The 72089-nt window shown below is 43.9% G+C and overlaps 2 protein-coding genes and 1 long non-coding RNA gene across 4 annotated transcripts; 2 read left to right on the forward strand and 1 right to left on the reverse strand.

The window, feature by feature from the left end:
• The first annotated feature begins 1443 nt into the window (after nt 1-1443).
• Nucleotides 1444-15427, forward strand: LOC139059932 (procathepsin L-like). Of its 2 annotated transcripts, none has more exons than XM_070538561.1 (8): nt 1444-1689; nt 3718-3841; nt 4138-4276; nt 5704-5895; nt 7258-7449; nt 10155-10320; nt 14187-14292; nt 15261-15427. In XM_070538561.1, exons 2-8 carry the CDS (start codon nt 3816-3818, stop codon nt 15358-15360), a joined length of 921 nt encoding a protein of 306 aa, XP_070394662.1. In that variant the 5' UTR covers nt 1444-1689; nt 3718-3815; the 3' UTR covers nt 15361-15427. The 2 variants fall into 2 exon arrangements, with proteins under 2 accessions (XP_070394662.1, XP_070394661.1); XM_070538560.1 differs by having other exon boundaries at nt 1445-1689; nt 4134-4276.
• Nucleotides 15428-26538: 11111 nt separating this feature from the next.
• LOC139060523 (uncharacterized) lies at nt 26539-32106 on the forward strand. The gene is made up of 3 exons (XR_011514898.1): nt 26539-27780; nt 28750-28877; nt 30930-32106. It is a non-coding gene; the product is annotated as an uncharacterized lncRNA (long non-coding RNA).
• Nucleotides 32107-35880: 3774 nt separating this feature from the next.
• On the reverse strand, nt 35881-53261 carry LOC139060524 (cytochrome P450 3A43-like). The gene is made up of 3 exons (XM_070539686.1): nt 53091-53261; nt 40664-40878; nt 35881-37098 (listed from the first exon to the last, which is right to left on the reverse strand). The coding sequence occupies exons 1-3, from the start codon at nt 53197-53199 to the stop codon at nt 36127-36129; spliced, it is 1296 nt and encodes a 431-aa protein (XP_070395787.1). The 5' UTR covers nt 53200-53261; the 3' UTR covers nt 35881-36126.
• Nucleotides 53262-72089: the final 18828 nt, after the last annotated feature.

Here is a 72089-nt window from a genome sequence, read left to right on the forward strand (position 1 = left end):
CTCAGCCGAAACAAAATTTGTGAATCTTGAAACTATAAAAGCAAACAAAGACGAGAACGAAGAGAAGGCACAGGACGAGGTGCTTCGTTCCTTCGTGCCACTCTCTTCGTTCTCGTCTTTGTGTGTTTTTATAGTTTCAAGAGGCGAGTAAACCAACTAGCCCGTTTATCCCATGCTGTTACAAGCTTTCTGAAAACGAAGCTCATGCAAGTATCTCAGCGAAAACATTTATGGGTATGAGATGTACCCGAAATCCTACTTTTTTGTGTCTCCTCAACTTATGACAAAACGCGAACTCACCTATGTCGCCATTTGCCGACGTGATCGCTACGAGCAGGCATCCTCGAGCGATCGCTTACGGGGGACACGATCACTTACGCGCACTTTCGCGTCTTGGCATCGGGCGCACTGGAGGCGGTTTGTTGCGCTGTGCAAAGTGAAGCGCCCAGTGCGGGTCCTGTCCCGAGCCACTCGAAGCCCTGCAAAAGCTATCGCATTCCTGAATTCAGCTATGTACTTTCAAGCCGACAACGCACATATCGGCCTTCTACTCCGAGCGCGCACCGGCCTCGTTGGCTGCTGTCATGCTGGTAGCATGTTTACGTTTATCCCGCGGTCAGCTGTCCCGGCGTTCGATCCTGTATATATAGTTACGATTTTCGGTAAACACTTCCAGCAGCGAGAAAGCGTTTGGCCTTTTCTTCCAACCTCTGTCTTCCTTTTCACTTTGCCAACAAGTGAAACTGTGAGTCATTCAAAAAAACGTCCTCGTATTGCATGGCGTCTTTAGGTCTCCGTTCTCCCGCGGACGTTGTTGGCGATACCCGAAAGAGCAATGTATCAATCACAGTTGTGTCCTCGATATTCTATCTGGAGCCAGAAGCTGGCCTGGGACACGTAATCTAGGACATATTTTCTGGACTTCCTGAAAACTGTTTGTGTGTGTGCCTGTGTGTGTATGTGTCGTGCTTTTCACATATTTATGACGCCAGTTGCACATATCAGCAGTTTGTTTCCCTACGCATGTTCGACGCCAGTGCTGGTGCTTCGACGACCTCGTCATTGTTTTGACTATGCCGAGGCCACAGTTCATGATAACTAAAAGCATCGATGGTGGCTGTAGATAAGCTCCAGATTTAAAAGCACCCTGGTTTCTTCGAATTCCTAACGCAGTGATTAAAGCAGGGTTTCAATGCCCTATTCAGGGGCGGAGATTGACATTTTCCCCTACATACAACAAATTCGTATTAAAAATTCCTGGATCAGACAGGTCTCACATTCTTTAGAATCACGTTATCCGAGGAGAACGCGCAATATGGCGCATGATAAGGAAAATCGGGCACGCCATATTTACAGACGCTCCAGCTCGACATAGAGTGTAAACAGAATTGCTTATCGCCTTGGGTAAACAGGTGAACTGCAGTTTTGCCACTTTTGTGCGTCCGCACGCGGAAGCCGCACAGAAGCACTCGCGGAAGCACTTCGAAAAGGAGCTGGAAACAATGGGCGCTGTGCAAGATTAGGAACCTCAACGCGTCTTCTCCTCCTCCTCTCGTAAAAGAGATCCTGACGTGTTACGCCCCCACGGAAGTCAGGTAAGACATTCGTGGCAGGAGCTGGCCGCCTTTAAAAGAGGGAACACTTGCTCCAAGCAGCATTTCAAGACGTCGTCGAACCACTCATTGACAGGTACGTATACGGTTCCACAGTACTCTCATCATACGAATAGATAATCCTGTAAGGGAGCATTTTAGAGACAGCATCATGTTTAATGGTGAACTATTTCGCGCGCTGCTCGGCCTGGAACAATCATCCACGTAGATTTCTTATTACGAATAACTTTTGGCTCGTTCCAGGCACACGGCATTAGCAAAATTTTTCATGCCATAATTTTGCAATTTTTCAAAAAAATAAAGAGAACTTGCTGATGTGTCCGATAGTGGGGCTGAAGTGCCATTTGCCACCACAGCAGCCCGAGGCCCTAACCAATAGGTCAATATCGCACGTCCTTTTTCTTAGTCTTTATTAGAGTTAGAAAGCACCGTGAATAAGTAACATCACTTGATAAACGTAGCAAATGATAAACAGACGCAATGAAGCAGTAATTCAATCGCTAGCTATACATGCTAAAGTAACATTGACAGTGTCAGGCACTATGACACGCACTGAAGAACTAGCATAAAACGAGCTGTTTATATTTTGAAGTAGTTCTTTGAAAGTATGTCATTCCCACTAGAAGATTCCGCAAAGATAGCCCATCTACGATGGGCCTCAATTGCACCTGCACTTCTCTCTTGCCAACACCAACTAGCTCTGGCATATGCATCACGTCGGATCACGTGCTGTCGTTCATGCTGGCTTTCCTGTGCGTCCGCACAGCAACAAGTTGATTTTAAAAGCGAGAGTGCGCCGGACTCTTCACATTATTCGTCAGTGGCAGCCAGTGCTAAAAGATGCCATGTTATACTGAACCACCTCCTACCCCCCCCCCCCTCTTTCGGAATCGGTTCACGTGCCCCAGTACTTTACTCTTAGCAGCTACTTAAGCTACGTAGATGCTGTGCGACGTTGTACTGTCTTCGGTATCTGCCCAGGTCATAGGCCATCAATTTGAAACGCTTGTTTTTCGTAGTACAACAAATTGGTCAATATGCCGTCGCCGTCATACTACTATCGCCGTTCGCGTCAGTGTCATCTTGCTACTCCTGTCGCACACAATTGTTCACCTTACAGATCCACGTTTGGCCGTCTGGTAAAACCTTGCGCGATTCCAAACCATCTTGGATAGCCAGCTATGGGCAAAATGCATTCATACAACATCAATTCCCATTGCGTACGAAATTTCCACGATATGTACTCTTGCGTTATACTGTCGTAAAACCTGCATTGAGACTTTTTTCATTTGAAGTCCCTCGCCGCTCCCCCCCCCCCCCCCTCCAGTTTTATTTGTATCCTGTTTAGCTTTTGTAGACATGAAGAGAAAGCACACGATTGGCTATCACGAGATACAATATGACTCATTTATCCATATAATGAGCAACTAAAAAGGGGTAGGTCGTGCTACCAACCACCACAACAGCCGGTGTACTTATGATGATCTCAAGAAGGATAACAACAACAAAAAACTTAATGACGAGTGGCCACTTAATGGCGCACGCACTTATGAATTGTTGAATCTTTATTGTATGCCCGCAAAATTCGCCTCTAAATAACTTCGCCTTGGTATACAGTAATCTTATCGCACCACACGTTTCATAATAAAGTCTTTCAGGACAAGTCCTGACAACTTAACTGATTTAGTTGTGGTTCCAGACATTGCTTAAAATTTATTGCTTGAGTTCTCCATGCAGCCTCTACAGTCGATGCATGAACGATAAAAATAAGATGAATACGAGAGATCGAATTCGTGGTTCTTTACAGAATTTATTTGGGGGGCGAAAAGCTTGGTTTATTAACAGAATAAATAGAATTGTTTATGTTAACCAGTTTTCAGTCGCATTTCTTTTAGTCGATCACACAGCTCTTCATTTTCAGACGATAGTAGGAGCATGCTTAATATACGAGCATGCAAGAATACGAATTTGATCTCGTGCCAGAGCAGATCATTTTGCAAAGTATCGCTGTATCGCAATACGCGAACATGCGAATAATAGCATTGCTTTGTTTTACATTACGAGCCACGTACTACCTCGATAATGGCAACCTCATCTCCTGCAGGGGCTTTTTCCATCAGCCATGATTCTGCACATGCTCCTGCTGTCCACGGCGCTTGCTGTGGCATTCGCTGTGACAGCGGAACAAGTAATCCGATCAGAATGGCAAGCGTTCAAGACAAAGCACGGTGAGTGTCTTGTAGTTTACTTCCCTTTGATTTTCTTAAGATATCAGTCGACATTGTTATGAACCGAAAATTGTGGAGCAAGTGAGCTTGGAATAAGTATTATAACGTTCGTCTGAGAACTGCATCAGACAGTGTGTGTAGCGAACGATTGTAAAGGTACTTTCAGGCCTGACCAGTACAATAATAAAGCCTTTAATGCAACTTCTTTTTTTCCCTTTAATTAAATATGCTCATTGCATGGAATGACATTAAAATTCGTAGATAAGCGAAAATGTATTACTTTTCCCACTAGGTAGAAACTACACATCTGCCCATGAAGAAATTCTGAGATTGAAGATATTCACAGAAAACAGTCTGTTCATCGCACGACACAATGAGAAATACGTGAAAGGCCTCGTGTCGTACAGCCTCGGCATGAACCAGTTCGGCGACATGGTGAGTACGATGAAAGTGCGCAGATTCCTTTTGCAATGTTGCGTCCGTGTTGCATGGGGTCTTTAATGTGTCACTTGCTCATCTTGACATAGGGCAAACGGTCTGATAAGTAATGCTATAGGGGACAGAACTAACAAAGCAGTATACTTTGCTTTTGCATGAAATATTTTATAATTTACGTGGACTTTTGAACGGCCCTTAGCCCTTTGGAGCACTATTTACTTTCTACTACTTCTACATTCACTTGGAGCGAGGCTGCGTAAATATATACTTATGTTTGTATATTTATGGTGCACATACTTACAGTTTATGTGAGATAGAAAACAGTCTCAAATTACGTTCACCAAACTTATCCGCGAACTTTTTCTACTTATTATGGCTTCATGGTAGGTAGCTCTAAAACACTGGAGAAAGAGAAAGAATCATTAGGCACTCACTGCCAACGAAAACTTTTATAGCGTTATGCTGGCATCCACACTTCTATCGTGTACCAAAGAAAACGAAGGCTGCCACATATCGATTAAAAACTAAAAACGATGCACCTGTGTAATGTAGCTGGAAGGCCATCTCTCGGAATATAACCAATAAATGCATCCAATGTTTTCAAAAGATGCGATGTGAAATATACCGCTATACCGTTTAAACGAAGAGATATGCGTCGTTCAGTGTAGGACAGATCAATCTAACACCTGCGCTCTAGGAATCACTGCGAAGCTTGCGCAAACCTATAAACATGGAAAATTACCCAAGCACAAGCCTTGACCACCTTCTCCTGGCTTTTGTTTTCATCTGATGAATCTAACGCGAGAATAACTGTCAATTTGCACAGAAACAGTTCTAGAGACGCCGCTCGCCTAGAATGCCAAGCTTTCGGCCATTGGAGGTTTGGTGCAACGAGCGCTTACATGCGTGAAAGTAGCGTAACAATGTCATAAGACGTGTTTAACAAACGCCCAACGGAAAGCGGTTATTCGAAAAATGCAGAATGGGCGAGGTAAAAACCCTGTCTGTAGGATACGTGTAGCGCTCATCGCTCCCTTAGACGAAACGTAGCAAATCCAGGGTGTTGGTGAAGCACTATGATTTTGAACCTCGCCGCCAGCGAAGGCTGCGTGCCATAAGTACAATGTACTAGTTATGCCACACCACAATAAGGAAGACAGTGGCCTTTAGACGTTTATGATACACTACGGCATCAACACGCATGCTATAGGCCTTAGTGCGAACAATCACAGTCTATTTAAAATGAAACAGAGGCTGGTCATTCACTGCGTAGCAGTGTCGCTATAAAGACCGCATAGTGATGTCCCGAATTCAGTCAGGCTGATGATAACACTCATCATTGCTAGTAAAGCAGCACGGGGAAATCATTCTTATTGTGTTGTTTCGAATATTCGAATTTGCTTTGTCGCCCTTTTTTTGTGCAGCTTCACCACGAGTTCGTTCAGCTTACTAACTGCTACAAGCCTAGCGATGCCAGTTCAGGCTGGTCAACCTACTTGCCACCGGAAAATGTCGATGATGGCGATCTACCTCAATCAGTAGATTGGCGCAAGAAAGGTTACGTGACTCCTGTCAAGAATCAAGGACAATGTGGCTCTTGCTGGGCATTCAGTACGGTGAGAAAAATATCGACTTCTCGTGCACGCGTTAGCCCTGTTCACGTGGTTATGTGACGCATAGAGGGAGAGAGAGAGCGAAGAGAGCAAAACTAGCGAGGTCAACGAGGCGAGTGTCCGGTTTGCCACCCTGCGCTGGGGGTAAGGAAAAAAGTGGACTGAAGTGATCACCTTGGGTCATCCCAGATGTCTTCAATGCACATACCCATATTTGGGTCTTGACTTTGATGCGACGACAATGTAACGCACAGGATATTAGAGTACTAGCGAAGCCAAACAGACAGTATGCGCGTTCGTAAAACTATCTCCAACTTTTGCTGTTCACGCATATCTTACGTGCTTGGACTCAGTGAACGAAATGCGAAGCTCATTATTCGAGACGTCCGTGATTCCGTGCGCCATACCACGAAATTTTTTTAACAACCGTAGGTGTCACAGGGCTCCCTCTCCTAGTCGTTTTGAAATCCGCAAAGGTTGTCAGTGCCGGTCGCCAACATTCCAATGCGCTTCTAGAAGTTTACAAAGAAATGAATGTCCGCCGTTGCCCCGCGAAAATTCAAATTCAGGGCTCGCGGTGAGCCGGTGCAAGATCTTGCCTGTCAACCACTCCGGCAATCATAGCAAGAGAACATAATTTGACAGTAGAACACATTCGCTCCGCTAGGCTGCTTTGACTGGCAGATGCCACGTGCGTCTTATCTATAAGGCAACACTGAGGTGAAATGTCTTAGACGGGGTCACCGATAAGAAGCGAAAGGCAGGATAGCAAATAGAAGGGTAAAAAAAGAAAGAGGCAATGTGTCAACAAAGGCTACATCCGCAAACGAAGACGGCTCGGACTAGCTTCCTGTTTGCTTCTTGAAAGGAGATTGTTACAGTCCTTTTGAGGATGTTTGCTTTGATTGAACTCGCACCAAGCTGTGCGAGGCTTACTGTGCGTAATATTGAGCCAGCTATAGCGGTGCTGCTTGGCACCATGGCCAAAACTACAACTTACTTACTGGAGGCCGCCTCCGTCCACGGGACCAAGGTCACCTCCTGTGCATAAGCGAACGGGTGTAGCCAATCCCCGCTAATCATTCGAAATTTTGTAAATATAAAGTTGTGCTCGCTCTCTACTGACGTGGAAGCAAATCCAAGCATCCCATCATTTCGATGAGCGATGAAAAAAAAGAAAGAGAAAAATAAGAAAATATTTTCTTATTTACGAGCGTCCGTCTTATGTAGTTATGAATACAGTGGCTCTATTTTTTTCTTCTTACATGCGGCACCTTATTGTTAGCTGTGAAAATGAGATCGTTTTTCAGTTTAGGTTTGTTTGTGAGCTTCATTGGGTTACGTTTTTTTTTTACCGGTATCCAGACGGGATCACTAGAAGGTCAGCACTTCAAGAAGACGGGTAAGTTGGTCTCCCTAAGCGAGCAAAATCTCGTCGATTGTTCGAGAAATTACGGCAACAATGGCTGCAACGGTGGAAGCATGGAGAATGCCTTCACCTACATAAAAGCCAACGGCGGGATCGACACCGAGAAGAGCTACCCATACCATGGTCGCGTAAGTACGAATGGTATTGAATTAAACTAAAAGAAAAGGTGCGGAAACCCTCCTTCACAAATATGACCTGCTACGGGGTCAAGGGCACGCATCCTGTTCCATTCGTTGTGTGTGACCGGTGCCCGCAAATTTTGTGGCGTGTCACCCTCGTGACTTGCCACGTTAAATACATAGGCGGCTTCATCAGTCCATGCTGGCTTTGTGCTCGAAATTAGACTACAGTGGTGCTCTGAAAATATCGCGATAAATTGGTCAGCTGCAAACAGGCGCCAGTCGCTCAATTGCTATTTATGCACCGAATGAAAGATATAACCATAACAAAAACGGGAAGGTAATTCGCATACTTAATCTTCAAGTCTCCTCAATTCTACAAACAAGAGCGTGAGAAATGTGAGAATCCAAGGTACACTTTTCGGTGTCTTTCGCAGTCTTTAAGAAGCGTGGCCGACCTGAAATTGCAAACTAATTTACGCGCCGTTGTTTTAATCTGTTTGTCAAACGGAGCACTCAGCCCACAACCAAGCATACCTTAAATACGCGCTTTAAATTTATAATGCAACAGATGCTGTGGCCTCGTAGAGTGCGGATTTTCGCCCCTGTAATGCAGCTTCGGATGTTTTCGCCAAATTTCTCGACGGAGACGGCGTTAGATGAGATGCCGCTTCATCTATACAAAAACATAACCTCTCTGGACATAAATATATGAGCCAAGAAAGCTCAAGACACCGGGTTCCTGCGGAATCAACCTTTAAACAGCGCATTACATTCGACTAGCGCAAAGTGCAGTGCCAAAGTATATTAAGCACTCAATGCCGCTATCGTATTGTAGCAGAAAGCAGAAATGGCTTACCTGAAAAGCACTTGCAAAGAAACGAACTAAATGCAGTTAAGACATAAATTTGTGTCTCTAATTCAAAAGAGGGCTTAAAGTGGTTTAATACAATAAATTTAGCTTGAATCATGTCACAGTCATAAGATTGCATTTTAAATTGCGTACGTGATCAAGCTAGATTTCTTATACATCTCAAAGAAGGGCCATGCAGAAATAAGACTATCGGTTAGGGCTCTCGCTGCATCTACTTCCACATCCAAAATATAGTGTTAGCCTTAACTTAAAAATCAACTCAGTGAATACGACCAGAGCTTTTCTTGCGTATCCAGATTCACTTGCATTTGCATGCGTGGTCTAATTTAGGTTCAGAAACTTCCGTCTACGGCTACATCACGCTTAGAAACCGCCTAAGGAATGATTGCATGTCGCATTCTCATAAATATGGGAAACAGGTGTTGTGATTATGTTTATTTCTGTTTTGCTCACGTTTGCGTATACGCTGATAATGTACTTGCAATGCAAAGCGAAACGCGGACGTGCAAGGGAGAAACAGTACGAGCCGCGCTTCCGTCCACCATTTTGTTTTGCGCTGTAAGTTTATTGTGGATGACTCGGCGCCTAGCCCATATGTTTACCTTACTAATATTTATGCACTATTTGAATTTGCAAGCCCGCAAGACTCTGCATTCAACTGTATTCGCCAATGAAACACACAAGGACCATTTGGCCGAGCTAATGAGAAGGCAGCTGTAAAATACGGCAGCTGCATGTGGAGCATGCAAAATTTCTCGTATGAACTTAAACCCTACAGATAACAGAAATTATATGATTATTTCACACACTGCTAAATTGAAGAGCGCTATTTTTTGTCAACTAAAGCCATGCGCCGGCTATGGAGATCGAGTTATATATGCGAATCAAGATTATCTTTCGCGATCCTTACGGAATTTCGTATATATCTTCCAAAAGTGGCTTTAAAGAGAACCGAGTATCATAATGCAGCAAAGAAATACGAAGAAATAACCTTCGTAAGGTGAAGAAACCCGAACACCTACATTTGTTGGCACCACCAATGCACTGAATCTGGCGTTGTGTAGAAAGAAAAAAAATCGACAGCGTGTTATGCTTCTTTGACACGTGAAGGCGAAAGCCTGCTGCACACGTGGTATAATGCAGTAGGTTATACGATCGGAGGGATCCGACTTCTTGCAAGACATATCGAGCTCCAGTGTAAAGTAAACGCATTTCGCTGTAGGTCGACCTCCTCAAGGACACATGCGAGCACCTAATGTACTGCATAGATGCTCGTTGTTCTCTCTTTCTTTTCGTCTTCCTTTCGTTATTTCTTACTTTCTTTCGTTCGTTCAGTCGTTCATTCTTCGTACTTTTTTATTTGTTCTTTCTTTCCTTATTTCGTTGTTTCATTGTTTTGTTCTTTCGGGCTTTCTTCGTTCTTTCTTTCCTTTCTTCGTTCTTTTTGTCTTTCGTTTCTTCATGCATATTCAGCCATTGCGTAATTGCTTGCTTATGGGCGTATGAGTCATTCCTAATGATGATATTTTTTTGCATCGTATATTTTTTTGCATCACTGGGCTAGACGCCGCCTATTCGCGTATCTGCCATTGCTGCTGCTGATATTTTTTTTTTTACTCGTCTACTTTTTTGTATCACTGGACTAGATGCCACTTTTTCCGGATATGAGCAATTGCAACGAGCCACTTAAGACTTTCGCTTTAATATATACTTAGCGTATGCTGCGCAGTAGGAACAGCACTTAGCGTGTCAACATAACATATTTTTGTACCAGTTACGACGAGATGCGTACAATACACGGCATTGATTTGCCGCTGAAGGTGCATCGTTCTACGCCCAGGACGAGCAGTGCAAGTTCAAGAAAGCCGACGTTGGAGCCACGGTGACTGGAATGGTTCGCGTGAAGGAAGGCTCGGAAGAAGATTTGAAGAATGCCGTGGCAACAGTTGGACCAGTTTCCGTCGCCATTGATGCAAGCCACCGCTCGTTCCAATTTTACAGGACAGGTGAGTATTCATGAGAGACCGTGTTAGGTCATTAGTTGGCCGAAAACCACTCCCCCGCTGTCGCCGAAGTTGGCCACCCAGCGAGATGAATAATAGCGAAAGAATAGAATTGAACGAAAAGAAGGCCTAATTAACACGATCCCAGGCTTCTTACGTTGTAAAAGATAACCGTAATTGCTTTCATGTTACATCCGTTTCATCTCTCTCACCAAAAAAGAAAGACACGTTTATACTGCGATGACAAGCAGTGGCCTGGCAAATGCTCGATATCTGAACATTGGTCGCTGTGCTGGATATTAGCTTGTATTTCTGATTAAACACATGGGTAGCCGACCACTATCATAAGAGTATTTCGAGCGCCTGACCTGGCGCAAACGGCACATTCATGATCAAAAAAGCCGCTTCGTTCGTTGAGGAGACACTTCATAAATTCTGCCGCAATGTCAATGATGATGATTCTGTTGATTACATTGAAGGCAGCCACAATTACGTGCACTGGCATCACTCACTTTTTTTCTGTTCTTCTTGATCACTCCTTTCCTGCCCAGCACCACTTTCACAAGAGTATAGAGTAGCAAGCACAATAGTGGCCTGCTGGCAGTGAAAGCTGAGACCAACCGCTCTGCGTTCTGCTGCCGAAACAACAGTTAATAGCTAGAAAATCTGGTTTTCGGTGTCCATCGGTACGTCCTCGTCGCCGCACTGTGATCGTGTTGTATTGACTTAACTGGAATCACTCATCACCACTTTCGCCTCTCCAAAGTCCTTCCGGCGGCAGATCGCTATCCTCTAAATAAAGATGTGCTCAGTCACTGCCTTCTACCGGTACTAACGCGTGCGGCAGAAGCTCGGAGGCTAACAAAAGGGGCTTGAAAAGAAATTCAGTACCGTGCAAGGAATTATCGAACGAAAACTGCTCGGCTTAATGTCACGAGGCAGGAAGATAGTGGTGCGGATTAGAGAGCAAACAGGAGTAGCAGACATTCTAGTTGACATTAATAGGAAAGAATATAGCTGGGCAAGTCATGTCATGCGTAGGGTGGATAACTGGTGGTCTATTATAATTATGCAGTGGCTGCCAAGAGAAGGGAAGCGCAGTCATGGATGGCAGACAACTGGTTTGTGTGATAAAATTATGTAATTTGTAGGCATAGCGCGCAGTCAGCTAGCGCTAGACAGTGTATACTTCGAGACCGCTGACGTGTTCATCCTGCAGTAGACATAAAGATGATGACGATGACCCTGATGGTGCTGCTGCTGCTGATGATGATGTGTTGAAAGATTAAGCGTTAGCCCCACCATCACCACAAGCTGTTAATAGAGCTCAATAGAACGGAAAGTTGGGCAAGTTGGCAGTGGTTGATCGCTACGAGGAGCGTGAACAACTAGGGAAAATAAAGAATTCACACAGAACGAGCGCTAAACTTCATTTATGAAAATGAATCCGTTAAGTATTTACGGTAAATATGTAAGCCAAATTGTAACACGCAATCAGAAAGACCGCCCAGGTTAAAAAAATAACACCAGAACAAACAAACAAACAAACAACATACAAACAAACGGCGGGAATACCACTGAAGTAAAAAAAAAAGTTATGGAATTTCTGACCATGATACCTTAAGTAAAAAGTTAACCATATAAAAAAATGCCCGCCTGCGCAATTCCTTTCGAAATGAGTTATTTTTGTACTTGAAGCGTGAAGGTAATGATTCGCTGACGCACGTGGACCCTCTTCTCTTTATTTGGTACTGTGCAACCAGCATGTGTACATGGTCGGCTTATTCATTGCGGTGTTTTCTATTCGTCGGTCGTCAACGTGCGCTGTTGTTCAATGTAAAATACTAGAAATGCTAGGCGCTGTAGGGATTTCTTCACTCTTGATCACCCTTTCTTTTTTCCTTTTGTCTTTCTGGTCGCCTATAAAGCGTCTAATTTCGAATAAGATTTTGCTGCTTCTATAGCACATACTGTAATCGATGTGTTTGGGGCGTTGAGCTTTTGTGCCTTTCGCTACGTGAAAACGCGGGTGCCATGATCACCACCGAAAAAAAAAGAAAAAAGTTTGGCGGAGGTCAGTTGCATTGAGTCACCGCCAGATCCACGTGAGCCACTGACAATTGATGGTATCCTTGCTGATACAGCTACTCAAATATTCATAAGTATTGTCCAGAAACGCTATCGGTGTTATTGTTTCGTCCCGACAATGCCTGTCCTTATTGTCGTACATAATAAATTACTCAACGGCCCCTAGCTGCGCACTATCCAAGTACGCATGTTGTGTATTGTTTGACGCGTATGCGTGCGTGCGTGCGTGCGTGCGTGCGTGCGTGCGCGTGCGTGCGTGCGCGTGCGTGCGTGCGTGTGTGTGTGTGTGTGTGTGTGTGTGTGTGTGTGTGTGTGTGTGTGTGTGTGTGTGTGTGTGTTTAAAGAGAGAAGAAGAAAAGAAGGGGAACCTAAGGGCTCGATTTTCCCAATCACGACCACATAAAGCCAACCAACAATGACGCCAAGCAAAGCATGGGGAAAGTTATTTCTGGTGTTTAAATTGGTGTGTAGTTAACAATGAAGAAGACGGGAAATGATAGTGGACTAAAGGATGACTTGTCACCGGTGGAAGTCTAACCCACAACCTCCGCTTTACGCGTTCGTTACACTATCAATTGTGCTATGGCCACGGCTATCAATTCGTCCACTAAATTGGGTATTTATATTTACTATAGCAAGCTCTAGGAGTGTTAGCCAGTGCCACTCAGAGTCAAAGTGGGTGAATGTGGAACATCCTTTCTTTGCTCGATGGCGTCACGTAACAGGTGAGCATTTGATAACCGTTGTGCATGTCACTTTGGCTCTTAGTGGCACTGACTACCGCTCCTAGGGCTATATCTAGCAAACATAAGTACTAAGTTAGAGGATGAATTGATAGTCATGGCCGTATATAGCCCAATTCATAATGCAACGCACGCGTAATGCGGTGGTTAAAATAGTTATTTTGCCCGATGCGGCCCTTGGCTTCATTGTCCGTTGGCTCTATGTGGTCATTATGTACAGTATATATATATATATATATATATATATATATATATATATATATATATATATATATATATATATATAGATATATATATATATATATATATATATATATATATAGCTGTACGTGCGTATGTCTGTTTGGCAACACATCAATGAACAATAACGGGTGCAGCCATAGGACAGTTGTGCGCTAATGACGCTCATTGAGCAATGAGTGGAAAATTTATCGAGCAATGTTATGCCCAAAAAGATCGCGCCTTTCAGACCTCACTTTTTCTTGCACGCTAATACAACGAGAGTCCTCTGTTTTGTTCACATATCGCGCCTGAAAACTAACCAAATCAAGCCATTTCGCCATTATCAACCTGACGGGTCTCATTTCATACCTATGTCATCTGCTCTTTGTAAACTTTGTTGTCGTGATACGCTCTCGTTACTAGGAAGTATACACTATCATGAATAGCACAGCACAGCAGAGACAACAACATGACAGCACTCATTTATTTATTTGTCACTGAATGCATGAATAATAATAATATTTGGGGTTTTACGTGCCAAAACCACTTTCTGATTATGAGGCACGCCGTAGTGGAGGACTCCGGAAATTTTGACCACCTGGGGTTTTTTAACGTGCACCTAAATCTAAGCACACGGGTGTTTTCGCATTTCGCCCCCATCGAAATGCGGCCGCCGTGGCCGGGATTCGATCCCGCGACCTCGTGCTCAGCAGCCCAACACCATAGCCACTGAGCAACCACGGCGGGTTGAATGCATGACGGCAGTAGCCATTTGGCTTCCAAAAATGTCTGACGAACACTCTTCATCCAATGCAGGTGTCTACGACGAGCATGCATGCAGCAGCAAAAAACTAGACCATGGCGTCCTTGCAGTCGGCTACGGAGTTCTAAACGGAACCAAGTACTGGCTTGTCAAAAACAGGTACAATGCTGCTCCCAACTTTTGACATTCTTTTTATTCTGAACAACAACAATGTTTTGTTTTATCGCGGCGGCGTTAATGAAGCCAAGATAGAAGCCATAAAGAACCAGGACATTCCCCGACTCTCAAGTGATCTTTTTAATATAAAGTTACGAGAATATATATAGGTGAACTATAAAGCCTGGCCGAAAAACATAAGGACATCGCTACTGTTACCCTCTGTTTTCGCTTCCGTCCGTCTTCCACCACAATGTCAGCCAGTTTTCCATTCGGAATCAACGAAGGTTCCGGTGGTGGGTTGCAAATGTGCTCGGAGACTCCTACACGCAGATAGACTTATGTAAATAAGAACTACAAGTCTAAGCCAACATTGATCTGTAGACATCTTGAACCATTTATTACCATTCACGTTACTGCGTTGATAAATATTTTTCTCTCTTGAAGAGGCAGGAAATACAACCTAATAATTACCTACGTAAGCAAGTAAAGCGTCCCGAAAGTGACAACTGGTGCTTGTTGGTGATCTATTATGAACAGTAGACTTAGCATGTTGTGGGTTATGGCAGAAGATAACGGCACAGGACACATTGCAGGGCGCTCACTCACAGCAGCTTAATTTAAAGCTCAGGATATTTTTTCGTCTCAGGCAAAGGGTTGATTGTGCATGCATGGTAAGAAGAAACATGCCAAGATTGCTTGTATTAGTTCTGTTTACAGAAAATAAAACTCTTCTTTTTGTCAAAGTTCAAAATAAATTGACCGCATTTCCTTGCCAGAATGCACATCAAGAAAAATTAGCTTTCCCCAATGCAGCAGCCAAATTGAATCCTAAATCAAGAAGAATCTTCTTTCTTCTCAAGGACAAAGGGCTGTCTCAAGATCCTGTACTAACATTTGCCGTGATTTCCCAGTGCACTAGTATGAAGTCGATTTACCATGGCTGACTCTTTTATTTCCTTGCATTACAGCTGGGCCGAAGAGTGGGGAGCAAAGGGGTACATTTACATGTCACGTGACAAGAACAACCAGTGCGGCATTGCCACGGACGCTACATATCCTCTTGTTTAGACATATATCTTTTGTACAAAGTAAGAACGAAATACATAAACTGAAAATAAAATATTGTACTCTTCAATTAGTCTCGTTTTACACCCTTTATTATGAACGGAAGTCGTCAATCTACCGTCTGTCATGCCCACGAAGTTTATTAATCTGAGACATGACAACAAATAGCACTCGGAGAAACGTTTGCAGCATTTTTGAAGTTTTGTCAATGACGTAGCACCTTATCTAATTGTCATAAATTAGATAAGGTGTTCATAAATATTATAGCTCAACATGCACGCAGTGCAATATACTTAGCCTTGTGGCCGTATCATTGAGTTCATTACATCCAATATATCACGGTAACACATTCGCTTTCAGCGACCATTGAAACCAGAGACCCTAGTAGTGTGCGTACCCAAGTGGCTCCCTTCCACGATCTTGCGGAAAGGAGACAATGGAACTTGTGAATTTCAGTTATCTCTGAGTTCGATTGTCCTTGAAAGTGCGCGTGTGACTGCGGTGCCCTAAACATGGAAATAATTCTAATTTGCATTTAATGCAAATGTAGCTGTTCATGAGCAGCTTCCGTGAATGCGAATAAAATATTTTGTACGGGATGCCTATCGAAGACTCTAATATCATTGCGAAGTTGGACAAGCGTTACCCTTGCGGTCGATCACCATACAGACACCATTTATCAGCTTTTAAAAAGCTTTTTCCCTTCTAAATTTTGAACGTGCTATTGCAAGTGCTTCACGCATATTGGCGTCCTATAAGCGCTTCATTAGGCGCGTCGCGTAATGAACCGTGTTTCTACAGTAAATAAATACTTTTTCCACTAACTTTTTAAGGAAGCTTGAGCTTCCTGTATGACTCTCCTAAAGTAATATTCTTGGAGCGGTGCTCAAGCTCATGCGGGATACCGGGAGCAATTCTATAGGCTTCGGTTACCTCAATGTGAGATGGCTCGCATACAAAAGAATTCTCACACTGATTCCCTGGTGCGCAGTAATAACGCCTGGTAATCTACTTTATATTAGCGTACTGCCGGATTAAGGCATCTGTCATCTATTTTTCATTACCCTTGTTAATGAACAGATTCCTCCGTATAAACCTGCGCCAATGTGTCCTGCATTTCTGTTCCCTTGGCACCCATTGACTTGGTCTAAACGGATGACTGTTCGGCGAACTGTGCGACCTGTACGCCTCAAGTTCTCTCATTTCACCAGGAGATTTACTAGATCATAACCCTAACTAACTCATCGTGCAAATCATTATAGCAAGATACGGGACTCAGCTACGCCACTAACACTGTCGCCACTATTTACTTGACCCTAAACTTCCATTCGGGATATCACGCAACATGGGTAGGAAGAAAAAGTCGCACGAGCCCTCTAAATATACCTTGAAACTTTGCGTAGGCTTTACTCAGCACTATGGCTCAGCTATTCATCTCCCGTAACGCCCTAACTGCCAGAAATGCCCTGCGCCGGAGGCTATAGGCCAAGTATTCAGCTACTCACGCTCGCCGTATTTACGATAGCTACAATACCGCATCTCTTACACGTATCAACAACGGGCCACTTTCTGAAAGTCTGCTTTTGGGGTTCACTTTTGGATTCACCGCACCCAGTGCTTAGAAGGAAATGTTTTTGTCCAGTCGCCTTTTGCGTTAACCAGTCTGAGTGGGCCGTCTTGTCTTATCGCTTTGTTCGCCTCGTCGACATTTCTTGTTCACTTTACGGGTCACAGAGAAGGAGAAGCATACTTATTTACATGGCGGTCACCGTCGCGTACAGTAGGCGTCAATAATTTATATGGACCCCGAAGTATAAAGAGGTGTTGAGTTTCTCGGCAGTTTTTTGTTGGTAGCAAGGTAAATTGTACAACTGCATACATTGTTCCCATGTATTTGTGGAGCATGTAAAAATGCAAATATTTTATGTACGATAGTGTTGGCCGTAAGGCCGTTACAGAGTAAGTTTTAAAGCATCACACATACAAACTGGGTGTTACAACAACAAATTACATAAATGAAGTATCAGTCATGGAAAACGGGTAGAATAACAACTTGTACACTAGTATCACAATTCGGCAATCAATTTTCTAACTTCTAATTCATGAAAAACATTCGAATTCACAAAACAGACCATACGTCGTATATAAAAGTAGTTGGTAAAATGAAAGAAACATTTATAATATGTGCAAGAATAGAAGCAAACATAAACGTTCGGTTTTGTAATGAATTCATTATGCATTTTTCGAAAGCTTCAGTTGGGGTTGACTGCACGACCAATGATGGCCGGGCATTCTGGTGTTTTATAGTTCGAGGTAAGAATGAATTTCCATATTTATCGATACGTGGCTGTGGCATAATGAACATTGAGTCATGCCTTTTCCTAAGAGTTCGCTTTTTTGGGGGGGGACCTAAGTAAGCTGCAATGTCGATGTTAAAATGGTGCTTAGAAAACAAAAATAGGAATTTTAGTCTTACCACTAGGCGCCGCTGCGATAGACGTGGTAGTTGAAGCATGTTTAGCATCTTTTTTACCTAGTCGGGGGAGGAATATTTGGAAAAAATAAACTGTGCCACCTTTTGCACTCTTTCGAATTCGTTTATTAGGGCCACTTGGAACCATCCCATATAATGCTTGAGTACTATAACGTTGGCCTCACATAGGTTGTAAACGCGGTTGGTTTGACAGATTGAAGCGCAAGCTTCCACTTTCTGCGCAGAAACCAGATATTTTTTTCGGCAGAGCTTGTAATATTTGTGATATGCGTTTTCCAGGTTAGGTTCTTGGTGATAGCTATCCATAGGTATTTGAGTGTATCAACTGTAGCAAGCATACGGGAGTGTACAAAGTATTTGTGATTCAAGGCATTCTATACCTGCTACGATACCTCGAAGACCATTGTTTTTGGTTCTTTTATATTCATTTCCCAGTTTTCACACCGCATTTCAATGGCAGCAAGAGTGTCACTAAGAGATTTTTGATCAACGTCGTGAGCAATTTCCCGATAAAGTAAGCAGTCATCTGCGTACAAACGCACGTTGACCTTTTAACTAATATCGCAACTGATGTCATTAATCAATGCCAAAAATAAAACAGAACACAAAACGGACCCCTGCGGTGCACCTGAGCTCAAAGTTAAGGCAGTCGATTTTATGGCAATAATTTCTACATATTGCGTTCTACCGGACAGATATACGTGGATCAGTGCGACCAAATTACGAATAACTCCAACTTTTGCCAAGTTTATAATTACCAGAGAGTGAACAGCTGTGTCAAAGGCTTTAGAGAAGTCTAAGCAATGCGCATCAAATTGTTTCTTGTGATTCAAAGCGCCAGAAAACTCATAGATGGTTTCCATTAGGTGCGTGGTGGTAGAAAGGCGTTGCCGAAGCCCGTGTACATTTAAAAAGAAATTCCCGTGTTCAAAATAAGTGTATATGGATTTTTATATAATATGTTTGAGTAGCTTGCAGCAAACACAATTTATAGATATGGGACGATAATCATGCGCTTAATTCCGTTTGCTCTGTGAATTATTTTGCTTGTAAGTGTACTGCGTACACGTAATGGTTACTTTAAACGAAGAATTCGTGTAAAAAGGAAGGCTGACAATCGCTTCGACCGAAAAACTTTCGACATAACGTCGCTGAAACGTGCGACCCTCACGGCAACTAAACAACATCATGGGTGGGTGTGTGGAAACGAGTGCACCAACAGTATTCTTGCCTCTGAGTGTGTCTGTCGTGTAGCGATTACACGACGACTGTTGTGTTTTGTGCTTCAGTGCTACGAGCCAGTGCAACTGTCATGACATTATAATGCGGCGGTATGGATCGTGTCAGCGAGTCTCCTCGATCGTCTTCGGGCTGCCAGAGCGATCTAATCTCCCTGCACACCAACATCGAGCGTAGTGTGTGCGGGTGTGTGAATGCGGTTCAATGTTCTCGTGAACCATGTGACGTCACCACGTAAACTTGAATCCGACGCGCATTGTTGTGTTGATGCCTTTTCGCCTCCGTGCACCGCTAAAGCCCCTTAAGAATTAGAGGGCCCTTATACGAAACGCATGCAATTGGCCTAGCTATTACTGCACTGTGTTTTGCTGGCAATCCGTGTATCGCTTCTGGAGTTTTTCTTATGTTAATTTGCAGTTTTGTGTTTTTCATTAGTAAAATGGCATCGCCGATTACTGAAACGTCTTCGAATTCAAAGGAAACTTGGAAGGAACGAGCTCGCAGCTGTATGCAATGTACGTTGACATATTTTATTAAACTTTATTATTTGATGGCCAGTAACAGTGGCTACGCAGTATTTGTTTTTAAAAGCAGAGTAACGCAGGCACTTAGGAATATATTTATCCACATATGCAATGTACAAAATACGACTAGGATATGCAGAGTTGGAAATGACTTTTTGTACATATTGTAAAGCGCAGTAAACAACAACGCGCGCACAAACACAGGAAACTGTAAAGGCAGAATTCTCTGCTGAAATTTGTGATTATTTATCGCGCGTAACGCAATGCGGATATTTGTCAGGGAGTCAATGCGCTTCTGCCCCGCTATTTACTTGCATGCTAGGTCATACTGCACTTGCTAAATCAGCGGGCTAATATTGCACTAAAATCAATAATCTCCACAAATTTCGGCCGTCAACATTGATGCGCGCGAATGAAATGCTACGCAGCTCTGCACACACACGTGTATACTTTCTGCACACACACGTGCATCGTTCTACGATACTGTCCTCGCATACTCGTGCAGTTACCGACGGCTCAGTCTTTCCGTTCAATTCTATGCGACCACATTTATCGTCTGGTTAGGTTTTCTTCGCCGCACGGGATGCAAAATAACTTCTTGCCGTCCTCCATCGGATCTCGGCGCCAATCCGCACAGCAAAAAGGCATTTCGGTCCTTCGCATACTAGGTCATACTGAGCTATTTAGCGGGCTTATAACGAATTAAAATAAATAATATCCGCAAACTTTGGCCACCAACATTCACAGCTCCGTATCACAGCTCGACACACGCACGTGTATACTTTCTATTGCACCTTCATATTGCTTTACGTTACTTTCCTCGCATAGTTGTACAGTTACCGATGGTTAAGTCCTTCCGCCCCCCCCCCCCCCTCCCAATTCAGTGCAACCATACTCTTCTTCTCGTTAGGTTCTGGTTGCCGCGCGGGATGCAAAATAACTTCTTGCCATCCTCAGTCCTTTTTCGGCATACAACCACACAGCAACAAGGCATTTCGGCCCTCCCGGAATGAAATTATCGCAGCAACGTGCACTGTACTACAGGCGAAGCGCGCGCTCTGCGCCCGACGTTCAGGAACTTTCATGGCGGCAAAGGGGCGGAACAAGGTCACATGTGACCGCTCAGCCTATCGTTGGCGTCGTCAGCAGGATTAAAGCCTTTCTGTACTTTAAAATTATTGAGGGATTTTATCCGAAACTAGTACCTACGCCACGTGGCGTCGGCTCGGCGCCCCATAGAGCCTCTCCCCCCATATCTTGTGGAGAGGGCTTCCAAGGCGCATGGTAAAGGCCGAGCTGGTCTGCATTTGTAAGGCCTTTCTGTTTCCCTGTCGCCGGGTCCTTGAGCCGGCAGGTGTTGAGCGCAATGCAGGCAGAAGAGGGGCGAACTTGGCTGTTAATCCAGCGCCACAGTTAGAAGGTGAGCGTCTTAGCGGATTCCGAGCCATGTGAAGCAGTTTTGCGTACAACTCCAAGCTTTAAAGAAACCTGCATGTTCACTCAGGGGTTAATCATGTTCTATTTTCTATGCCATGCCCCCCAGGTGTTGGGAAAGTTGAACGAACTTCCGCTCACTGACTTTGCACATGAGAATACTATTGTTTATTATTCCGTTGTCATTAGATAGGTCCCGTATTATTTTCGACTCTGGCGTCGTCAAGTAGTAAGCCAGTCTCCACCTACTGCAGTAGTACTTGCAACAATTGGTTTTTGCGTTGTTACAACCGGAACTTTACTCTTAGTGAGGGGGGACACATCAAGCTAGTCAACAGCTGCTGCCATTTCAAAGCAAGTACAGTTTTTGTGATCTTGTATTTTAATAGGAAATCAGTCCTCTGTAAAACAGGGCTATGGAGATCCCCAGGAAACGATCGAACACTTGTTTATTGCATCAACTGGGATGTCGGCATGCCCGCTGTGATACATTATGGTCCATTTGAACCTTGCAATCTCAACACACAACGTCAGATTCTGCATGATGTGCATACTGAACATCTAAGCCACGGATGTATATTCAGAATGCACCTCAAATGAAGTAAAATCAATATCTGGCCGAAATTTATAAACAGCCCACACCAGTGCGAGACACTGCCGTTCCTGGACATTGTAGTTCTTTTCTGCTGCGCCGAGTGTTCTGCTGATAAATGACAGTGGCTGGAGTTGGCCTTTGACCTCCTGTAACAACACTGCCGCTATGCCAGTGCTACTGGTGTCTGTATGTATCATGACCGACATGTTCAGGCCGGGCAACACTAGAGCCATGTCTCCCGTCAACCTTACCTTCAAAGTCTCCAATGATGTCTGTTGCTTAGCACCCCAAACCCAATGGGCTCCTTGAAAAGAGCTGTGAGGGGCTTGGCCTTGTTGGAGAACCCGGGAATCAAGTTTCTATAGTACTGTGCCAAGCCCAAACATTTTGGAACTCCTTCACCCTTTTGGGGGAATGGAAATTTTGAAACTGCTCGCACTTTGTATGGATCCGGTTGACACATCAATGGTGAGATTTTGCCCCAGGAACTTCAATACCTGTTCGCAGAGTGCCACTTTAGGATTGTCAGACCTGTCGAGCAAATTCTGTACAATAACTCAGCAATATGTTGCAGGTAGTCCTCAAAGGTGCCCGAATAAATTAGTATATCATCAAGAAATGGCATACAGCAGTCATATTTTATGACTTCCAACACTTTGTCCATGAGAGAATGAAATGTTACCAGTCCGCCCACTGTGCCATTTGGCATTCGCTTAACTTAGAACACTCACCTATGGCACAGGAACGCAGTCTTTGGGACATCTTCCGGGGCAACTGTCACTCGAAAAAAATACTTGAACAATGTCAAGGCATGTGAACCATCTGGCATGGCCAAGCTGAGCAAGGACCAAGTCTGTGTGGGGCATTGTGTTAGCATTCAAGGGTATGTAAATCTACAGGGAAGGGATATCCACCCGTTTTCTTCAGCACTAACACAAGGACGCTGGCCCATGGACCGGAGCTGGGCTGAGTGAGATCTTGGTCCAGCAAATCCTAAATGCACCCATCATGAATTTTTTTCTTTTGACTTCAAAGCCACAAATGGAGGGTGGCTGCCATGGTGTGCACGGACGAGTCAATGAAGGCCAGGTCAGCTGCCATTCGTGAAATTCGCGGGGGTGCATAACACAGGCAATGCCACGTGCAGGTCATGATAGGGCTGGCTGGCTTTGGCATTTCTTGCAGGTTTCCGAAGGTCATGCTGGCTGTCAAGTTTTTCAAGGTTGGATGTATTTTTCTTCGTACACGTTCCACTTTCTCGGTACCCGAAACGGACTCCGCTGTGCGGTCATAGTATTCGATTATGACGTGGATGAATTGCTTGAGGCTTTCTGTCGGTTGCATTCTGCGCTGATGCAACTCCGCCTTTAGTTTGACCTTGTAGTCGATGGTGGTAAACTCATCTGTAAATTAGAACATGAAGGCCTACTAAGCAGAGTACCCGCCCGAAAACCGCCACCATTGTTTGGTGGGCCCTTCCAATGCTGCTCCGATCAGCTGCAAACAGTGGTCTCTGGGAATGCTCGAAATGTCGCAATTCCTAGTGTATCTCTCTAGCAAATCCTGCTGCGAGTGCGCGTCTTGGTAGCCAATGTCCTTCGAAAGTGGGAGAGGCGCAACTTTGAGGTTGAGAGCTGGCCCCGCGTCGTCTACTCCAGCTGTCTCGTTAGGCCTAACCATGTCGCCGAGCAGCGTGGTGGCCAAATTTGGCTTATTTCAGCCGTAAGTTTCTCCATTTCCATTGGCTCCCAGCTGTCATAGCCAACAGTTGGACAACTGAATGTGGGAGCAGAGGCCACGCAGCTGCACTTGCGGCTTCCTTTGTTGGCGATTCGTGCTGGTCTGGCCAGACAAGCCCCCACTTATCAAATCTGCCAAGTATGTATTATTTAGTCTGGTGGGACCCTTGGCTCCGGGTTCCGTTCTGCCGCAGTGTATGTGGCTCGCTTTGCCGAGGCCACTTTCTCACTAAAGGACTTCAATCGCAATGTCTGTCCTTCTGTGCCCGTAGCTATTGACCTTCCCGCGTGCGCCCCTTGCTCTCCCTCTGCTTGCGCGCTGTCCACCACCCATTTCTCTCAAGGTTGCCTGCCGTCTTCCTGCACGCGAGTCTGCAACACCTGGCGTTGGCTCAGCAAACTCACAGTTTCAAACCATGAGTGCTGAAATAACGCTCAAAGTAGAGGTTGCTTGCAATGAAAGAAAGAAAGGCGTGAGTGGCCAACGCCGGAGATAGATGTAGGTGATATGGCGTCATCTTGTACAGTAATCCCTTGTTTTACGTAATTGGTTGGAAGTGTGGATTAGGTAGGCACTAAGCAACGTACAAATTAACCGCTGATGGCAGATTTGTGGCTACTTACCGACCAGAACAAGAACTCCACCAGAATTCTCACTTAAACACACTGGCTTACAAGTTTTACTTTATATACCCGTGTAATGAACAAACTTTTTTTCAATTATACCGAAGCAAAGTTGCGGGGTGCGTTCATTATGCGGGCTAAATATCATGAAAACATTTTTGAAACAGAAAAATTGAACAGTAAGACGGTGATAATTTGGAACGTGCGTAATATAACTTTGCAGTAAAATACATGTATGCCATTTGCAAACCGTAACTTCACTCCACATCGGAACCACCACACCTGTCATGCAGCTCGCTGGCCGCTTCATCCACATCGTGGTTCCACCATAGAATAAACAACCAACGCGCCAGCCACGTAAAGTTGGCGCGGCCTAACATAACGCGCGCTCCGAACAACGACCTCCGATCGCACGCCAGCTCATCCTCACAGCCGCTTCCGACTGTCTGCCGTTATCGCAAGCATCACACTGAAGCGCGCACCTGTTTCGACAAGCACGTTGTGTGCACCTCTTTCCTTCACCGTCCTGCTCATTGACATGTCAAGGTTTTTCGGTATCTGATCAGCGTTTCCGTTTTGTGAGCCGATAAACCCTGCACACTGAACTTTTTACACCCTTATGGGTGTTAATAGGGGTGCTTTCGGCATTTACACCCATGCCCACACCCTTCTAGCACCCTTTTCGGCCAAAGCACCCTATCATAAGGGTGGATACCACACATAAGGTGTGACTTTGCTCAAAGAAGGGTGTTAAATCGACGCCTGAAGGGTGTTGAACGTATTGATGCATAAATCTGAGTAACGTGTACACGTACACGCATTGAGCAATGTGTGTATGTATTGCATCTTTAATGCGAAAGCGTTTCATGGCCTTTCAGGTAGGAAAGGTGGCGTTCTCCGCAACAACAATCCACACGGGACCCTGCTCATGCCAATCTTGTCATTTCCCTTGAAAGCATTCAGAAAGCATTCAGAACCGCGCCGGCCATTTTATTCTCTCAAATTATTCACTTCATTCTAGCGTCACATCCATGAAAAGAACACTAGGTGAACCTGACCTTTGGTTACGTGGCAAATACTTTCGTCTCTGTCTTTTTCATAGAATATGCTAATTTAACCCTTCTCGTAAAGAAAATCTTTTCATCACACCAAGTTCTCGTCTTGCATCGACCATCAATACAATATTGATGTGCCATTCTTCCTTTTTGCCAAGAACAGCCACTGAATGCAACCGCCTTCCCGCCTCCACAGTCTCAATTTGCGATACCACTAATTCAAGGTCGCCGTTCAAATTATCTTATGGTTTGATTTTCTATTTTTGCGCTGCATTGCAATTATTGCATATTTTCACCACTTCTTTCTGTTGTGCCTACTAGGCCTTGAATGTATATAATAAATAAATAAAATGTGAAGTCATCACCGTCTTGTATGACGTCAGTAGTGATACAGAAGGTAGTAAATACAACAACGTTAAGTATGAGCAATTATGGGTAAATAATGTAAAATAATGTGAATGAGGGTGGAATAAATTGCATTAAGGTTCGTACAAACTATAGCACGGTGGATTACGGGAGATTAAGGCAGAATTGTGAAGAACACGTGACAATGTATGAACTAACGTATCATGGTCACGTGACAATTGCACGTGTAGATGCGTGAAGCGATTAAGTTTTCCCATTCCTAAGTGACTGTCGATATTTCTTCAAGGATTCTGATGTTACTGGCATGACGGCCACTCCAAAAATGTATCATCCAGAAAAAGAACGCCCTTTCACTTACAATTCCATAATCATTATTTTTCGTGCTCACAGGAATATTAACATCAAATTAAACACTTCTAGAAAAACTGCAGTAGCAGAGCGAAAACACGAGAGCAACTTGCGCAATTCTGCACTAATATTTCGGTGCGTTGGAAGTTCTCAAACCCGAATTTCCACGTACCTTGCCTAATTCATTCAGAGGTTTACTAAGCTACTGATCTGCTTTCTAAGTGCATCCTCAAATACAGCTTGTAAGGCAGAGCCTATATATTAAGGGCTGGTGTCGTCAAAGCTGTAATTTCTTACCCAGAGCATATGCACTTGCAAACGCAGTCTTCAGTCTCCTCATGAATGTTTACGCGTCGCTGTCGCACGACCAAGATGTGAGCGTCTTTATCGAGCCATGATATCGCTGAAACTACGCTGTGACCTCGCAAAGTTGCTTCGTTCGGACGCAGCGAATTATCTAATCGCACCAGCAGAAGAGCGCCGATCGTCTCGCTCACGGTCCCGATTTGTGTACTGTACCCTCAGTGATGCAGCACAGACTGCGCCCCCCCCCCCCCAAAATAAAATGCCCGGCACGAAACGTAGTAGCAACTACCCGCCTCACCGCTCTAGGTAGAGACCACAACGAAGCAGCAGCAAACAGGCGGCCATGCGAGCAAGCAAACGTGTCAGAATAAACGTTCAATTTGCGCGGCCGCCCCATGCCCAATGAAAAGCGACCGGAAGTGACGGCCGACGCTGCACCATCACTTCGGCGCGCGGCAGGACGGGAAGGCGGAAGCTGCGCCATCATGCTCGTTTTCGCGTGCGTTCGCGTCGCGCGCTGTGCGAAGTAATTTTAAACGTGTGATTAGTTTTGCGCGCGGGGTAGAAGAAGATGTCGCCCATGCTTTGTGTATTACTCGTGCCCCACTTCAAAGCAAAGCGTTCGTACGCACTGGAAGATGGATCCACGAAGGCTGAAACGAGAAGTTGCGACGTGCCCGGTCGGTAGTACTGGCATGATGGAAACTTTCAGGCAAGTGCCCCTTTATTTGGTATTTGTTTTGTTCGCTTTAGAAATATGTCACTGTGATCTCGTAGCATAATTCATAATTCGCTAATGTAAGAGCAAGAGCAGCTGCACTCCTACTAGGGCAAGTTAACTACCTAGATCGCGTCCCGTGTGACTAATGTTTGTCAAATCTACATCGGGCGTGGTGCGCCTGCATAGTTACGCTTTGTTTCTCAGCGCTTGAACGTTCATTGATGTGATTCTCTTGTGCGTTCAGCGCGGCTGCTTGTAATACGGTCGTTCGCACTTGAGTTAAATGTGGTCGACCACTTTTGCGTCGCGTAGAAAAAGGACTGGCTTAGCCACCTTTCGAAGGAACCGGCGTGGTATTGGTTCTCCCTGATGCGGTCGCGTGCTGCTGTTGCTGCTTGCCGGACGCCTTCAGCATTTTTTCGGCTCGCTTTGTCTGTGCGTCTGCGCGTGCTCGCGCTCGGCTTGATTTGTGTGTGTGTGCGTGCGTGCGTGTGTGCGTGCGCTCAGCTCAGCTCGCTTTGTGTGTGTGTGCGTGCGCTCGGCTCGCTGTGTGTGTGTGTGTGTGCGCGCGCGCGTGCGCGTGCGTGCGTTCAGTACATGCCGGTTTGTATGGGCCGGCGTGTTTGCGCGTGTCTAGTGCGTACGTGTTTTGTGAGTGTGTTGTCTGTGGGTCGCTGTGTGTGCGTGCACGTGTTAGCGTGTCTGCCTGCATGCATGTATGTGTGCTTGTTTGTGTTCATCAATGTGCGCGTGCGCGCTTTTGTGTCTGCGCTTTGAGAGTGCGTATACTTGTGTGTGCGTGTGGGTGCGTTTTGTGTGCGTGCGTATGTATTGCATGAGGCCGGTAGAGTTTTACTCGCAATAAAACTCTTCCGATTTGGTGCAGCGAGTGTTCCCGCCTGAAAGCCGAGTTTGGTTTCAAGCCACCCTGGACAACTGCTGTATGAGGCGCCGTTTCTCGGGAGGACCAGTGGGAAGGTGCCAAGTATACGCTTCGTCCTTTTTCCTCCCATGCCCTGATGAATCGATATCCTTGTTTTTTATTGTGAAAGGAACGTTACATCCAGAGCATAAATAAATGATTAAGAAATCTGGTAGTGTGTTTTGCCATTACAATAATTCCGATCTTAAAGACGTGGATTTCCCATTAGCCCACATTTCTTTTGATGTAGACAACCGCTGAAATTGTTAGCGGCAGGTTATTCGAGACGTTCTACGTATATAGCAATTGTCTTCAGGAGCTTTAATGAATTTTGAAAATTTGAAGTGTTGTGCTTTAGAGGTATCATATACAAGCTTTAGGTCTCCGGGTAATTTGCATGCCGTTCGAGATCTGTCGCCTATAGCCCTATTGAATTTCGTAACTACAGTTTGGAGCACTGGGGAAGCTAGAAGGCTTGTCCTGGCTCTCGAGAAAGTGTTTAAGCTGGAGGTGTAGGTTGAGGAGTTTGGGGTTGGTAACATAAAGGATTTTTTATGCCTTAGCAGTAGGAGTGACACAGGATAAAAAAAATGTATGTGTGTCAAGCACAGGAAGCTGCTCATGTGGTAGAAGCATATGTGTGCGTGTGTGTGTGTGCGCCCATGCATGCGTGCGTGTGTGTGAATTCTCTCCTCAAAAGGGAGTATGTGTGTAAGTGAGCTATTTCATTGCTGGTCTGTTTGCCAAGAATTGGTAAGAAAACACAATAATCAATTTAACTTGAAATAATAAACTTCAAAGCATACTGGCGTACTGGCGACAGCAGCATACAAGCATGCAGCTGTGTGACAATCTTAATGCATGACTGCAACATCTGGAAGGAGGCTTGCTTCTTCAGTAAGCAGCACAAAGTCCATATTCTTGGCTTTTCTCGTGAAAACCAAAACGAGGCTCATTGCCAATGATCTTGTCTTTTGCTCTAATAGCCTTTGTTTATCTTGTACTTAGAACGTCGTTTCTCGCAGGTCATGCAGATGGTAGCAGCAATTTCACAATGCCCAGCCTTGGCGCCCCCCATCAAGAGCAAGCCACTTGCGTTCGCCTTCAGACAGATGGTTAATGTCTTCTTCAAAGCGGTTGAGAAGACAACATTGTAAGTAGATATAGTTGTGTAGTGTAATATAATAAGTCAAGTTATAATTTAAAACTCAGGCTCCTTGGCCGCCTAAGCTTGATATGATGTGCAGTTGTCTGTGGTTGTAAATATTGCCAATGGTACAGTGCATACTGCAGGTATGACTGCTGATCCAAAGTATACATTTGCATTTTCTTGATGGACTTTCATAATGAGGATTTTCTTTGTGCAAGAATATTCACAGAATGTCGGGGCATTGTAGCATCATATTCTTTATTGTGCATTCACTGCTAATTTCGTATGACCTTCCTGCTACCAATTTATTTGCAGGAAAGGAATATTTGTTTACTCTCTGCAATGAGCTTGTTATTTGCTCATTGCATTACACTCTTCTACCTTTAATTTATTCCCATATAATTATCAAAACCTTAAAATTTTAGCTGTTTTTATTTTGAATACAATATCAAAATGCACCGGATTGCAATCTAGACTGCAAGGGATTTGAAGAAATTACAAGAAACCAGGACCTCTCGGGAGCGTTAAAAAAACGTTTCCGCAGGTAATGCGCCTAATTGTACTGAGCTAGCTGCTCACGAAAATTGCAAGCATATTTCATTTCACATAGTTTTGCAGGATATAGCAAGCCTATCATAGTCTCTAAGTACAACCTTACCTCATTTGCATCATAAAAATGTATCATGCTTAATTTGGGACAAGTTTTGAAAAATGAATGTATCATAATTTTGAAACTACACAAAGTATTGGTTGAGGCTAGACTGTTTTCAAACGACTTGACCATGTTGAACTTAGCCATTACAGGACGGAAAAAAAAACATGCACAGGAGCACTCATTCAATGAAATGTGATGCTTGTGGTTATTTTCCACATGCAAAATGTAGTTTTAAGCGAGAGAGGGCAGGTAGCCAATTTACAACCATTGTGACTCATGCGGGTAGTAGCAACACAGGATGAGAAATGGTTGTGTCTCTGAGGTTCATTGAATATGTGAAAACTCATATACAGTACCCCCCCCCCCCCCTATGAGGGGTAACCGTGCAATATGTTTTGGGCAAGAAAGACGGTTGTTCTAGGAGACAAGAAATTTCAGGCTCTAGTTGAGAGGCTACAGAAAGAAGGACCATGTAAATAGTCACAGATTAACATAAACTGCATCGGAGTGGCATCACAGTTTAGAGCATGAAGTGGGAGCATGAGGAACGATCATAAGTTTAAATAAGGGAATACTACTTGTCAGTGCATTGCCAAGCTAACCCATTGAAAGAAGGGGGCGTGCTCTAAGAAAAATAGTTGACAACACATGCTAAATTTTCGAGGAAAGTATGCCAAAATGCCGATTCTTACTAAATTAGTAAATAAGAAATACACGATAAATTTTAGGATGCAGAAAGTGTCTAATAAACTGCATTGGAGAGTTGGATATTGATGGGCTGGATGCATGCATTGCAGGGCAAATGAGAATGCCAGTGGGGATTCCCTCATTTTCATTTTGTGTGCACTCTCTGTAAAACAGTTCTCTTTGTCTCCTAGTGTAATAATGTTGTGTAAAAACAGTAATTTTTTAATGCCTTGTGCATTTCACTCTTAATGTGCCATATCCCGTAAGCTTGTCACCTGCAGTACTTATAAAGTGTAATGCAGATATATTGCAGATTTCATAATGTCAATTTTGTATTAAGGTCTCATACACACTCTTGGACAAATGTCTGTTGTTGAGAGATGTCATTGGTAGTCTAAACTTTATTCGCTCTTTTTTTCTATGGTGAAAAGGCTACTGTAAATTTATGTTTTTGCTGCTGTATGTGCCTTGTGTTCACAATGACATAGTGGTTTAGCATTCACAGTAACATGCAATTCCTTAATTTGCAAAATAGAAACTTCTCCTACCTTTCACTTGTCTTGCCCAGTTGCCTGAGCGGTGCATTCTGCCCAGTCACATTAATTAAGTTTGTTACTTTGAGGAGCTTGTTGCTTTATCAAATTTTCCGCAAAGTACATGTGTAATTGCACGGACTGAATTCTCATGATTCTCTTCTTATTTTGCTAATGCAGGATGCAAGATTCCAGCAATGCCATGTGCTGCATTTATTGGTCAAGATGCTCAGAGAATGGAGTCCCTGCACCTCGTGGTTAACCGTGAACATTTCTTTTTCTTTTGGAAAGCTAAAGGCCATTTGCTGCATCACTTGCATTTTTGCAGCTCAGATGTGTACTATATTTTTCTAATTTTGAATCAATATTGGCTGTTCAGTATAAAAAACGACGTACAGCGTGAAGGACAAGGACTGCGAGAGACACACTCCACTGACTTTCAACAATATCTTATTGCGTTGCCACATCGTGTGTGTATACACAGAGGGGTCATGCGCAGAAAATGAAAGCCATTCACAAGAGGTGTTCTAACAGCAAGTCATTGTAAAAAGAACATGGTCACTTGAAAAAAAAAATCACAATTTCTATCTGTTTAGATACAAAATTTCACTAGGGGGCAGCGTGATAGAGGGGGCACTAACGCACACACTACCCAGTTTTCTGGTGAAATCAGCTTCAATAATTTACTGGGTGAGCTGTGTCTCGCTAAAACTTCCGTGTCTTAAAGAGGGGCATGCAGCCGCAGTCCCGGCAATGAATGCCCAAGTGGCCTTGAACAGTGTTATTGACGTTGTTATAGTGCTCTCTTAAATGATCATTTAGGCGCCTGCCTGTCTGTCCAATATATTTACTGCCTCAAAATGGGAATTTGGAAAACCACATTCGTTGCACACATCGCAAAACGTTTTCTGTGCCCGGCAGAGCAACAACTCTGACGTGATTTAGGCGCATTTACACACTTACAGAGCCTTGCCAGCTTTTCCGGGGCTGAGAAAAGGACTGATTTCTGCAGGTTCCCTAATCTTTTTTAGCCTATGGGAGACATCATGAACATACAGTAGCACTGCAAACCTGTGTCTTTCAACCAGCTGGTTCCTTGACCGAGCGCGCTCATCATGTTTTGTGCACTTCAGAAGCTGTTCCGCTATGGCTGAAATTAAGGCCAAAGGGTAGCCAACCCAAGAAAGGCAATCAGCCTGTGCAGCAACGCTATGTTGCATCTCGTGTGAGCAAGATTTATTGAGGCTGTTAAGGAGGCAAAGCTTTACAATATCTCATTTGACTTTGTTGGACAGACAGGCAGGCGCCTAAACAATCATTTAGGTGAGCACGATAACAACGTCCATAACACTGTTCAAGGCCACTTCGGCATCCATTGCTGGGACTGCAGCTGCGTGCCCCTCTTTGAAGGTACGGAAGCTTTAGTGAGACACAGGTCATCCGGGAAACTATAGAAGCAGATTTCACTAGAAAACTGGTTAGTGTGTGCATTAGTGACCCCTCTATCGTGCTGACCCCTAGTGAAGTCTTGTATCTTAACAGATAAAAATTCTAATGTTTATTTTTTTCAAAGGACGATGTTCTTAGTACAGTCACTTGCTGTTAGACACCCCTTGTGACTCATAGTCTGCGCATGCCCGCTTTTGTACAAATACGCATGATGTGGCAACGTAATTAAATATTGTTGGAAGTCAGCGCAGTCTGTCATCTCTCGCAGTTCTTGTCATTCAAGCTGTACATAATTTTATCTCATTAATTGCAAACTATCCCAAGAAACTACCCTTGTTCAGTATAATTATAATGTTTGATACGACCATTTGCTGGCAAATGTTAACAGTGTGATATTTAACTTGAACTTTTGCATGACTGCCTATGCCTGTGTTCTTTTAGTAACCAGAGTATGGCTAATTTATTAAACCATATTTGCTAATTTGCATGCTCACATGCTATAGCATGCCTTAATCTTGAATTACTGCATCTAAGTGCAAATAATTTAGAAATTTACTATGTATTTTAAAACACTGTCCACATTTTGTGCTCAGCAAAATCGTTTAATCAACAGTGGTTTGTTTTTATCAGGCCTCCTACTGCACTTTGCACCCAGGCACTAGTAGATGTGGAATATGCACTCTTTTGATTTATAGTAAGAAAAACCTATTTTCAAACTACATATTGTATATGTACGAGTGCGTTAGAGTTACAAAACAAAAATTTATAGAAACTGGTATTGTAGTTAGAAAAACCGCTACACAGCACCTTTAGCCCAGAGAACTCTCGTTTCACAAAAGAGGACAAACTATGTAGGCACTAAAAAATTCTACGTATTTTTCGTGCTCAAGTAACCTTGTTGGAAATAGAAAATTAGCAATAAGGCTCCTGGCATAAACCTCACTTAAAGCATGTCTATGCTTGGAAAGTATTGTTTCAATCTGAAAAATGTTGGCCAGTTATGCTTTACATCGACTTTCCAAACTTTTCATAATGCTTTGCGATTACATTAGTGTACAAAATAACAGGTGTCTTTCTTGTGCGTTTGCTCTTCATTTCAATTGCTTCCCTAATTCACCATTGCAATATGCCTTTTTTTAAGGCATCAAAACTTGAATTTTCGTTCACTGGAGTCTAATACTAAAAATTTATTCCTTTATGTGACTCAAAACACTGTGAATCAACCCAGGCTCTTTCAGTGCCGCTATACATAGTTTCTTCTCTAATAACAGATTTGATCAATACATATATTTTAGGTACCTTTGTGGGGAATGTACATGTTCTTGTACTTACAGATGTGTTTGGTGATTGTGCATGTTTATATTTCGTGTGATTTATGTATATGTTGTACTCTGTATTGCAGCATGCAATAAATATATTTGCGTTTTCTTGAAAATGCAGCATATATCTTACCAGTCTGTGTTGCATGTTATTTGGATATGGAAATCGTGATAAGCTTGGTGTTGATATACATGCTCAAAAGTGTCAAGTTTGCTAGGTTGTACTTGTGCAGCGAAGACAGGTTTTCCAATATACACCATGAATTACTAATGTGTAATGTGATCCACACGTATAGGTGTTGTGTATGCCCATCGAAGCTTCAAGGCCGGCTGTTCGACATTGCGTTTGGTAGCCGAACTTGAACCTTCTGGCACACGCAGTAGTTGCGCGTGGATCGCTGTACATAGTAGTAATTGAAGGCGTGTACTGCCGAATCTGCCTTCCATACACGCTAGAAATAAAAGGGTGTACACCCTTCCAACACCCACACAGATGGGTGATAATTTTGACGAGCACCCTTACACCCTAAATTTATTTTGCTGGACACCCTTCCTTTAGGGTGCTATAGTGGCACCCCAACTGTAGGGTGTAGACAACAGCACCCTTAGGGTGTTCGTCTGGCGACAAACTGATTTACACCCTTAAGGGTGTTAAAATGTTTAGTGTGTGTGTACCGCAGCAGGCGCATAACTCGACTTAAGGACATGTAACGAACGCCGACTTTATTTTTTGATTGTTTTTCTTTATTTTCCTGTGCTACCGGTGCTTTTGTTGGCTATGTTTTTCGCCGAGCCTTGTACATGTAATCATATTGCACACACAATAGCAGTCTAACATTTTGGAACTTACGCAAGCATGAGGCGATATCGCTGGAAGGGTCAATGGGCCATGTATCCAACGGGTCTGCTCGCCGCTATTGTGCTACTTGTTTTTCTGGACTCAGGTTCGTCCAATAAACAGATAGCTTCGTAAGTTGCCTTGTGCCACTGTAGTTAACTGTCAGTACTGCGCGACAGTATAGTTATGAGGCACGCCGTAGTGGGGGACTACGGATTAACTTTGATATAAGCTCAGATGCGCTGGCTACCCATACGTCGGGCCGCCAGTGCACGGCCCCGACCGCCGGCAGGGGCCTTGGCTTTTCGCTCCTGCGGCTGTCTGCATAATCGTCTATTGGCTTTTGTTTGATTGCTTTTCTTCCATTGCATTCCTTTTCTTTTTTCCCCCACAAGGCTCTTGACTTTTAATAAAAAAAAGATTGTGCCTGTGCCTGAGTTGTTTCTTTTTATTTATATAACAGCATGGATTCATAACTAGCGTGTGGCTAAGGATCCAGACGTAGGAAAACAGTCTTGTTAATTAAGCTATATTATTATTATTATTATTATTATTATTATTATTATTATTATTATTATTATTATTATTATACGCCATTGGGGGCAGCGCTTAAACTTGACACGCTGAATGCACTTCAGTGAGCGGCCCTAAATGTTTCACACGTGGCGTTCGAGTCGCAAAGCTGAACAAGCACGATAATCGGCAGCGTACGCTTTGTCACAATTGAAAGAGCGCCGTACATTTTAACAGGTTGATAGAACTTTTATGCCACGCTGTTTTAGAAATATATACAAGAAAATTTGTGTACAGGGTGCTTATACCTCACAATTGTGACCCAAAACATGTCTTTTTTTCTTCCGATAATCGGCAAAGTAATATGGCCACTCCACGTCATGGGTGGTTGCCATGGTTGGAGTAATCGACGTCTACAATGCAAATAGGTTCATGCGGCCATGTCCTGTGCTTCTTTCACTCCAGCAATGCTTCTAAAATAGCGCAAGGAGGGCATATATGGTACACAGGATACCACAGCATGCACAGAGAACATGCAAGAACCCAGAAACCAGAAATATTCCGCTTTTGCTTGTTAATGTTTACACATGTTTAGGGCCACTTGGAAAGCACAGTCGGGAGTTCCTCGAGGAAATAGCCATGTAGGCCCGTCCTTTTTGGTATGGAAGAGAGCAATATAGGGACGCTTTAATGTCAGTCGGTGTGTTTCGGAGTGCCGCAGTGAACATAAAGCCCACATAGTGCCACCGCATACACAAGTACGCATACTGATGCAAATGACGCATTAAAAATTTGCACTGGTAAAAATACAAATGAAAGGGTTGAAAAAGGCAATGTGAAGTGCGCTTTGGAGCAGCAACCAGATAAATCGCGTCGCTTCAAAAGTGCGAAATGCGGTTATAATACTGGTCCGCCCATAGAATTTTAAGATACTTATCTTTATTGTTGACACGTAATGTCATGCGATATTTATTTTATTAGAGAAAGTATCTGAACAGTTGTGACATAAATTTTCATAGCACGGCTTACGAAAGAGGAAAGTTCGTGAAGGCACCTCATAACTCCGAGAGTGATGGTTTAGATGTGGTGTAGTTAGCGCTAAACAGAGTTACAGCTCGGTGATGCAAGACTATCGGAATTTCTAACAGAGCAACTGTTGTGTCAATTGATTACGGGTTGTCACTTTTAGAGAATGAGAGTTCAGGTTGTCCGCAGGAGCAACTTAATTTCCATATTTTACACTCTTACTTATTGTTGCTCACGTCCGTAAGTCAACACGAAGCACAATGTCACGCTCCAGCATTAGACTCACTAAGGGAACCTTGACCTTCAAGGGCATGTGCGTCTCACTGGAAACGCTAAACTTGAACCTTCTAACAAGCTTAGACAAGGCAACTTTAAGCTCGAGCAGCGCCAGACGCTTGCCGATGCACTCTCGCGGCCCGATACCAAAGAAGAGCGCCGATGCGAAGACAGCTCCAGAATCAGGCTTCTCAATGAAGCGGTCCGGATCAAACTTGTACGGGTCGACCCACAGGTTCGAGTCGTGGAGCACATTCCACGTCGGCAGGATGACGTGTGAGCCACGCGGTATCACGTGGCCCGTCGCCACACGAGTGTCCACTTGACACACGCGGGCCGTGGTCAACACGAGCGGCGGGTGCAACCGCAGGCACTCGCTGATGACCGCATCGAAGCGCTTCAGCATTTGTAGTTCGTCATACGCGAGTCTTTCATGGTCAGGAAACGCGGCCACCAGGTCGTCGTAGAGTCGGCGCTGCTCATCGGGGTGTCTCGCCAATTCGTAAAGAAGAAACGCCAGCGTACTGGCCGTGGTGTCGAATCCGGCCCCGAGGAAGACGAAGCAGTTCGACACGACGTGCCTGTCTGTGATGAAACTGGGCTTTAGCCTGACGTTGCACGGTGCCCTTGAACACGCCTCATTGTCTTCTTTGTCAACAGCCGAGCTGTTTCTCTGGACTTCCAGCATGAGCTGAACGATGTCAGACGCGGTGCCTGTTGTCCTCTTGCGCGACTGAAGCAATCGCTGAAGGTCTTTCTCGATGCGAGCAAACAGCCTTCCGTAGCTAAGCAAAGGAAAAATATACGAAGCGATGACTCCAAGAATAGGGTCCACTATGCACAGGTCGTTGATCCAGTTTCCAGAGTCAGTGAGGATCTTCGCAAGATTCTTGATGACAGGATCGTCTTTGTTCCGTTGGCAATCTGACTGTTGGCAGAAAAATAAGAAAGAGAGGAATTTTTTTTTTCTGACAGAACTATGGGCTGTCAAACATACATACTTCGCGAAGACCTAAACATAAAAAGTATGTTCGAAATATAAGATTCTCGATAGTTTAGCACTCCCTAAATTGGTGACATTCAAGACTCCATCGACACACAATACACCTATCGCAAGCTTATTTGAGGGTTACACAAGGTGCAGACATGCTTTCTTTTTCAATGGATGGGGAAACCTAGAAAGCTATATTTTCACTATTTACTGAGTGGGCGTCTCAACAGTGAACACAACCCCGATAGCTTCGATAAGCCTTGCGGAGGCGGCGTTCGACACCATGTATTTCATTCAACAAGAAAAATCGGTGTCGAAGCTGTTGTATGTGAGGCCTTGACATAAAAATTGTAACATCGCAGACACATGCAACCACAAAGTAACAAGGACGAGACACAAGCACTATGGTACGAGAAGAGGGAAGAACACAGAAGGAAGGGCCCACTGAACAAGAAAGGTACTTCATTAAAACTTCTTTCTGGGCGAGTTGGTGCATAGTTGACATAAAAATTGTAGCAGCGCAAACTTGTTACTTGTTACTTGTCCTTGTCACTTTGTGGTTGCATGTGTTTGCGCTGTTACAATTTTTATGTCAAGTCTGCACCAACTCACCCAAAAAGAAGTTTTAATGAAGTGTGTGAGGCCGTGCGTTGGGATCACGCCATTCCGCGGTGGCGGACGCTGGCCTTGGCATTCTCATATACAGGGTGTTCAAAAATTAGGCTTTATGGTTATCTTAAAACGAGGCACTGGGAGGCACGTGAAGAGCACCTGTGAAAATATGTGGCTAGGGAGACACAAAGTGAGATGATAATTATCGCTGTTAGCAACCCACTTAGCGAAAATTGAATAATTCCCTTTCTGTTGACTGCAGTACGTGGGTATATTTGTATTAAAAGGTTGGAGGCAGTCATGTTTCCACACAGTATCAGTTGGAAGAATTCTTCAAGCATGTCTGGGCTCCGAGATATCCGACTTTAAATTTTAATTGTTGTTCGCATGGTTCGCATGATTACGCATGCAAGAGAGTTGGGATCGGCGCAAAGCTCCTCCCTGATGTGGCGCGCCTGTTGCCTGCGGGGTTTAGTCTGACAACGGGGTGGAGGCATTGGCAAAGATGATAACTGTCCCCCTTCCCCTCTCGGCTGGCGAAAGTTTTAAAAATCGAAGAACCCGGAACCGCTGTCGTAAGACGCGACCGCGCAACCTATAACGATGGCTGCAGCTGCCATGCCCACATAATGACGCGAGCGGAGAAGCCGGAGGGAAGTGCGCGTGAGTAATGGTGACTAGACGAGCGGGCATGGTCCTTGCTTGGGCTACGCAAATAAAGTGACTGCTGATTTCCCACTATTTTAAATTTTATTGAAATCAAGAGCAACAAGTGCCCGGCCCAGCGCGCTGTTATTTCCAGATTTTGCCAGCCGAGTGGGGAAGAGGAAGGGTTATCATCTTTGCCTATGGCTCCGGCCATTTGCCAGACTAAACACCGCACGCAACAGCCGCGTTTCATCAGGGAGGAGCTTTGCGCCGATCCTCACTCTGTCATACGTAATCATGTGAGCGACAACTAAAATTTGAGTTTTGTAAAGGTCCTATTCACATATCAGTGGTACATTGGAGAACATTGTATAATAAATCAAATTTATCCACTTTAGGTGTAGTAACAAATGCAATTTACAGAATTGCGATATCCTTTTTCATTCCGGAGGTAGATAATTCTAAACTTGCTAGTTTCTTCTCCTGAAAACTTGCAAGTTACAGCAATTTTTATAAAGAGATTGATGGCCTAAATAAAACGTTCGCTACCAACAGTCACTAGATTTTACTTTCTTCGTTGACATGCGATAAACCTCATGAAATATGGTGCAGTGCTTTCGACAAAAACGATTTCTCCTTTCCCATGTATTTAGGTGGGAACCCTGGAGCTAAAGCTTTCTCTTAAGTGGACCTTAGCAGACGCTGTAGAATCCGTCACTTCACGTTGAGCTGCTGCGGGAACTTCAAGACGGTGTCGCCACCCATCTTTTTCGAGCTTTTTTCGAGCTTGTCAAGGGTCTTCTTGCGGTAATAGCGGTGCTTTGGGTATTGTGGAAGAGTAACTTACTGTACAGAAGAAATCATTTTTCGCTTTAGTATCCCTTGAAGTAGGTAACTGTTGAACTAGTCTGCAAACGTTTAAGTCATGTTGGGAGTGCCAATCGAAACTTGAATATTGAGACCTTTATAAAAAAAAGTGGCCGATATAATACGTTAAGGAATGTTAGTCTGCGTACCGTCAAGTCACGCCTGAACTGCCAATCGAAACTGGATTACTATAGACATAAATCAGGGGTCGAATTCCCAAAAGTTTTCTTTCGTAAGCGCTCTTCGCCTGTAATTTGCTGTAATTTGCTCTTAGTAATATTTCTAGCATACAAGCTTTTTGTGTATACGGGCACTCATGTCTGAGCAGTGTTCACAGGCGCAAGAAAAATAAACTCATACTGCCCGGAACCATAATCGTACACTCAGGCTGAAAGTACATGGCGACATTTGCCGTATGAAATCAGCACAGTAATTAAGCGGCGATTGCGATGGAAAACGGCACCTTTGCAGGCACGGGAACTGCAATATTTCCACACGGCGTCCGCCCGGGCAAGTGGTTGCGAAAGCAGTAAGATACTTATTGCGACAATTGAAAGAGCGGATTTTCGCGAAATATAACAAAACAATATACAAGCTGTCAGCAAGAAAAAAAAAAACATTGTCGGAAAAGCACCGCCACCTTACTGCGAACCGTTTTAGTGCGTCGAATTTCGATGATGTGTGCGTCGAGAATCGATTTTTTTTTTCGACGCTTATCATGAATATACGAGGAAGGGAGCGTGAAGATAAATGCGTGGCGTGTGCTTCAATACAATCGCTAGACTGGGCCGTTCTCGATATTCTGTTCACGTAGCTTACCACTTTTCCGTTTCTTTTTTTTTCAGGTAATATTAAAAATAACGGAGCCCGCTAAACAAAAAAAATAAAGTTTACTCTTTTTACATTTTTTACCAGTAAGATATTCTAGCAGCATTTCCTTATTAACCTATACAAACGCCACTCGTTCAGATACATGCATACTCTGAAAAGGCGCTTTAGGTTGCTTCTCGAATAAACGTTTCGTGCGTTGCGCAACATACGTTGCACGAGTGTAACGCTGGATGCATGCTTTGTGCAATCGTTAGCATAGTTGTGCTGTTCTCCTCTCAGCTATAACTCGCTATCCAAGTGGCCCAATAAATGCACGAACAATTCTTCGGGCTCGCGTGAGGGATCGAAGAAAAAAAACTATAGTAGCCTCTTTAGGTGTCGCGCGTCAAAAGCGCTCCCTTGGAAGCTTCGCCATGCATGACCTTGTTGTTTCTTCGGTGTACCATTCGTCGCAGTAACGATTTAAGTGCGCAAGCATCATGTCCGGGAGAAGATGCTCAAGGAATAGGCGCAACGTTATGGCCATGAAACTCCATGGCCGTACCTGCCAGCCGAGGGCACACTTGGTGATGATGTCCATAGAAAGGCCCTGGGAGATCGCCGAAATATTGACGCAAGCGTGTCCATCAGTCGACAGGCATTCACGTAGGATGTCTGTGGTGGTGTCAGAACACTGGTGAATAGTGTCGAGCATGCGTTTTATCTTGGCCGACGTGAAACTTGGGTTCAGCATGCCGCGGAGGCCCCTCCATTCATCTCCTGCGAACACGAGAGCACCACAAATTACATTTTCGTAGACTGAAGACTGAAGCTTCGATATCGCGAAGCTATAATAAATTGCATATACGGCAGAAACAGTGTGGCCGGGGTTGAGGAGGACATGCAGGTGATGAGCCTACATAGTTGAAATACTGCAAAAGGCGAACGTCACAGCAAACCACAATGTCCCGTGAGGGGGCTAATATGATATTACTAATTATTCTTTATTAAATGGGCTTGTGGCGCAAAATCAACACGGCTAAACGGATGATATTACATGACCACAGATGTGCGATCAAGAGAGGTTGCCATACACGGACAGTGCAGATGCCCATCTGTCTGTCCTCTTCCTGTATTTCTGGTTCTGTCGCCAGAATCAACTAGCCCTGCGCAAGAGTCTTGCGCTGTAGATATTACGGAGCTGAATGACTTGAAAGGCTCGTTGTTTATTTATGCGAGAAAATTTAAAAAATAAAAGAATTGGTTAAGTGACAAACGCTTCCTTAAATAAACGTTGCCAGGCTATTGCGCGCAACGCAGTAGAACTACAAATAACAAGAGACGTTGTAATGTGTATTTTCTCTCTCGCCTTTCTTCAGTGGTGTCTTCCCAGTGCGGTGCATTTTTATGAGCTAGGGCAAGGCGTCCATGGACAGTACGAGTGCCATGGATAGTACTAAGACATTAGGACCGTATGAATGCCATGGGCAGTACTAGAACATTCGGACAGTATCTGAAGCCACGAACGCAAGAAATTGAGCGAAAGAACTAAACATGAAATCGCGCCGGGACACAGTAGGCGACACAGTCGACGTCGTGTGGGCAGGGTGCTGCTGTGGCGCAGAATTGGCATGTCACTTAAGATCTCATTGCATGGTGTGCGCTTGTCTACTGTGACGTGAATAATAGTCCCCACAAGATATTCCTGCTGTACTTTGTTTTGCCACGTCAGCTTCATTGAAGTTTGAACTTCACGGCAGCGCTAGCTTCCCTAGTACAAAACAATATTTTTTGAAAAATATTTGTGTGGGCTATACCTGCAAGTACTTTTTTTACTACGGAGGCGCCATTTTTCTTCAGACAACGTAAGGTATACTTATTTGCTTTATTCATCAAAAATCTGTGAGGAAATACTATTTTCGCGACTGAACAGAATATGTTTTGTGAGGGAAATATAGAACACGTTATTTGTTGTCGAAGCAAAAATTTCAATCTAATTTGTTTCTTTAAGACCAAATAAATGCCATGAGAACTGTTAGCACAAAGGACACGCGATGATCTCTGAACTTGCGCTTTGATGGATGATTGTGCGACGACGTTGTTGTTTTACATCACAGACCTTCGGCTTCGCTCTTCTGTAAACATCAAGATCAATCGCACAAAAGGACGCTCCCTTACAGTGCTTACGCCTCGAAGTGGCCTACACGCTCTACTTCCTTCAGCGTCTAAAGAAAAATGGTGTCATCTAAGGGCACTCACTGTGGCGCCGTGGAAGTCTCTGTTGTCTCGTTGAGTACCCATACCAGTGTCATCAGGAGCGAGATATCATTCGCAGCTGCCTGAGCGATTTAGCTAGGCGCCCATTCCCTGTGAAGAAAGTGGTGCTTCGACCCTGGTCGCGTCCTAACCAACAGAGATTAGCTCTTAAGGTTGCACTCAATTTTCTCATGGACAGTGACTTGACAGCTTCTCTGTGGATTGTAATATCTGTGCATTAAGAAAAATTCTCTGTATTCAAATCCTCTGCCCTTCTCATGTTTGTGCTTTGCTGTTTGTGTACTCGTGAAACCTTTTTTCTTCGCTACATTTTACGCGATTCATGCAATTACTTTGTTAGGGTTTGTGTAATGACTGTGCTTTGGGGTTTCGCAACACTCTCTCTTTTTTTTCTGAGGTAGCATTTTGGGATAGGCAGTCATTTCTGTGGCCACACTTCCCATATTTTGCAGCTAATAAAGAAGAATATACTGAAACACGATATGTGCTTTGACTACGTACATATACATCATTCATTATTGCTTATTGATTCAATAAACTTGAGAGCTAGGCAAATAGCTTATCGAAACAATTTCACCCAGTGCAGGAAAAATAAATGGAGTGGTTACGAAGTTCGTATTCATTGCTACAACAAATTTTCACAGCATACCGGCCAAAGCTGGCACAAAAGGACTCTCAGGGTGCTGTATCTCCAACCGGCCGCTGATTCACTGCTCTGTGTGCTGTTTCGTCGCTTTTGTACATTCGTTTTCATTACTTACCTTGGCAAGCAATTAAAGCTTTCATCCAGTTCTCACGTTTCACTTGTATCGATATCACCTCCTTGCGTTTAACTTGCCAATCACGTATGACCTCCGTTTTGAAAACGCACGCACATACCGTCAGCATTGCACGATATCACTCCCCACATTGAAGCAAAAATCCAACGACGAAAGAGAAACCGTCGTGTTCATCAACTGTATCCATCGATATTTTATTATCGGTTTAGATGAACAGAACTAGTGCCACAGTTTCGTTTTTTTCTTTTGTGCACATCGGACGGGTTTTCTTGGGGACGAAACGAGTCCGAAGCATTGAAGCGCAAGTTTCTTCTAGAAGCACGGTGCAAAAAAAAAATATCGATAGGGAATCAACAAACTTTCAGTGCACATAGCTGAGGTCGGCAGCGCATTTCACAGCGAAAAGAGGCTATGAATTTGTTTCGGTTAGAAAGTAGTATAGACTGCCGTTTGTAAAGATATCGCAGTTCAAAAACCCATTAGCGTGGCTTAGTTGATACGTGGCAGGATAATTAAGCCGTGTGTTTAAAAATCCCAGGCAGAGGAAGGCCAGTTTCGTACTTCAGAGTCCTGAATAGCCACAAAACGACGATGGCTGAGCGGTGAGCTTGTGTACATACGTATGCATGACTGCCTCTCAACTATAGGCGTTAGGAAAGAGGGAAGACCCACCCAGTTTACCAAATTTCTAAGCATTTTGACTACTCCATATGAGTGTTTGTGAAGAACTTACCTAACCACAGCTCGTACCAATTGTGCGGATGAATGTTCAGCATAGCGTAAAATCAACGGCCCTTCCTGTTCTTAAAAACCCCAAGAAGACCTGAAGAATCACCTTTAATGCTACAATAGGCTGTAGCTTTGGGTGAGATCTGCATTAAGACCATAGCGAGACCGATGAAAGATGCCAGCAGAAACACACGGATGTTGATCAATGCTCGTATGTGTATTCCGTCTTCGTGCTAAAGCAGAAAACTGAGCCAGTTAGAACATCGACATCTGAGGCATTTCCAGAGCTTCATGGGACAAACAAACAGTGTCGCCTGTAGTCTACACAGCATATTACGATGTCTAGGAATAGTTAATTCACGAATATTCCCTCTGACAAGTGTGTCAATAAGTTTATTATCATAACACGAGGAGTCTGCCTGCAGAATCAAGGAAATCTGTCCTTTGACTCTCGCACTTAGCGTTCCAGTGCTTATACAAAGCCAGGCTTAATCCTTCGCGAAGTACGCGCAATGTGAGACACGTCAAATGGCCTAGCCACACGTGCGTCAAACTGCATAGGATGCTCCTACAACTCTGTCCTTTCGAGGGAGCTTACATGGCAGGAAACACGCCTTTAGTATACTCCTAAAACCATGCGTTAGAATTCACCTGGACATATATGTCTTCTAAGCAAAATTTTTTAGTGACAGACCGAGCGAACTAACTAACAAAGGCGCTATACCAAGACCCGCTCGCGATGCGAAAGCATTGATGCTCCACTGCCGTGGACCATGGCAAAACAATGATACGTTTTTTGCTACCTTCGATCAACTTTAGTATTATGAGATTTTCTCCACTTTAGGCCGTGCAGGAGTTGCAAGAGAACACCACAGACATTTCTGAAAAAAATGTTGGGTGTGGTAACCAATATCTGAGCCACTCCACCAACGTGGCTACCGCCCGGCATAACGAATGATGTGCCCGACTTTTTCGCGAAGTTGCTGGCTTCAAATCCACCTTCGTGCTTTGGATTTTGCGACCTATTTAATAATGAATTGTTTGTACACTGATCTGTAATTGTATCGTTCTAAAATAAATAAAAGGAAGAGTAGGGCGCATCATCACTTTGCATTTAATTCAGCCGAAAGCGTTCCCTGAAAAGTGTTGTTCGCATTATAGGATGCTTTTATTTTTACACGTCAAATGCCAGTGCGAAAAGCCGTTTTCGAACCCTTTAGGTAAACATTTTTGCTGTGTACCGCTGTCTTGACAACCTCAGTCAAACGCGGCGCAAACGTTGAAAGAAATGATCCAGGAAAATGTGGTGTGGAAAAACAATATGCAGAAATGAAAAAAAAAGATACGTCGAACATTATTTCCCTGTAGTTTCATGTTCGGCATGCATGCTTCCATACCTCTGTTGTCTCAAGGTTCGTGCCGAACAGACACGCCTCGAAATGTGGCCGTCCACAAAATTACTTGTTAAATAAAGCCGTCATGTCAAAGCGCCGCTAGGGATGTTAAGCAGGTATAGTTGTTGGGTTTCTTGATTATAGTGAAGTACTAAGAATACGCAACTATCTTATCGTAGTAATTGCTATTTATTTTCATCTAATCGTATAGAGAATAAGAAAATGGTAAATTAAAAGAATAAGAAAAACATAGTGAAATGCGCACGCGCAGAGCACTCACTGATAAAGGTGCCGGAACTGGTTTGGTATCAGCACATGTCTGTGGTGTCTATATCCGCGGAACTTAACATAAATATGTGCATCGAAATAATTGACAATCGCCAATTTAATTACAACACAATTCAGTGGAGAGCCCACTGAAATATATATATATATATATATATATATATATATATATATATATATATATATATATATAGAATATTTTTTTATTCACTTCAATTCGTACAACGTGTTCCAGCCTGCATAAGCGTTGCCGCTTGTGTGCTGAGCTGGGCAGCCAGGTTAAGCACATGAAACAACAGCGAGTAAATCATAGTTGAAAAGTAGGGAAAATAAAATCAACCAGATACTCAGCAACTGCTTGTGCGACATAAGAACAAACAAGCAAACAAACAAGAACCAGCAGAACATATGATAGCAAATCCACCGTGCACAATTTCGTACACGAAATGAAAACATTAAGAACATGACCAACAGCAAATTACCTTATTCTATATTATCGTTCAGCCAAGGTCGAAGAAAATTCTTAAGGTCTTTTAAACCGGTAATATTCGGGAGGGTTCCTAATTTATTGAAGTAGTAAGGAACATAGTAGGTGCGGGTTCTTTTGCCATAAGTGGTGAAGATGCGGGGTATGACATACTTTTCTGATTGACGGAGAGGCCGTACTTTAATGTTGCAGGTTTTAAAGGAGCTGTGAAAGAAATGCTTGTATAATATGTCAAAGATAAATTGCTTGTGTACAGGAAGCATGTCAAAATATTCCATACTGTCTCTGGCTGACTTATCATGATAGTTGGTTCCATAGGAGAGATTGGTTGCAATCCTGTGCACAATGCGGCTTAATGTGTTTAATTTATATAAAGAAGCGGTTCCGTAAATTGTTATCCCGTATCGTAATATTGACTCTCCCAATCCCTTATATACCATTTTTCTAACCGATACATCACATATAGATCGTAGAGCATATATATAAACACACACTAGGCGTAGGCGTTTGGCTAACTCTGAAATATGAATATTCCACGACAGTGTTTCGTCAAATGTGATACCAAGGTATTTAAAATTGGATTTAAGTTCCAAAGGTGGGCATGAACAACACGTACAGTTTCTCTCATGAAGGTATATATTTGATAGTGCTCTAACCACTTTATATGGGCTATGAAAACAAAGTAGGCAGGTTTTTGTATTATTAGTAAAAATCTTATTAGTGTTGAACCATTCTATCAAAAGATGCACATACTGTTGCATCCTGTCGGAGGCCTCTTCATACGTTTCACTTGGTATCGCCAGGGCAGTATCATCCGCGTATAAAAAGAGTTGCGAGTTCAGTGGAAGACAGGTCATATCATTGACGTAGATATTAAATAACAAGGGTCCTAAAATTGATCCCTGAGGAACACCTGTCGAAACGTTCAAAATTGGGCTGTGTAATCCGCCTAGTTGGACGCATTGGGCTCGATCAGCGAAATAGCTTTCAAAGAACGACTTGTATGGACCTCTAAAACCAATACTGTCAAGTTTATCTATTAATAAATTGTGATTGATAGTATCAAAGGCTTTTTGCAAATCAATAAAAAATGTAAGGACAATTTTATTGTTATCTGTTTCTTTGCAAACTAGGTCATGAAAATCCTCTAGTAGGTTTACCGTACTTTTACCTTTGCGGAAACCATACTGGGCTGCATTTAGTAGATGGTACTTATCAAGAAATGATGTCATGCTAATATGTATAATTTTCTCTATGATACAAGCGAGGGATGACAAAATTGCGATTGGCCTATAATTATTATAATCCTTTTTGGAGCCTTTTTTATGCAATGGTCTTATTACGCTTACTTTCATGAACGTGTGAATTTGCCCAGTTATTAACGTTTCGTTGATAATGAAAAGTAAAACAGTTTTAAGTATGTCAAAATGCACTATGAGATCTCTTATCCTAACACTATCATAGCCTGGGGATTTCGTTATTGGCATTGTTTTCAACACATCCCATAATTCCGGCTCAGTGACAGTAGGCATGTAAGCTGAATGAATGCTCGAAGCAACTGCAGTAACGTTCGCGATTTTGCTTCCCTGTCTACACAAGAAAGTAACAGATTCTACAAAGTGTTTATTGAACTCAGTGGCCGATTCTACCTTGGTTTTATCTGGAAAGGCCTGTTCTAAAGTATCATCAATGCTTTTCTTGGATGGTTTTCCTATGGTGGTTTGAACTAATTGCCAAGTTTTTTTTACGTCACTACTGCATGCCGAGAATTGATTAAGCTGGTACAGTTTTTTTGCCAGTCGTATTTTTGCTGTAATCTTATTTCGCAGTTGCCTGAATTCTTCTCTTAGTGCAAAGTCATGAGGGTTATCATTGCGCCTTCTTAAAAGTTTACTTTTGATGTAAGATAGCTCAATAATTAATGTATAGAAATAATGTATAGAAAGTCAGCGCTTTGTAGTAGTAGTAGCTAAAACGGCTGAAGTGCTCCCTATTCTTACCACATTGTGCATGGTGGGTACGGATCAAGCTGCCTTACCGCTCCTCATCCACCGTGCTTGTCGGTCGTGATAGCCGTTTGCCAAGCACGCGGCCTCGAGGAACCGCCACCCCAGTGAGCGTTTTTAGAATTGATAGTAGGTACAGCGGGGCGTGGCACTTTTGACGGAGCTCGACGTTTCTGCGCAGGCGCGAGTAAGAGGGGGCGCGAGAGAGAAAATATGGGGGCTTTTGCTCCTTGAATATATGACTCAGCCTAGGCGCTACGGAGGGGGTTTCTTAGAGAGCGTTGTATTCGTTTGTCCCCTAGACATGCCGTCGTTGCAGATTGCGGTCGAGTTGGTTTATACGCTCCGGCGCTGGCTGCCCGCGCGCTGAGGCAGTGGTCGCGGACGCCGCTTGGTGATCGCTGTGTCTGAAGGGACAATGTTCTGACTGGTGTTGTATAAGTCGCAGGTAGCTTTTTACGTCGCGATGATAGATCGGATTTTTTACAAGCACTGCTCCAGGAGGGCACATGTAACCGGCAAATTGAGGCCTCAGGAGAGCACCTGAGGTTATATTAAAGCAGCTGGCGCAGGATCTCCGGGGCACCCAAGCGGTAGGGGAGGGATCAAAGCTGGTAGCCGGGCGGCCCGTGGGTTGGGGCCGCAGAGGCCAAAGCGTGTCAGGGGGTGTTCGCATAAAACATTGGCGGTCCGCGATAGCGGAGAGCCGATCTTATACTCCCCTGGCACGCGCAGGCCTCTGCGAGCCCCAACCCACGGACCAGTCCGGCTTCTAGCTTTGATGTCCCCGTTGCTGCTTTGGTGTCCTGGAGGCGCCGCCAATAATACGAAGTAATGACACGTTGTTTTCATAAGTAAAAACATGATCGAATAACTGTGATTGTGTCGAGCCGCCAACTTGCGATGCTAAGCTCAGCACAACCACGCCCCGCGACTTCTGCCGGCACTCCTAGGGACAAGCACATACAACGCGCTCCAAGTAACTCCTCCGTAGTAGCTGGGCAGAGTCGTATTTTCAAGGAGTAAAACTCCCCACATTTCCTCTCTCGCACCCGCTATTACTCGCGCATGCGCCCAAACGTCCGTCGTCTCCGCAAGTTCCACGCCCCGCTGTACCTACAAGCAGTTGCAAATACGCCCCCAGAGACAACATCGCGAACAGGGCAAGCGCACCGCAGCTATTTTCGCCCCCAAACCGTGCTTTGTATTTGCCCAAGCGTCGTACGCATGCGCGAGTCATGAAAGAGAATTCACGGGTCATTTGCTTCTAAAAATATGCTTTTCTCTAAGGTACTACATTACCACGGAAGAGGACACGCTTTGCTCGGATTGTCCCTAGTTGAACCGCACTGCGCCACAGCGCAAAAATACTCTGAAATAGGCCTGCTCTCCGCCTTTCTTGCCTGTATTGTTCATAGACCATTGTTTAGTAGCTTTTTCATGGGGTCTCCGAAAGTTTCGTAAGTTTTCTCCCTACCGGAAATTGTGGAGACACAATGGGAAATGTTCAAAGATAGAGTGAGAAATGAATTTAATGTGACCTGTCTAAAAGAAAAGCAAATGCTGAAAAAGATCTGCTTTATGGTCTAATTCACAAGCTGCACGCTTTCGAAAGGCAGGAGCCCGGGTTGTATAGTGACGAGATAAAGGCAGTTCGCGCTCAAATATAGAAATATGAGACGTAAGTATTTAGAAGAGCAATGGTGGGCGTTCACGCACAACTCGTTTCACATGGGAGGAGACCACAACAAGGGCTCTCGGTGAAAAGCGGTACGGCTTTCCAAGCCAATAGTACATATTGTATCAGGTTGGTCCCTAGACAAAGGAACATCACAAATAAGAACCGCATTTGAAGATCATTATAACAAATATTTTCACTGTGGCTAGGCATCGGAATAGTTACAAAGAAAAGAGAAGATCAATTTAATTATATTCTATAATTTAAGTAACCAATCTTTTAATCCCCTCTTACTTCTCTCTACTGGGGACATGCTTACTTTTCCCCTGCTTTTGCTCAACCCAAGGGTTTCAAGGAGGCCAGTGGTGCCTAATCGACCGCTGGGCACATGTCTTCACATTCTAATAAAATATGCTCCATCGTTTCCCTAGCTTCAGCAAGCACATATTTCTTTTTCCTTCTTATATCTCGCTTTATATGCGCATGTTCTAAGGCATCCTGATCTCGCTCCGAAAAGCAATGAGCTTCCCTTTGAGTTATCATTAATTGTTTGTTTCCTCGTTTCCTTTTTTTCTCTTACGTAGTTACTCATGGCAGGTTTCTTTTCCATTGTCGCCACCCATGAGATTATTTCAGCCTCTCCGACTTTCCACTTGACGTTCTTTGTTGCTTTGTTGCCCACCCTAGAGGCCGCATACTTGCTGGTAAGCTTCCTAGTTCTTTCCCTCCACTGTGAATCAATGTTTTTCCTGTACAGATACATAAAAACTCTCCCAGCCCGTTCACTTTCTTCCATATTCCTCAGTGGTTATTCGTAATCAATTTTAGTGCGAGCTTCCCTCATTTCAAAACTAGTCCAGCCCATATCAACCTGCACAGCTTCATTTGTAATCTTCCCGTGAGCGTCCAATGCGAGGCGACCCACTGACCTTTGTTTCCCGTCGAGTCCTGATTGTACCCCTGATTTAAAGCAAACAACCGCATTTCCAAAAGTAAGTCCTGGAACCATTACACCTTTCCACATACCTCGGAGGACCTCGTACCTATTGTATCCCCATAGCATTCTGTGCTTCATTATGGCTGAATTTCTCTTCCCTTTTACGGTTATTGTTTTCTCCTGTGTTTCCTTATATCTATTGCCTTCGTTTATACATATACCAAGGTATTTATATTCTCTTACCCGAGGTATTTCCCAGCCCTGTATCTCCACTGTCTGTTCACTCTTTTTTTTGAATACCATAACACCTGATTTTCTAACACTAAATTTGAAACCTAAATTGTTGCCTTCCTGTCCACAGATATTAGCCAGACGTTGCAAATCACTTTGCTTGTTAGCCAGCAACACAATTTCGTACCCATAAAATAAGCCTGGAAGCTGCTGCTCCAGCACTGTACCCGCCTGTTTGCATGAGAGATTAAACCCGATATTACTTCCTTCTAGCGCGCTCTCTATCCTCGCCATGTACATCATAAACTGCAGTGGGGATAAGGGCCACCCCTGCCTCAGTCCCTTTTTTATATCCGCTTTCTCCTCGCTCCACATCCCTTCCCATTCAACACAAACGGTAGTTTCTACGTAAATTTCTCTCGAAAGCTGTATGCAATCTTCGCCTAAGCCTTCCCCTTCCAGAATATCCCACAAAATGTTGCGGTATTTGTTGTCATACGTTCCTACAGTGTCTGAAAAGGCCACATGTACCGGTCAGCTTTATATGCTTAATATTTCAATACACTGAGTAAGAACAAATAAATTATCATCCAGACGCCTACCTATTCTGAAGCTATTCTGAAGTTCTCCCAAAATGCCATACTTCTCTGCCCATACTTGCAGCATTAATTTGAGTGCATGCATTGCTAACCTAAATATTACCGATGTAATGGTCAACGGTCTACACGAGTAAATTCTATATTTCTGACCCTTACCTTTATAAATAAATTCATTCTACTTTGTAGCCAACTGTCTGGTATATTCATCTATCTTTTAAAGCTTTTCCCACTGCTTTCACGAGAGCTCCCTTAATTTTTGGTCATAGTTCATTAATCAGCCTAACGGGGATCTCGTGTAGCCCTGTGGTTTTGCGCTTAGGAATTTTTCCTTCGGCTTTTTTCGAGTTGAAATTTATCAGCACTAGCTCCTTTTCCATCTGGTACTATTTTATGCTTTTTTTTTCTTCAAAAACAACCTCATCATTGCGTTAGAAAGATTCGGCTATTATATTTCCGATTATAGCCTCTTCCCCTTCCAGTTTGTCTCCATCTTCGTATAGGATATGTTGTACTGTTGTTGTTTGTTTGCGTTAAATGGTAAGGCACGAGGAGCGAGGAGAAAGTTCGTGTGAACATGGAACTGAGGCAGGGGTGCCCTTTATCCCCGCTGCTGTTTATGATACATGGTGAGGCTGGAGAGGGCGCTAGAAAGAAGTAATATCGGGTTTAATCTCTCATACAAAGAGGCGGGTACATTAGTAGAGCATATCCCGGCCACGGCGGCCGCATTTAGATGGGGGCGAAAGTCGAAAACACCCGTGTGCTTAGATTTAGGTGCACGTTAAAGAACCCCAGGCGGTCAAAATTTCCGGAGTCCTCCACTACGGCGTGCCTCATAATCAGAAAGTGGTTTTGGCACGTAAAACCCCAAATATTATTATTAGTAGTAGAGCAGCAGCTTCCAGGTTTATTTTAGGCGGACGACATTGTGTTGCTAGCTAACAAGCAAAGTGATTTGCAACGTCTGGGTAATATATGTGGACAGTTCATGAGCGCATTGTCTTTCATGAACTTAACAGCCTTATTCAAGGAGAACCTTTCGCGAAGGGGACGGGACCGCGTTAGCACATCCACTACCTCTGAGACACACCTTTCCGACTCGGCTTCAGGTACTCGCTTTGATACTTGTATCATTGCGAACAGATCGGGAGCAGACTTCTTTGGCTGAGTCGCGAACTGCGGCCCGCATTTTAGTACTTGCTGTATCTTGTCCGGCAGCGCCACGTCATCCATGATGTGGCGTCACACCATCGCATGTTGCCAACGCGCATTCCTTTGTTTCCGTATTTCCCAACTAAGAATAATTTTTGTTTGCGACGCAAAGACTTGTAACTTGGTCAAATTTTGTTATTGTTATTCTTTCCTCTTTTGCCCGCCTTCTTTCAACAGACCCCCCGAATAAAATTTCTGGCTACGCCACTCACTGGAATGACCAAACGTTGTCAACTGTCAGAGCACAACTGCAATCCTGGTCAAGAAATTACTGTTACTTTGAGCAACGTCCTATGTGTGTTCTGCCTGCCTATGTCACCTAAGTGAGTCACTGAAGTGATGTGAGATCCATGCATACTGACAAACGTAACGTCATACCTTTGAGGCCTATGAGGCTACTCCGTATGGGCTCAATATCGACAACCAGTGGCGGCCGGTCAGTGAACAGGCTAGCTTTCTTGACAAAGCATTCTTTGATGACGTCCATGTCGCTAATGACCACCTTGGGAGTTTCGCCCTCGTAAAATCCGTAGACCTTGCCATAGAGGCGTTCCCACTCCTCCATGACCTGCGTCAACAGAATAGATGCAGCTGCCTTGAATTTTATTTCACAATTTTTTATCAGGGCTATGACTGTGAAGTAATGAAGAATTTAGGCGTTGAGCAGATTGAGTGTCAACAATGTTGTTTTACCGCTGCCATCTGTTTATCACCAATGTATGTGGTGCCTGTATTGTTTTGTCCCGTGCAGGCAACCAAGCTCCGATTTTACAGCGAAGCTTCATATTGCTTTAGTTCCATGTGTGTTTATTGTTTGTGCGTCAAGAATGAAAAGCTCAGAGTGGGCCGATCCCGGAGATTATGAAATACCGGGCTGATTCGCGGCGGAGGTGAAACAACATTCAAGCACTCCGCCAATAATAATAATAATAATAATAATAATAATAATAATAATAATAATAATAATAATAATAATAATAATAATAATAATAAATTAGATAAATCAATCAAGATGCATTGTTTTAGCTCGATGGGTACGCTGAAATTGTTTGTGAACAGCATCTGAACTAATGAGCACGAGGCGTTGCCACATACGCAAAGGACAATGGAGAGTTATAGCTCAGTGGAGCCAGCGGGTCAGTACAGACGCCAGTGCACATGCGTGGTGCAACATGCGCAGTGGCGTCTACATTGGCCCACTGGGCCCGCTCGCCCGCTGGATCGCTGAGCTATAACTCTATAATCTGTATGAATCTGCATGTACAACCATGCACCCTTGACTCGCAAGAGGAGACGATGCCACCGATCTGTGCCGCACAAAGGAAAGACGTAATTGTGATATTCACTGTGTATATATCTCCAGGCACACCAAAGTGGGACATGAAGAAGTTCATGACCACGCACTTGGCAAGGGTTAGCCGTGATGACACTGCCCTTGTGATCATAGTTGCAGACTTCAATGCGGACATTTCTAAACCCAACAAGAAATGGCTCACTCAGTCTGTGCTAGAAGAGTTTGATTTGAACTGGCGCACCATTCCAGGTTACTCAACTACTCAACAACGGTGGTGTATAGATTTAACTTTGGCAAAGAATCTGTCTAAGGTTGTAACCGACCCAATCAGTGTATATCACAGTAATCATAAAGCTATCGACAGTACCATTACCAAGTGATGAAAATGAATGCAGATGCCCTTGTCTAACTCTGTGTGATGTGCTACAGCTTCGGCTCCTCAAATTTTTTCAGCTTCAGGACATATCGAATCTCAGCACATAATATGACTTTCAGTGCATTTGTGTGCTTGACCTCAAATTCATGTGTTGACTTGAATAAAACATTCCAACTCATTTCAGTGATTGATGAAGTTTAAATGCCCAAAGCAGAACAGGATCCATGACAGACGTCGTAGTAGGGGGTTTCGATGTGAACTTTAGTCACCTAGGGCTTTTAAAGTTAACGAAATGAGTGGTACACTAATGCTTTTCCCCCCATTCCACCCTTTTTGCAAAGCACCCGCCGCCTACTTATTCGCTACTCTTTGTAAGTACCGTGACCACCTCCAGCTTCAATCTGCCCGGCACGTCTTCCATAAAGCAGATATCCGCAGCGTCTCATAATGCGCCACTACATTTAATGTGTGCTGCTACTGTTTTAAAGTGATGCAAATAGCCGAGCATGAACCTACGGAACCTTATATCTCAGGCGCAAATAGCTAAAGTGCCGAAACTAATCAATACTGAAAAAGGCAAGGGATATCCAAAATCAAAACACAGGAAAGGCTTAAAATGGATTTCTATGCAGATAACTAAAGTGACGTCCTGTTACCGCACGAGTCGACAAGGCTTTGGAAACGGTAGTCAACCTCTCAAGCATGGAGGGAGTATATTTATCCTGGGCAAACAGTCACAGATGACAATGATGTTCAGGTTCACAGAGTCACAGATGGTAAGGGTTCGCTCTTCTCTGCAAGCTCGGAATTCGAGTGGAATGTGTTCAAGCGATGGCAAAGCGCTGCAGTTAAATATCTCTGGAAAGGCCAATGGTCCTACAGTTTACTGCGACCACATTTGGCCCAATTGGTGGAACTAATTTCGGAACACACTAAAAGTAACGCCACCCCGATCTCACATGCGACGTACGTAATGTTTTATAGGTACTATATAAGCAGTGCTGTTCACAGCTTCATGCACAATTCCAGGAGTAAGAACGCGGGTGGCCTAACGCAAGAGAGAAAAACGCCAGCTGACCGTTCTCGAACGTTTGTAGCTCACTTTTTCTTAAATATTTTGCGATAATGTTCACGTTGCTATGGTGCCACCCCCGACTAGTGGCACCATAGACTTCCCTGTGCCGCTTGAGCGCCTCGCACTCTACTTCATCTGCCATAATTTCCTGCGCATGCGCTCCCTATAGAGACAAACAAGTTCCGCCGTGATCGGACGGGTTGGATCGGGAAGGGGGGGGGGGGTAGCCTAGCAAGCGTGATAGTTGTGTAACAAATTGCTTGCCTTGTAAGCCGTATAGTTATTGATTGACGACACTTTCAGTTGGACAGATTGCAATTTCCGGGGCAGAGCGAACGCGACCACTTGCGCTGCAATCGACAAACGTATTGCCGAGCTGCGCCTCTTTGAGCTGCGCGTGCGAGGCTAAACTTAGTTCCATTAAGCTACATGCGGGGCGCGACAGTGGCGCTGCCTGCGCACGCGACGCATGCATGTTGGATTAATGGCTTCTTTCTTCTGCACGATGCCGAAGTAAGGTGCGCGGGAAGCACGCTTGCAACGATATAAGCGATAATAGCGTTGCGCGTTTTCGTTACTTGCGGTGCCAGCGAGCTACCCTTCATGTTTCGCTGTTTCGCGTGATAAATGCCGTTTCGCGTGAGAAAGAGAAAAGACACGCGATAATGAATAACGGGTTCCGACACCCCCTATGAAGTGCCAGCACCAGCGTGTCATGACGTCATGGATTTCGACAGTGCCTGCCCCTTCCTAGTTAATATTTCTAGATCAAGGACGATGAATTGTATTCCAAATGAAACAATGACTCAAGCTAGTAAGGTTTGAGAAAATGCGTGAAAACGACCTGAATACATGAAACCCGAAAATACGTGACACCACAGTGAAGTATCGGTGCCGCATGCAGTTAAGGCGCCCAATTCAAGAAGTCCTGCCTTGATATCTTTTACTTGTAAAAAATATTTTTCGGACAACCCGCAAGTTGGAGAGAAGTAATTATTAAAGGAAAAACGGGACATTCACCCAAACGTAGCGAAGTGCTACAACGAAAACCCATACGGGCTCCTCGAAAGAAAAGCTTCGCGGTTGAAGAAAAATTCGTCCTATTCCGGGACCTGAACCCGGAGCCACCGCCTTTCCGTGGCAGCCGCTCTACCATCTGAGCAAACCACGCGGCTAGCACATGGCAGGCGAAGTCGAATGTATCAACAACCCAGTAGCAAAGGCAAGAGTTTGACGCAATAGTTCTGCGGAAACCCGCAAGGTGGAGAGAAGTATTTGTTAAAGTGAAAATTGGACATCCACCCAAACGTAGCTACGCGCTACCTTTGTATTATATCGGCATGCCTTTGTGCAGGGCGGAAGAAGAAAGAAGGCATATACCTTGATGCGATCTTTCTTGAATTCCTTCCAGTTTCCCAAAAAGAGCTCCGGTTCCGGGCCAGGAATGCCGTATCGTTTGAGCAGACCTTGCTTGCGGCGCCTCACGACAGCCCACACGCCGAATGCCGCGATGGCGAGTGCCGCTGCCAGATTCACAGCGTCGCCGTACTCCATAAGCTGATGGGGGCCTGCATGGTTCGCGCAAAAGAGCACCGAAAGGCTTCACCGAATGTTGCCTGACGGCGTATTTCTCGCAATAGTGTTTCGTATTAGGAGTACATCTGTTGTTCTAGTTGGGGAAAGACGGTAATTAGAAGAGGGGCGCAAATAACACACACACACACAAACACGCACACACGCACCCCCCCCCACACACACACACAAACACACACGAATTATAGGCAGACTGGGCGAGCCTTCGTCCTGATTACATTTTATCTATGTGCGTTCCTTAATTTTGCAACCCACTTCTAATAGTTGGCATGTATGCTGCCGCGCCTACTTTGACAGACAACACAGTCACCTTTAAGGTGACTGTGTTTCAGAACCAGCTCGTTCAAGCCTTCCCAACGCTCTGGCGACGTTCATTATTGAGCTGCATGAGGCCCTGTCCAATATTTTAACTGGCTATCCTTCCTGCCTGGTCATACTCTTTGAGAACTTCCCTATCATTGCATAGACCGGTGCTTTTACTGAGGTAAAACTTTCTTCTACTCAGTGCCATCAATCTTAAAACATGCCCACATGCTTCCATTTCACACCGCTAGGGATGAGACCCACAAGAATTACGCGATTCGTCTAATATGCTGGATTAAACGTTGTTTTTGAGGCACCCAGAACTCATATCTACTATAAAGTACGTTTCATGGCTTCGTGCGTATTCGCTCCTCTGTTCCGATATTAGCATTTCCTCTCTGCGTGTTCAGCATGAAAGAAATATTGTGATTACAAAAGGACAAATTTCGCCCTAATAACGAAAATGGGAGCGAATTTTTAGATGTTTACTTTCATGATTTCGACATCCGGCATGTTCAAGAAAAGTGGAAACTACTTATAGCCAAAGCAAGTGAACTCATTGAAGCGTATATATGCCCCTTCTAGGCGAACAGCATCTCACAATAGTGCGCCATGGCTCATTAATACCTTTAAGCCGGCTCTGTTATAAAAGGGAGCGATTCTTTTGAGCAGCGAAGCTGAAGAACACTACTGAATCCTGGGAGAAGTGCTTTAAAGCTGAGAATAAGTACCCTTGCGCTGTTCGTGTAGATAGGTAGTCTTTCTATAAGCTTAGGATACCTAACTTACGCAAAGCCCAAGGAAATTATTGAGTATTGTAAGAGGTTAACAGAGCCATGTGATTTCCCAGAACAATGACTCAGCTAAACGCCGGACCATTGCCCTTCCATATATACCACTGTTTTTTTTCTAACAAATTTTGCTGTCATCACCTCATTGATAATTGTGCCGTTTTTTTTGGAATTTTCTTCCGATGTCAGTGTTATGCTACATTGTGCCGAAATTGTTAACCTAACTGACTTCTTGAAACAGTCGTCTTCTTGTGGCGTTGACATGAATTAACTAGAAGTTTAGTAGAACTAGTAGAGAACTAGTAGAAGAACTAGTAGAGGCCTTTGCCCTGCAGTGGGCGTAACCAGGCTGATGATGATGATACTGATGATGATGATTGGTGTTGTGTACGCTTTTCCTTCACCTTTCGTTGATGTTTTAATGCGTTCAAGCTCCCGTGGGATCCTGAAGGACACTTAACATGCTCAGAATGAGCAAACATAGAAGTAACCGTAATTGCTGCGTGTCGCAATGGGTGCCGAGCGGTAGTTATGCGGTAGATGATGTGAGCCTTCCCTCATTCCCACCGGCTGCGTCCATGAGGAAGAAATTGATTATTAAGCTGCGGATCGGCTAATCTGTCACAGAAGCGATGAAGGTTTGCAGTGCGCACTGCATGCCGGAGGACGTTTCTTGGAATTCGACAGTTGAGTGACCATTCCGCGCACTTGAAATCGCGAATAGACGCACCTCCATAACGACGCAGGCATAGCACTATATTACGTGCAGGGAAAGGAATAATGCGCAATCTTAACTCAAATGTGTTGTGGGATGATTAATTGATGCTTGCGTTGTTTCCACTCATGCCTTTGCGGCTACGTTGGAGCGCTAATTTTCTCCGTGAAGCCTTGTACCTGCTTCAAAATTTCTTGTTCTCGTTCATGCATTCGTGCTCTGCAACGCCGGCTTGACATTCCACTATTTTCGAACAGAGAGATGAGTTTCTCATTTGTGCATCGAAGCAAAGTGACGCAGGCGTGGAGGGACCTGGCCTTCGTACCTCGTCTGCCACTTCGATGCGCGGCTGCTACGTGTGCATAGGCGCGCATGACTGCACTCATGAGGTAACAAATCTTAGTCCAACAAACATTAAACTACTGTGCAGTGTTCGCGTAGCGAACCCTCAGCTGATCTGCGTGTATATTATTTTATAAAGATAACTGGAAGAATGAAGCGAGCATTGCCACGGACCGGTAAATATCGGCTACGTATCGCATGATCTGTCTATAGGCAAGACGCGGAAGGACTCACGCAGGCTGTAATACTACCGCAAGACTGTAGATTGCACAGCACGCATAAATGGCAATAACTAAATTACAAGGGCGAACGGTTATCGTACTAGCTCGCAAAAGCGGTCACATATGATTTTTTGTTTACTTCTCGTGTTCAACATCCAGCTTTGTGAACACTGGCAGTGATAACTAGACAAGAAAATTTCGCACACAAAACACTGCTTTGGGGCGGCTTTTCACGCCGTCGATGTAAAGGACTTCGGTCTCGAGACACCAGGAATGTCTTTTTTCTCTCGACAGGGCGGCTTATTCAAGCGGTCTAAGTAACAACTTGCAGGGAGCACCACACAGTACAAAAGCTCATGGTACCTGTTCAAAGAGGTCAAATTAACAGAATAGCAAATAGAAAGCATGGTCACATCTCTTAATAACACCATCGCGGCAAAACTGAAACGACAGCTCGTGTGGTTTGCTTCGAAGCCGCGAAGTTTGTATGCAAAGGCCTTCAACAGTCACAGACGTCGACGTGCACGCTTTTATGCCGCAGCACACAAGATGACCAGCGTTTAGGACTTCCTCGCCTTCAAGCAGGCTTCGAATCTAGCGTTGTGCTCGCCCAATGTGAGCCATTAAGCAGGCTAATGACAGCGGGCTTGTAAATTGAAGAGACATTTCCACACGACGACGCGAAACAACATGCCACTGAGCAAGATGACCGCAGCACTGCACCGACTGCTCTAGTTCTTAATCTCTCGGACAGCCATGTTGGATTTAAGGTAGCGCCCCCTATAGGCCGTAAAAGTTGCGAATCCATCTTTATGCTTACGACTGTGTTGTGTACCGAGAATTGCAACGAATAGGATGAACATATACTACATGCGGTCCTAGGTTGTTTACCAGGTTGGTGGGAAAAGCGGTCAATGGAATTAAACACTGATACCTCTTGACACCACCAAGGGTGTTAATTGAACGTTTGCCACGTGTCAAACCACCGCACCTTCTAACCAGACGTGAGCACGGCGTGGACAACGACTAAAAGCGCTCACCCCACCATTAGCGCGAAACCGGAGAAAAGAATGAACGGGAGGGAACCACAACAACGAATTGGTATAGGCGCAGTTAATCAGACGAGTCAAATCATCGCCCATCCCTTGGCTCTTATCAAGCCGTCAAGACAGTGTGTAAACCGGCTGTTGCAGTGTTCCACGAAAAGACCTCTGCCGCCCTTTCCCTGTCCGACTGAGCAATGAAGAAAGCCAGCGTGTAAATCGGCTGTTGCAGGATTCCACGAAAGGCCCTCAGCCCACCGTTCAACTTGCAGACTGAGAGAAGAACGGGGTGAGCCACGACGAACGAACCAGGTGTCGCCGGATAATTTCTTTCTTCCACAAATTCGAAACCAGTTTTTCCGAGGCGGAGTTGCAGCGGGTTAGGGATGGCATGCATGGGCGTAGTATCGCAACTGAGCTGACGATGGTGATTTGCTGCCGGACAGTTTTCAAATTCCCTAGTCGACTCGCCTAGGAAGGACGATGGAATTGAAAAGCAGGTACTTTTCGAGAGTGAGAACAGAGGGTCATGACGTGAACTTAGACCTTAAATTGATCCGGCATGGAGTGAGCTTCCGCACTGGAGTCGTGTAACTAAGCTAAATAAACCTTTTCCTTCATTTTCTACAACCTGACGTAGTAGTCGATGGCCTTTGTGGATTCCATGCCCTAAACGCCACCCTAGCTGCAACAGCACTAACAGGAGCAAACTAATGGAGTGTTTCGCAAGAGTGAACACCCTCCAGACAAGAACCTTAACAGTACTCCGCCTGAACATGGTAAGTGTAATCGATCTCTTGACGTCGCTCTAATATCTGATTGTAACATTAAAAACTCTTATCAACATAATAATTAGTTACAATTAAGTGCCAGGATACCTTCGTCGAAATTTTAGCAAGGCAACAACCACTCTAAAATTGCTTTTTGCCAAAACCCTTGTCCACTCTAAATTGGAATACACTGCTTGTATTAGGGATCCTAGCCACGATAAGCTAATTAATGCACTAGAACTGCCTCGGAATAGTGCAACTTGTTTTATCGTAGCGGACTATTCGTAAAGCTAGCATAACGTTGACGACAGACCGTTTATCATTATCCCATTTAGCAGTGTAGGTGCAAAACATTTTCGTTTATGCATTTTTTATGAAGTCTACTGTAATCATGTTTCACACGCAAAACCCGTCCTTCCGCATACATAATATTAATCACGTGTTGACCACGACACTAAACTTGGGTGTGCGTCCCTTCGCACAAACATCTTCTCGAATTATTTCATTCAGTACACGTCACTACAATGGAACCATTTAATCGCTAACATTGCTTCTATCACGAATTGTCGTTTGTTCAGGCAATCTTTGTGCGTCTCTCTTTATTACAGTTGGTAGTACCAGTACCCCATGATCATGTCTCTTCATGTTCTTATGCAATTTTTGTATTTATCGTTGTTTTTTTTATCGTATTATGTCTGTTTGAATATATTATTCTTGTTATATTCTGCTCTTTGATAAGCTTACTGTATGAGTAATCTAGCTCTCACTTACATATTTAGTGTATACCTTGCCGGATTTTGCCTATTGTTGCTAAATAACGAGTAACTAGTCTACAAGGTTTCTGCCTTTTAGGGTATATCAAATAAATAAATAAACAAATAACCCACCGATGGACCGGGTATTCTATTAACCAGAACCTCCAGTGGCTACGCAACGTAGACAATAAAGAAAAAAAGGAAAACAAAGGCAGGACGGAAGTATAGCCAAGGAGGAGACCATGACTCATTTCAGGCATAAGCTGCTACACAATGTGCTTGGTCAGAGCTCACTGTGTGGGCGACATGAGATCGTCCAGTCACTAGGTGCGTTGTTAGAGCAGTCCCTGTCTGTACATTCCTTTCGCGAAAGAAAGATAATCTTGAACACAGTGAAGAACAAAGCACGTTAAAGAAAGACCAGTGCTACTTCACATAAAGGGGCACGAAGTCAGCTTATGACCACATTCGTCCTTCAAGCAGACAAGAAGGTAATGAAGGGCTGTGAAAGCTTGTCTCCATTTCTTGAGCCAACGACCAATGTGACCAAGAACACCCGCCGCAGTTGCCCAGTTGCTAAGGCGTGGCGCTGCTCAGCTGCGACCGACTTCCGAGAAGGACGGAAAAATAAATCGCTCGTTTACCATGCATCGGATGCGCCCTACAAGAACTGCAGGTGGACAAAATTAATCCGGAGCCCCTCATTATACGGCGTGCCTCATAATCAGATCAGTTGTGAAACGTACTTAGTTGTGCATTGGGCGCGAGGAGATATGGTAGCGTCATCTTCAGGAATAGCGCCGCTAACGAGGCGTGAGCGATAGCGCGTTGCGCTCCTCATAGCTTGGTTGCCGGCACTCAAATGAAGCACCCTGGGCGCACCCTCGCGGGCATTCCTCTGGGTGCCTTCAAACAAAACAAAGGAAGTTGGTAACTGGCAAATGGCTTGTCCTGCGCACACTGCGAACCCTGCACATTTTACAGGCGTCCTATCTTCCGAGAAATAAGCGATCGAATATCTTTGTAATGTACGCTGTCTGTAGAACAACAGTCAGTGTCGTCTTAATGAAGCAATCAAACGAATTTTCAACGAGAAGTTACACGTGCACATGTTATCTCGCAATAATTTCATTTCGTTGGGAGTTGTACCACCTTTCCCTGTCTTTTTTTTTTGTGGAACAAGTTTTTTCAATAGTGCCTGTGAAAGATAACGCGATGCGGTCTGTCGCGAAGTGTTATATATATAGTAAGAGGGGGATATTTCTTGCCTCAGAAGTTTAAATCACCACGTAGCTGATTATAGAACTACACACTAATGAATTTGTTATTTATTTACTAGTCATAATTGAGAAATTGAAACCGAGGCGTAGTGAAGTAATATCTGCCTAGCAGAAATTCTGAGGCTAGCACCATTTTTGAAACATCCATCCCCAAAATTAACGAAAGTATGCAGTGAGATTGCAGTTATTATTATTTCAAACTATTGGACGATGGCTCTTGCAAAACCATCAAAGGGAACGCCAACATACTTTGTGACACAGTTTTTAGACGTAGCTGACAAGATTGGTGATAGCCTTATGATTGCCACTAAGCATACATTACTTCATTACCACTCACTTGCATAATTTCCATATGGAACATAAAATATGTAATTAAAATGTATTTCGTGATTCTATTAAATTATGTTTACTTGGCGGTTACGACAAGCGGTGCAAGTAACGCACGCCGCTACAGTTAACCCATCTCAAGCAGCCGATTTTTGTTTTCAAGGAGATTTTTTTTCTTGAAACTTCATGTAATCAAAGTAAGAATACATAAATAACGGTATATTGCTAACACGCCTGAATTTAAGGTGTTTACACGGCTTCATGCTCGAAAAACAACGAGGAAAGTGGGAAAATAAAAAATTGGTCAAGGTGATGTTCTGTGCGCGCCGGACCTGTTTTCGGCATGTTTTTTTTAATTTTTTGCAGCCATGAACGCGGTGTACATGGAACTCCCGCATTCACACTGCGCGTTCTGACAGTGCCAAATCAGCATTTCACAGCACAACAGCCACCATCGTTGAGCGAGCGCTTCCGGAGCTGTTCACAAATAATTTCGCTCGGCAGCTTCATGCTTCGTCGCACAAGGTAGATCGGCAAGTCGCAAGGATTTAGTTACTTTTTTTCTGAATCCTTATTGATATCTCATTATTTGTAATAGGTGAGCTGCGAGCCACAGTGCGCCTAAGCCTTGCATGCCGTTGCTACAACTTTCGTTCTCAGCCCGCTCGCCTACTTCCGACACGATCGACGTGGTGGCAGGGCCCCCATCACTTCGTTTGCAGCACCAGTCTTTCCAGTGGTGGGGTACTCCCCCAATCCCGGGTACTCCCCCGGAATTCCGACGAACAACGCGGTGCTAGGGAGGTCGCATTTGTCTTTGGCACTAAAAAAGAAAAACCGCAGCATATAAAACCTGTACCTATTGTCGGTCCGTAGGTATCCGTAAAGCACACAGAACTTTTAACGAGGTATTGCGAGATATTCAACGTCTTCTTTCGTAAATTCCTTAAATTTGCGTAACCTCATCGTTGGGCCACGGAGCATGTGATCACCCCCTCCCCCCCGCCCCTTAGCCAATGCTAAAAGCCTGCTTGCTTTCAATGTTTGCCCCTCGTCTTCCACGATGGGCACATGGGTCACGGTGACACGAGGGGCATTTAAATACGTCTCACACTTCTCTGCGCGTTCTCCTCACCCATCGAGCTCGTAACCTTTCATCCCAAACCCTTTGAATAAAGTTATTCCTTCCTTCCTTCTTATGGTATGTCAGAGGCATTAAAATCAATTCTTTATGTCCAAGCTAGAATAAGCATGCATTTCGGCAATTCCATTTTTATTGCTACCTCGTTCGTTTTTGGTGCGCAAATATGTTTACGCAGGCTCGCCCCTTCCTCAAGAAGTGCAGCTGCTTCCTCTGGATGAACTTAGTTGCGAGTGGCACTCTTTCCTGGCCGCTCGTTTCTCCTCGTGCTTCCTTGCTGCTTCGCGTCTTCTCCGCCGTAATATGTATGAACCGAACACACCCCGCGACATGTAGGCCCCACGTCTCTCTCATCACCATTCCTTCCTCGACAAACAACAAGCGCCTTCGTTTTCGCGAAATCGCTTCGTCTGCATCTCGCAATGCGCGTCCGCGTCCTTTGGTATTTGCATTTCTGCATCGCGGCTTGCGAGCGGTGTAGTGGATAATCCTAAGCGTTGCATGAGAATACACGTTGCCTGGGCGAAAGATAAACACAATTGTATGCTTTGCTATTAGTTATACGGTATTTAATTAGGCGCTTCACTAAAGCTTCGCTTCGCATAGATTCCAACATGTCTCTTATATCTGCATAATTTCTCAGTTCTCGCCATTTGCACTAGACATGGCGAATGTTCGCCAAACAGCAATCGCGATTGCGAATCGACGCCATTCACTTAAGGTGCATCACAAACTACACAGACTCTATGTAGGAGAAGGTAACCAGTGTGTTCCTGAACACAGCAGATGCCCTGTGCGAAAGCATTGCTCCTACCTTCCACGACGCCACCGCATCGGTGATGCTCCGTCCAGACAGGGCGTGCCGACCGTAGTGTGCAATTGAGCCGCATAGTTGAGTGAGCCAAGCATGTCGCTGTGTACTTGTGTACTCTTTAAAGCAAAGTTAGTAAAACGTTTGTAACTGCAAGAAAGAAGTTAGTAACTGCAGGAGCTACCTTTCACAGACACTCGCCGACATTTTAATAGCTATTAACTGTTGGTAGAACTCTACAGGCGCAATCGAGCAATGTTAGTTATCATTACTGCATCAGCATGGCTTGTAGTGTATTTATTTTTTCATTGATACTGCTGTTCCGTTTCCAGGACCTTAGCAGGGTGCCCACAAAGTGAAATTACAAAATCTAAGTACAAAATACAGCGGTACATAACATAGGTCACTCGTGATGTGCATTGCCAAGCAGTTACTGAACCACACGCAGTAAATCACTCGCTACACAAACATAGATGCGACTCAAATAATTGCAGTGAGCATCGGGTTACAACGTCATCAGTAAAATTATTCCATTGAACAATTGTTCTAGGAAGAAAACGAAAATTTGAAGCAATCCTTTTCAGTAGTTAACGGTGTTATTGTCTGTGAGTGGCGATGACGTGTAGCATAACCAGTAGAAAAAAATGATAAAGCGTGATGTGTCAACGTTGTAGTGCCCTTTCATGAGCTGAAATAAAAACTTTGAACGGCATGTTCGCCTTCTTTGTATCACAGATGACAATCCACTTTTCTTGAGGAGCTCTGTAGCTGAAGTGCAGCCATATGAATTATATATGAACCGTACTGCCCTTTTTTGTACTTTTTCTAGTTTAGTAACGTTTCTTTTAATAAAGGGATTCCATATGACAATCGCGTATTTCAACATTGGTCAAATTATGGCATTGTAAGAAAGAAAACACACAGGAGGTGTAGCAAATTTTAGAGACCATGTTAGGAAAGATAGTCTTCGAAGGCAGTTTGCTGTAACAATGTCAACATGTTTGTTCCACGAGAGTGTGTTAGTAATTCAAAGGCCAAGGTATTTATATGCGGTTATCTCAGAAAGCATGATGTTTTCGGCATTGTAGTTGTACAATAATGGGTTATTATTTAACGATATCCTCATAAAGGCAGTTTTATCGAAGTTAATTTCCATTGGTCATTCATTGCACCATGTTACTATGTTTTTAAAAGCATCATTCAGTCTAATTTGATCGTCAACCGAGGAATTTTTTCGTACAGCACACAGTAATCAGCGTACAACGTAATACCAACAGAAATCTGATCCACAAAGTCATTTATGTAAAATAGAAATAGAAGCTGACCAAGAACTAATCCTTGGGGGATGCCAGAGTCAACAGGCACCTTATCTGAACTGGCTGAATTTAATGTTGCAAACTGACGTCGGTTAGTCAAATAACTCCTTATCCAGGCGAATAGCTTGTTATTTTGCAGAATGTAGCTTAGCTTATACAGCAATTTGTTATGCGAGACTTTATCGAACGCCTTACGGAAATCCATGAAAATTACGTCTGTTTGTTTACCCTCGTTTATGACTGCTGCTAAGTCATGAATAATTTCGACAAATTGGGTATTAGCTGAAAATCCTCGCCTAAAGCCATGCTGCATACAGGTAAGTAGCTCATGTTCCTCAATAACAGCAGTTATATGTTTGTGAATAATCTGCTCCAAGATTTTACAAGCCGCTGAGGTTAGCGAAATTGGACGGTAATTCTGAATTAGTGTTTTGTCACCACATTTATGCAAAGGTATAATTCTGGCATCCCGCCAATCATTAGCTAGTGCAGCTTCGTTTAAACATCTAGTGTACAGAACATGTAAGTATTTTGCACACCACTCCGCATAACGTTTCAAGAAAGTATTTGGGATGTTGTCTAGTCCAGGAGATTTTTTTGCCTCAAGGTTCAACAGCAGGTTTAAGATGGCATGTTCACTTATTACCACATCAGGAATAAGAGGTATGAACACTTCAAAAGGTGGAAGACGGTTGCCATTTTGCGTAAATACATCTTTGAAAGTTTTATTGAATGCCGTCGAAGCCCTTGCATGATGCTGCACGCAACCACCATCAACTATATATCCGTCGCTAGAGCGAGACTTTGAGCTCACCAACCTCCAAAATTTTTTGGGTGGCGTTATAATAATGGATTGAAGTGTTTATGGAAATAGTTTTGCTTATCATGCGCAATCTTGTCCTTCACATTCCTCTTCCGATATCGGTTCGACTATTAGTTTCAAGCCAGACCTGTTTGTCGTTCTCGCTTTCTTTAGGCGTTTCAATTTTCGCTGCAACTGCAGCGTTACTCGACTTATCCATGGATTACGAAAGTTATTTCTTTAGCTATCTTTTGGCGTGAAACGCTGAATGCATTCGTGAATTACCCCGTTGAAAAAAAGCCACAGGTCATTCACCGAGCAAGTGCTCTTTTTGAAAGAATTATAATTAAAGCTGAGAGCGTCAAGAGTAGACTCGTCTTCTGCTTTAGAAAAATGAGGAAACTTGACATCGCCTCGCTGTTCCAATGCGACGCCCTCTAACGTCACGACTACTGCTTTGTGATCTGAAATGCCTTATGCGACGCTGCAGATCACTTTGTCTTTAATACTCCCTCTTATAAGAAACAGATCAAGGACTGACTGAGAATCGTTTTGAATTCTGGTCGCCTCATTTACAGCTTGTAAGAGGTCGAATCTGAAAACAATGTCTAACATTTCATTCTCGACACTTTTGGCACTGGTTATCGAAAAGGTGTTCCAGAGCAGATTGGGAAGTTTAAAATCACCTGTCAGAATCACGTTGTCTTCAGGCTTTATGTGCCGATGCATATACTCGTTCAGCTCTTCAAATATTGTGGCAGATGAATTCGGAGGCCTGTAAACTGCTCCTCGAAGGTAGCAGGCTTTATTTATGTAAAGTTTGCAAAATAGGCTTTCCACGCCTGTTACGTCAGGCATTGCTATAACATGCAATGAAGATTTGAAAAGAAGTGTTACACCTCCTCCTCTTCGATCACGATCTTTTCGAAAAACGTTGTAGTTTCTTGGAACGAACTCGCTGTCAAAAACTTCTTCGCTCAGCCACGTTTCTGTGAGCACAACTAAATCAGGATCGTGGCAGATCAACAGCGCTTCGAGGCACTCGATTTTATTCACGATGCTGCGGCACTTAACATTAAGGATGGTGATGTTGCGCCTATCCAATAATATAAGTCACGTCTTATTTGTTTTTTTGCTATATTGAAACGCCCTCCCTTATCCTCATTTCATCCGTGCAGTGTGCCAATTACGATTACCTTGTCAAAGACCAGCTTATCTTTCACGCCTTCTGCTCGTTCTACTGCTGATCTCAGCCAAAGTTTCTTTCTTGTTTCGCGCACGTGTTTTTGAAAAAAATCCTCTAATAATGAATAAGCACTTCCTTTTGCTTCGGGCAAGCATTAGTATTGACACTTTATCTCGGTGGTCGAGCAGTTTGATTATAACTGGACGAGTCTTTCGCCTTTTACCAATTCTGTGATACCTTTCAATATTGTTAACAGTGAGGCCGAGCTTCGCCAAAAAATTTCGTTTCTTATTGTATTTGCAAGTTCATCAGGGCTTTCAGTGGTTTCTTCTTGTATGCCAAATATGACTAAATTGTTCCTTCGACTTCTGTTCTCTAGTTCGTCTACCTTGGACGTCAAGAATGACACATTACTTTCAAGTTTTATTACCGTATATTTCAATTCCTTCATTTCTGCCTTTACCTCAGCTGTTACGTTTATCTCTGCTTTTAAACCACTGATTCTCTCGAACACGCAGGCAATGTCAGCTTCCGTTCTCCCCTGTTTTGCCAGAACATCACTGAGAGATGCAGTCATGCTACTCTGTCCCTGAAGAAGTTCCATCAACATTTCGCGCTCTGTTGGGCCTGGGTTGGCCTCAACGTCACCACATAGCAAGAGATTCTGTTTAAATGACAAAATACATGAGAAGAAATCTCCAATATCGGGTAGGCACGGCCGAAACACAAAAAGCGGTCATCAGTACGATAGCCTTGTGTAGGCAAGTAAACACTAACCTGCACAGCCTAGCGAAACGGATTCGTCAACATGCATTGTCTGATGTGCCGCTGCCATTCCCACTGGTTGCAGTCGCAACGTCTAAGCGTTTTTTACCCTCTCGAACGTTCACGTGATGAAATGTGACCATCTTTGGCGCAATCGCAGATCCAGTTACGGGTGCAACGTTGATTTCGATGATGACACACTGGTCCACACGTGTTGCTTCATCTAAGCCGCTGGATTGAAGATCATTTGTGGGCAGCCTTGTCAATGCGCGGGCATATGGTAGTTTCTGTGTAATATTTCAGTTAACTCTAGGTTCTTGCACTGTGTTGGTTTGACACTGATGTGCTACCTCGTTACACAGGTGCCTGAAGACATTAGGTTATATACATGAGTGACAACAACTTTATATTTCCAATTACATTAGCTGCATAGCGGATGGCTATTCTTAAGTTTTACACAATTCCCAAATAAGGCACGTGGCAGATGGCATAATTCTAGTTCTTGAGCTAGATTATTAAAAGAGTCGCACATTACTTCCACAACAAATGTAACCAGATGTTCAACGAATTTATAAAATTATCTACTTCATTTCCTATTAAATTGCTTTAAGCCCATATTGCAATTTACGAATAGTAGCCGGGGACTTATGAACGCATATCCACGTAGACTCAACTTTATGGATGTCACCACTTTCGAGATATTGATTGCGAAAGTGTGCAACAAATTACACGGGCTTTCCAGTTGCTTTTGTTCTTGAATGCATAAAAGAGCCGTTTTGTAAAAAAAAATCAAGTGGAAAACAGTGAATGTTTACCGCCAGGTTTCATGGCGCATATGCACAAACTCATGTAAGCCTCAAAATTCGTACCAAGATCTTATGCCTTGCAAACTCACCGGCTACAATTCGTACATGGCTATATGTATCATAAAGCACTTAATGGAAAAGGTAATTAGTACATTTTAGTCAATTAATTGACGACGTGTTTCGATTTATCGTGCAAGTAATGTCGCCTCTTTCAATATGTGACCTCATGTAATTCTTAAAATTGCCACTAAAGGTAGGGATATCATCCCGTATGTACAGCGTGTTCAAAATTAAGGTTTATGGTTTTCTTAAAATTAGGCACAGGGAGGCATGCGAAGACCACGTGTGCAAATAAGTTATGTGGCCAGGGGACACAAAGTGAGATGATAATTATCTCTGTCAGCAGCCCAATTAGCAAAAATTGAATAATTCCCTTTTTGTTGATTGCAGTATAAGCGGGTATGTTTGTATTGCAAAGTTAGAGAGTAGTCGGGTTTCCTCACGATATCAGTTGAAAGAGTTCTCCTAGCGCGTCTGTGCTCCGAGATTTTCGACTCCAAATTTTAATTTTCGTTCGCGCGGCTCGCATGATTGCGCATGCAAGAGAGTGAGGGTCGGCGCAAAGCTCCTCCCTGTTGTGACGCGCCTGTTGCGTGCGGCGTTTAGTCTGACAACGGGGTGGAGGCATCGGCAAAGATAACTGTCCCCCTACCCCTCTCGGCTGGCGAAATAAAAAAAAAACCGAAGAAACAGGAACCGCTGCCGTAACACGCGACCGCGCAGCCTGTAACGATGGCGGCAGCTGCCATGCCCACATAATTTATTTTTTTATTTATTTTCAAATACTGTTGGCCGTCTTGGCCGTAACAGGGTGGGTACAGCAAATTTGCACATAGCGTAAAAAATGTAAACACCTTACAAACGTAAATAGGACATCAAGCAATGAATGTTGGAAATACAATGCAAAACAAATAACCAAATACAAATACAATCTTCTGGCTAAGAAATGAATGTTTGTAACATTGTGACAGTGAAATCGGAAACAGCATAAAAGAAAGACTATAGCATGTATTTATAGAATGGCGCGAACAGAGAAGCCGGAGGGCAGTGCGCGTGCGTAATGGTGACTAGACGAGCGGGCATGGTCCTTGCCTGGGCTACGCAAATAAAGTGACTGCTGATTTCAAACTATTTAAAATTTTATATTCGGTGTGCCTCATATTCATATCGCGGTTTTGGCACGTAACAAAACGTACAATTGAATTGAAACTACCAATCGAAAAAGCCTGCGATCTCTTTACCGGTTTGTCCGAACTCCAGTTTACGGGCTAGTTTTGAATTGGCGAACTGCTGTGATAACAGTGAAATTACAGTGCTTTGGTGTCATAATTTTTACCACGGGAACTGTAGCTTCATTGTTGTTGTTTTTTTTTGCTTTTTTTTACATGCACACCTGCTTCTTCCGTCGTCGTTGCAGGTTTAGAGCACCGTATAGATAGAGGTGAGTATACCTGCACACAACTTTAGAGTTTGTAGAAAGAAGGCAGCGTCTGTCCCCTTTGCTACTTTTCGTGTTTGTGCGTTCTTTTCGAGCAGCGATGCGAACAAAGGAAGAGGTGCGCCTCTCTGCGGCGTGGCTTTTCTGCAGTACATAACTGCAAACCA

The sequence above is a fragment of the Dermacentor albipictus genome, chromosome 5 (assembly GCF_038994185.2).
Source record: "Dermacentor albipictus isolate Rhodes 1998 colony chromosome 5, USDA_Dalb.pri_finalv2, whole genome shotgun sequence".
In the NCBI taxonomy this organism is placed as follows: domain Eukaryota; kingdom Metazoa; phylum Arthropoda; class Arachnida; order Ixodida; family Ixodidae; genus Dermacentor; species Dermacentor albipictus.

Coding starts and splice junctions, on each gene's coding strand:
- LOC139059932 (XM_070538560.1), top strand. CDS start 3,736: ATGATTCTGCACATGCTCCTGCTGTCCACGGCGCTTGCTGTGGCATTC. Junction 5,896..7,257: donor CTTGCTGGGCATTCAGTACG/GTGAGAAAAATA, acceptor ACCGGTATCCAG/ACGGGATCACTAGAAGGTCA. Junction 14,293..15,260: donor TACTGGCTTGTCAAAAACAG/GTACAATGCTGC, acceptor CTTGCATTACAG/CTGGGCCGAAGAGTGGGGAG.
- LOC139060524 (XM_070539686.1), bottom strand. CDS start 53,199: ATGGACGTCATCAAAGAATGCTTTGTCAAGAAAGCTAGCCTGTTCACT. Junction 40,879..53,090: donor TAGCCTCATAGGCCTCAAAG/GTATGACGTTAC, acceptor TCGTGTTCGCAG/GAGATGAATGGAGGGGCCTC. Junction 37,099..40,663: donor AGTGTGCCCTCGGCTGGCAG/GTACGGCCATGG, acceptor TTCTGCCAACAG/TCAGATTGCCAACGGAACAA.